The following is a 72,089-nucleotide window of genomic DNA, read 5'->3' on the forward strand; positions in this document are numbered from 1 at the left end:
AGGATCGCGTCCTTGGTGGTTAGACTGGCCATCAGTGGACTGGAGAAAATTTTTGATAATGCAAATTTGAAGGCATCTGTATACAGATCGTCGGTGGATGGTGACGTGACTGTTACAGTATCGATATTCGGAGTAAAGGGTGTTGCTTGCACCGCAGGAGCCGTTGATGGTCCTGCCTCATCGGCAAATCTAACTTTGGAGGGTGTTGATTGTTTTACTTGCATCAGAAATTCTTCAGAGTTCGACATCATGAGGACACTGTTGAATTTGTTAGCAATTCGTTGGAAATTATTCAATTTAGTGGGCAACTTATCAGTAGAACGGTTCAAGGCAAAAAGCGAGTGGGGAATGTTTACTGTCTCGATTTGGAGATTAGAATTTGAGTTATTTGGTTCTAATTTGCTAATTGAATTATCATTCTCCGTAATTGCAGAATATTCTGGATTTCGCGGTGCGAATTCACTACATAATTTGCTATTGGAATTTGGAGTATTTGAGACTGGTTTTATAAGCGGATTTTGCGCCGCAAAGTCGACGTAATTCTCGGAATTTAGTAAAAAGCGTTTCGCGCTCCGCTTAATCACATCCAATTTAGCAACTATGAATTGCTCGTCATAAGCAGATATTTTAACGGCTTTTTGTTGTGGGTCGCGAGAGATGTAGTCAACTAATCCCATTTTTGAACCAGGAAGATGATCGATCGGAAAATCAAAAGGTAGTAGTCGATCTACCCAACGTTTTAGTCGACTATTGTAAGATTTATTGGCTCTATTTTTTCTCATGGTCGAAAGTAAAGCCCTATGATCAGTTATTACAGTAAATGGTTTGCCGTATAAATAATATTTGAAGTGTTCAATATACCAGACAACACCCAATAGCTCGAGCTCATTGATGCTATATCTGTCTTCCACAGAATTCAGATCGCGATGCAAATGCCATGGTGTGCCAACCATTTGGAGTTCGTTGTTCTAATGCGCAACCCAAGTTTTTTCGAGAGGCGTCACATTTTGTACGTGTTTCTAAGTCCGGATTAAAATGCTTATTTTCGGTTGTTTCGGCAATCTTCTCTTTTATCAATTTGAATTGTTTCTCATGTTCATCCGTCCAAATAAATTTCGTATTTTTCTTAAGTAGAGGTCTAAGTGGAAAACATAATTGCGACAAGTTCGGAATAAATTTGCCCAGATGATGAACTGATCCCATAAAGGATCTGAGTTTTTGAGATTTGAGGGTGAGGATAATTTTTCGATTACATCCGTTTTATTCGAGAATGGTGTTATGCCTGTTTGAGTTATGCTATGTCCAAACCATTCAATTTTATCTCTTGCAAAATGACATTTCGTAAGGTTTATTCGAAGATTTTATCCAGTTTTATCAAACATTTCCGAACAAGATCCAGATGTTGTTCTATTCCTCCTCTACTCACTATTAGTATATCGTCCAAAAAACAGAATGTATTGTTTAAGCCAGCGAGGGTACAATCTATTGCTTTTAAATTCGGCTGGCATATCCGTAAGACCGTAAAGTCCCATTCTAAAACAGTATGTTCCGGTCATATCTCCGCTTACAAGATTGAAATTACAATGGCGGGTCGTATCACTATGTTAATTTAATTGACTGTAAGCGTACTGCAAATCGAGAGTCGTAAAATAAGCCGTTTCTTGCGGCGCGGTTGACAGTGTTTGTGAAATCGTTTGGATTAGTGAGTCTATATTCGGCATTTGATATTTGTTTTTGTGGATAGCTTTATTCAGGATTTTGGAATCTAATGCTATTTTGATTGATTGATCCTTCTTTACTGTAATGACTATCGGAGATATGACAAATTGATCAGAGCAATTTGTTAGTTTTTCGATATGTCCTTCATTCAACAATTTTTCAAGTTCGACTTTTACTTTGGGTTGGAGATGAATGGGCACTTTCCTCCCTTTTTGATGTGTAACTCGATAATTTTTATGAACTTTTGAATTGACCGTATGGTGCTTCGATTTTCCTATTCGTGAGATTAGTTCAGGAAATTCTTTTGCCAGTGATTTTTTTATTACACAGGGTGTTTCTATGTTTTGATTTCTGTATTTGGGCAAGGTTTCTGTGAAATTGTTATTCCCAATTGATCAAACAGGCCCGTCCAAGTATGGGTCGAAATCCGTGCTACTACCGTGATTTTTGCTTTATGAATTTTCCAGTCATTAAAACGAACTGGCGTTTCTAAAGTTCCTAGGGTTTCAACTATATTGTTCGAAAAAGACTTTAATTCGAGTGGTTTTTTCTCCGACCGTCATGATTGCGCACAATTAAGCATTATTTGTCTTGCGAGTGACATATTAATAATAGTACACCAACTACCAGAATCGAGAAGCAAATGACAGTCTGTATTTCCAGTCGTTCTCGTCATATTTTGCAGTGCAGTAGGCGGTGTGCTAACGTTTTCTACCGTTGCAACGTAATTATCGCCTGAAGAATCGTAATCGGAGTTGAATTGTTCATTGTAGTTTATATAATTAACGTTTTCATTTTCAGAATTCGTAATCTGTTCTGTAGTTTCAGCAGTTTCTACATTATTAATACGATTACCTTGTCGAGAATTTCGTGTAGTATTGAGCTTTTTTCCACATACCTTTGCGAAGTGGTTAGACAAACCGCAATGATTGCATCTCTTACCGTGCAGGGCAAACCTGGCGGTGCGTTGTAGTCCAAGCAAGCCTGACCACATCCTCTACATTGACCAATCGTTGCTCGATTGACTGCTACCCTGCCTCTCGGAATTACGCGTGCACTCGCGCTGCAAAATCGATTGTAGGATTGTATTGCATTTATTGTATAGTTAGCTGCGCTGTTATTGTTGCTTGATGAAATCCGTTGTTGATTTTGATTGCCCATCTCTATATACAGCTATACTGAGTGCTCTCTCTGGGTCAACTGTGTCACGCAGAAGCTCACGTTGAATGTCATCGTTCAACATGTTTGTGATGAAGCTGTCTCCAATTATTACCTCTTCTCGGTTTTCGAAGTCGCAATTTTCCGCCAATTCTTTTAATATACTGTAGAATTGTTCTACCGTTTCGCCCTTTTTCTGCTTTCTTGAGCAAAAACACATTGCGATCGAAAGTGATATTTCTTGGACGAACGAATGCTATCTCCATCATCTCCCAGAGCTTGAGGTTGGTGAGATCGTATATGTTGTCATGAGGGAGTTTTTATGTTAGAAGACGTCGTCCCTCTGTTCCGATACTAAGGTACAAGAGTGAGACACTTTTTTGGTCACACATGTTCCATGGCCGTTCTCCACACAGAACGCCTGCCTCCATCAGTTTTTGGCATTTCAAGTCCCATTGAAGTTTCAATTGACTATTCCTTATTTGACGATCTCTTTCTTTGTCTTCCGTTGCATCTTCAATAGCCATCTCATACTTCGGTTCAGCTGGTAGTCGGACAGTTGTTGGTTTTGATGGTAGGAGCGTATCTAGTGTAATGTTTTCTCGAGCGAGAATAGCGAGTTTTACTTGAATGCGCCACTTTTCCCATCTTATTGGAGGATCCGAATTATGACGTTCCCAAAATGGTTCTATCGACAGCGGCGTTTTCCGCGAATGACGAGCTGACTGCGCCATGTCATACAGATTTGGTTACTGTATTCCGAGTAGATTTGCGGTGCCAATTTACAGAGTTTATTGATTAGATTTATTGGCTAATGTAGTTGAGAATTGTTTGATACGATTTAGTGCTTTGGCGGAGCGGATTTCAGATTAAAAGAGAGACAACTGAATTTGAATTAGGAAAGATGAAATTATGAGGAAATTAAAGTTAACTAAATCTGAACAACAATTTGATCACAACAAAATATCTGTAAACGCGGCAACTCAGATCACAAGACTTCATGAACAGACAGGGTTTTCAGACACAGGATGTAAACAAATTTAAGAAACGTGAAATATGAAGATTTGATCTTCAAAGAAGAAATTGGAAATGAACTTAAACTAAATGATAAACAAAATGAACTAAATTAAGATTTACTAAATTAAATAGATTTGGTATTTCCAAATCAATAGCCCCTTTTTACACAATGTTCTACTATACCACAATACGTTACGCTGTTTGAAGAACTGAAATTTAATCAAAAGTTACTTTTGAACTTATTTTAAAAATATGATCACTGCGCTCCTTAAATCCTTCGCACTTGGCAGTGACATCTTATATTTAAGTCACTAAATTGACCTTTGGGTTTCGTAGACAAAAATAAATTTTACAATTTAATTAACATTGTAATTCTTCGCTAAACCTTTGGCATTTTTTTATTTTCTAGAGTTCCAAGAAACTCCGTAAATATGACTCAGGGGAAGCCATCCACAAATGGGATGAAGTGGCAAGCTTTCATTTCTTTCTCCGATCCAAGACTGATTTTTTAAGATTGATTAGTTTTTCTGCGGGTAATGTCTATGTTATTGTCTGGCCAACTCTAGCGTGCAATTAAATCCCGCCTTTAATTTTTCAATCTTTTCATAAAAATTCTCGGACGATAGCAGCAAACATGTTATCACAGATAAATTAAATAATTTACAGCGGTTTGTTATTTTTATTGTATAGTATATGATGAAAATCAACTCACAAACAGCGGAATCGAATTCGTTTACCTGTAAAAACTGTCATTGACCGAAAAATTCTCTAACGTATATTTTTTGGTTCATTTTCACAGATTGCTATCTGTACTGCATATAACTCTCAAGAACATTTCCGTCCAACTAGAAAAAACGTGGTTCTCACAAATTTGGTTGCAGTCTCCCTATATGAACACAAGCCAATCGACTCTTTACTATGATGAATTCGCTGAACATGTTCAAAACTTGAAAGATGAAATTTTTCAAATTCTTACCGCTAATAAATTCAAAAATCAAGAGAAAAGAGGAGCACCTTTGTTGGCGTTTGGAACATTAACTGCTTTTTCAGCGGGCACTCGAATCGCATGCGCAGCTGGTAGTATTCTCGGTATTTGCGATGGAGCAAATTGAAATCCTGAAGACATCGACTTCGCCTAGGAAAAACTACAAAGCAATGACCAGATTTTGACAGAAGACAGATGATCTGGCAGAAAAGTTTTTTGTTGCTTTGCAATTGAAAGATATACGATTGAACGAGAAACAGATAGTCGCGACGCAGGAAAATCAAGCCCGAATTCTCAATAACGCATTTGCAGTTATCGAGTTGAACTCAAACTCCGAATTAACGTAGCAGGTTCATTACTGGCTCCTAATAATAAAATTATAAGCTATTGTATTGCAACCTACGCTTATCGACTAACAATTTTAAATGCTGTAAGGACAACGGTCAAAAAATTAATTTCGATGACACTTTTACCCAAAAACGTCTTAGAGAAAATACTGGTTACAATTGCTAGCGAACAGGTTAAATCACTGACAAACTTACTCATGCAATCACGCCTGCTCAGATTCTAACATTCTACAAAACTAAGTTGTTGACAAGCGTTTCTGTAGAAGAATACGATTTGTTATTTCGATTGGCACTACCATTTGCATCGGGTTAGACAGCATTGAATTTATATCGGGCAATTACTATTCGGATGCCTACTAAGGACTCAGATGGCTATGCATTACAGTATGAATATGAGGCTGACTAAATAGCAATTGCCGAACCAACTCGAAGGATTGCATTGTTATCACAGCACGAAATTGATTTCTGTATCGGTTCAAATAGTTTTTCAGTTTGCTCAAACGGATTTTCTGTGGAAACTACAGAAGACGTGTGTGGGGGCTCTCTTTCTTGGAAACCAGTCTGCTGCTCTTCTATCTAAACTGTAACATCGAAACAGTCATATTGCCCATGAAGGAGAAAGCAAAAAACTTTGGGAATAGAGATCGGCTTATCATATCTGCAACAGAGCAGTTTGATATGTATTTGAGTTAAATGAATGATACCAATCCTCTCATCAGAAAGAGACTTGATGGTTGTAAGGCATGCGTTATTGTACTAGAATGTGGAACCAAAATCGAAACTCAATTTATGGAAATTCGTGCAGATATGGTGTCTAGTAGGAACGATTCGGTAATGCGATTAGATGTAAATTTAACAGAACCACTTCGTTATCTACTTTCAAAAATCCCATTTCTAAATGTACCTCATATAGCAACGGAGTGCCAAGCAAGACAGCAGATCATTGAAAAGGTTGAAGTTAAGATCACAACAAACTCTGATTCCCAGCTCAAATTATTCGACCGGCTGAATGAATTGAAAACGCCAGTAGTGGAGGATTTTAAAATTATTTCTTAGTTTGAGGAGAAGGTTTATGAAGAGTTCAACGTGAAAAATGACTGTTTTCTTTGGTCTCATATTATTCGTGATATCATCACTTCTTAAATTTTATTTCTGCAGCAAATACAGAAAGCGTTACAATTTAACAGACATGCTAATTGGACATCAGCAAATCAAAGTGAGGCCGCTTGTAGTTGTGAGCGATGCTGAATACAGTTTCAAACATAGCCAGTTGTAGAAGTCATGAGGAAGTATTTCATTTTGAAGGAAAAAGACATACGAGAGAGAGTAATGTCAGTTGTACCCAGTTATTCAAGCTGCTCACCAATGAACGAACTTTGTGAACAAATTGCAATGCAAAGTCAAAAATCATTAATCACTTTCTTAACAAGGCTGTGGTCATTATTGTTTAATCAATTGGTTTCAAATGCTTCGAAAACTTTCTCATTAAAAATGATAAAATTCAAATAAAGAGGCGCAGTGCCGTGTATGATTTTCCTGATGATGTTCATACATGATAAAATATTATCACAAGCTTTGTTAGTATATGTTTTTTTTGTTTATTGTCGAAAACGCAGTTCTCGTTAAATCTCTCAATTTTCATAAATCTGATTGATTACTAAAACTGTAAATTTCTTGAACTTGCCAAAATTAAGTACAGAATGTTGTTGAAATTTAGTTGACAGAAAGTAGACGAAGAGAGAAAATTTGAATTGCAGATTTTTGAATCTGAAATTGAATTAGATTTTTTTTGAAAATATAAAGAGATAGACCACTCAAAGAACTCTAAACATCCGAAGACCTGAAACAGAGAAATGATAATACTGAAATAACTAATTTAATTTTGTCTATTTTAAACCTAATTAAGATGTACATAAGACCAGCAGCATCCTCCGCGAGATTTTTTGGCCATTCGAATCAATGGTTATGCTTTTTGCTCGACTTTCAGATAGCTCAATTCTGAGGTCAATTGACTTGCCAAATATTTCAAAAAAGGTTTTGGTTGTTTTCTCAGTTTTTTCATAGGCGAACGTTTGCGGGGGTGGTAATCTGTGTCGGAATTTTTTCTTTTTCTGCTGACATCACCAATCAATTTCTTCTTGGTCCACGAATGATGACCGACAGAATGATCCCCTTCGTTTTCCGTTTTATGACGCCTTTCCTGTAATTGCTGCATTTTTTTCTCGAACAGATGGTTTAAGCTCTAGAAGCTCAATCATTTGATGATGGTTGTCGACATAACGTAACTTCTTCAACTTTGTATGCTCCCTGTCACCTGTCGTTCGGAGTCAGCAGAAATGCTGCGCGGAAAAACTAGCGGACACTGTCGACAGATAATCCACTTGAACAACTGACAATAGGTGACGAGATACCTGATGATCACCGAACAACTTATCGCCTCAATAGGGGGGGGGGGGGGCAAACAGAAAAGATCCTGAAATTAATCAAAAATGCTTGGTCCAAAATGTACACCCTATGGATGAATCGGGGCATAGGTTTTATAGTTTGAAAATGTGTCGGTTAAAAAGTGCAGGAAAACTGTGGCCACTGGTTGAAAATGTGACAAAATCATCCTAAATTCAACCTCGGCTGAGGCTACTACTACTAGTGTGTCGGCTGCTCTATTGATTGAGGTGAGGTACATTGAAATGTTTGACCATTGTCGATGAGTTATCATCCCGTCGTGCGTATTTCGGTCCAGCTCATTTTGTGGAACTTTTTACTATACTTCTTCTTATTTTTCAAGTTAAAAATGTTGCTGGATTTTGGCTTACAATTTCTCTTTGTTTCCCATTTTTTTTTTGCCTTAATATTGTTCCCGTTCTCGGTTTTTTACCACTGAATTTTTACCTAATTTTCCGGGAAGAACCGGGATCGGTAGTGAATGCAAATTTTCCACTGGGAAAAAGCGGGAAATGTACGAATAGGCAAGTTTCTGGCTGGGAATTGTGCAATTAGTAGGTATTATAAGGAATATTTCCGGGAATCCTACTGGGATTTTCGAGAAATGACGCACCGGGTTTTGTGTCCCGCAGTTTGACATTACTACTCGACGGTTAACTAGTTATGGCCTTGGTCAAGCCACTATTGAGCAGATCCAGAATTTAAACCTGGTGCTTGTAACTGGAAATTGAAATGGTGCTTTCGAATTGAATTGATGTTGGCCGTGAGTTTGCTAATTGTTCCTGCTGGAATAAAAATATATTGTTTTACATCTGGGCAGTAATTTACAACTGCAGATTTTATTTAAGTTCTAGATGCTCATTTTAAAATAGAACTATGAATATAATATTGTATTTTGAATGCATATCAGATCAATTGAATTAGATGTTGATTGTTTATCAGATGAATTTATTGTTTTCCTGCCCCTTCTTGACATCTTTGATTGAGCAAGAGAACAAGAGATGGCCGTTATTTGATTAGGGTTTCTTGCTAGTTGCCTCCAAATACTCCTTCCACTCTTGTCTGTGCCTCTGGTCTAACACATTCAGACCAACCCATTTAGCTAAAATAAAGATCGAAAGTTAGTTTTCTTTTGAACTTCAGGTTAGATAGAAAATGTACCACCCAATGCAAAGCTCCTACATTTAATCTTTTGAGTATCTGATTAAATTAAGGAACTGGCGTAATGGTCTTTATTGACACGAAGTAGCCAAGTGAAACCAAAATTATGTAACCTCCTCCGATGAAAATTTGCTTCAAATATCTTTTAAAAGTTTATGCTGAGTCAATTTTGATTGAATTCTGATATATCCTGTTGTGATATATTATATATTTGAACCGAAATATTTCCGAGTAAGAGTCTATGTTTTGACACCAATTTCAATGACAATTTTGAAAGAAACTTGTAGGAACACTAATTAAATAATAAGAAGGTATACAAAGCTTATATAGCTAAATAAAAAAAATTTCCGAAAATTTATCAGCTGTTTTCAGAGTTAAGATAAAAATTTAAACAGCTGTTTTGCTCGTGCGAACTCTGTAAAATTATCACTATGGAAGTATTTAAACATATTTTCTAATGCGAAGTGGTCATCAAAACCTTTAGACATTTGGAGCTTTCATTTGGCGCTTGGATTTGCGTATAATCCTATTATTTTGTTGTTCTGCTTTTTTCAAAATCTGTTTAGCTCATCAAGACAGATGAAGCTTGGAATAATGTGATAAATCCTGAATATGATGTACGTTACGTCAATGGGCAGTTATTGGATTTCTTATCTGAACATTTGATTGGTAGTCAATAAGGCATTATTCGGGCTATGGGACGAAGTTTGAAGCAACTATTGTAAACGTGTTGGTCTTTCCTATGCAAAACTTTTTGCTTGGCAGTTTTGACTTCGAATGACTTCTGCGCCCTTGATTTTATCGTTTTGCGTGATCTAATTTTCTCTTATTTAGTACTGTCAGCAGCTGAACTCAATTGGCGGCGATTCACTGCTAAAATTAAACTCAAATGTGCTCCAGAAGTGCTGTAATTTTTTACTTTAAATTTTTGTAGTGGTTATATTGGTATGTAATAACCTCTAATAACGTCATTTGAAAGCCACTTAGTGAATTTAGTTACTTCCCCCTACCCCCACTGAAGCAGGCTGCAATAGATTCGAGATTCCACTAGTTGTTCGAGAGCAAATCTTCCTATGTTAGTTGGTTATGTTTGTCTATACGATTATGAACGTGTTAGTAGCAGTCTGTGATAATTACTTGCTCAGCTGTTAGGAGGCAAAAACGGATTGTAACAACACATTTTCGTTGAGAAAAATGGTTGTTCAAAGAATCATTTATTGGTATTGAAAGCAGTATTAAAAAATTTTTTCGGTGAAATTTTGCTGCATGTTCATTTTTATGTTGTCATTTTTGTTGATTATTTTACATTTCTGTCAAAAGCGTCTCTTGGTAAACAATTTACGTTTGTTATACTGCTTTGTTTGCTTTACTGTTTTCGATTACTGACTCAATTGATTGTTTAGTTCTGCTCTGTCTTTCAGATCTCGGCTCTTTTAATTTTATCCTGTATTCCGAAAGTGTCATCATTGTCTTTTTTAAAACTTCTGATAAAAAAGTTCTTGTTTTCCATTCATAATTATTTCCTCTCAGACAATATTTGTGGCATCTATTTTAAGCCTGTTTGTCTTTTTTGGGACTGTTTTCAGAGAATTTAGATAAAATGGTAAAGCTCGAGGGCATTTGCTCTCTTATTTTTAGTCTACTTATCTACTCTCTAGCATCGGATTCACTGGAACTGTTGGGGATTCACTGAAACTGTTAGCCAACATAATGGCTAAAATGCGGTACTTAATGTTTGACCCCAACCTCTCGACGCCCAGTAGAATACTTCTCCACAAGCTTCAGCGGGTGATTACTATCGGCCACCTCTCATCGGTGGTTTGAAAACAATTGCTCCGAATTTACTCTGCTGTTTGTATAATTGAATACCTTGATCACTATGATTTAAAGTTATCGGGAACGCCTGATTTTTATTTTCTCTACCAGCTATTTTTACTCAATAACTGCTTAACTTAAATAGTATAGACTGGGAATACTGTTCAACCCGGATTTAAAAGTCTTTTTTCTACAAAATGTTTGCGGCCAAAATAACAAATCACATGAAATACTTTACGGAACATATTTGAGAAAACTTTTTTCAAAGCTGGAATCCTCCGACTTAAAAATGATTTAGTCTAGAGTATGGAAAACTGCGTTTTGAGTTGTTTTTCAATTATGATTGTTATTATGTTGCAATAGAAATAAATATTCAAATTTTCTTTTTGATTTCTCAATTCTTGTTATTTTTAAATGTTTTTCGGTCTCATTTTTTGTTGGAATAGCAAAGATGCGTAATGGAGTTATGTAGTAGATTGTTAACTTGTGACTTGACAACGAAAGGAAAAGACCAAAACCACAGCTTTATATGAAGAACTGTGGTGAGTGACCAAAACATTACTGTGTGGTTTATTGTTGTTATATACACGTGAAGAGTAAACTCAGTGAAAAATAAGAAAAAACGTAAATGAAAAATAAATGAAGGCTTTGGGAATTCAACTCTTCATATCCTAAAAAAATTGTTGAATTTTAGAGGCAGTGTTTGGAAATCCTTCTAAGAATAAGGTTACAGATAACTCTACTCTATATAATTGCGCACAAAAATGAGTAAACAAAGAACCAGGCTTATAAACTGTTCCTAACTTCATTTACTGAAGCTTTTAAAAATAATTGCTTTTAACAATAATTGCTTTTAAAAATAGTTGCTTGGTCCACAAAATGTTTGCTTAGAGTAGAAACAAAAAAGAAACAGTTGGAAGAAATTCTTACTGTATGAATCGCGTCTTCTTCTAGCCTCATCGGGTGGTGGCAATTGGTGTCTGCTCCGTTCATATTCTTCTGGGTTGAAGTTCTCCTTAGCCTCACTGGTCTTGGGCTGCCAATCTGCCTCCCCACTTATTGTGTTTCTCAATGACACTCCTATGTCCTCCTGGGGTGAGAGGGATGCCAGTTCTTTCTCCCTCATGGCTTTCTAAACAATCCAAAACACTAAATATTCCGGTGGCATCACGGATGACGTGGGTTGCAGTCTCTGTGTACTTATAAAATGTTCTTGCGTAACTTAGAACTCAAATGTGATCGAGACAACGTCTGTTGTGCAACAATAATCAAGCCTCCAAGAAGTCAGAGAGCGAAAACTTAAAACTTTGCCTCGTGTTCGATTTCTTCAATAATTCCTGATAGAAGAACTTGGCTAGAACGATGTAATCCTACGGACATAGTACAAAGTAATGCTGCGCCAACCCTGTCTGTGATCAACGCGTCTGGTGTCCAGTAAATACGTCGGAGCGTGTCGAAACTGTCCCAAAACGATTTTAAAAATAGGTGGCATCATGATAGCTTTAAGAATTCACCCCCCCCCCCTCCCCGCCCACACACCCCCACTCACAATATTTCTCAAAAATATGTCAGCTTTGGGTGAAGGGGATAATTCATGAAAAAGGAGTAAGCGTCATGAAAATTAATTCTGATCTGATCAACAAAAATTGGTATTCAAGCAATCTAATTTTTGGCGGTCTATTTGAACAAACACTCCCAGGATTTGAACAAGGTTTGCATACACTGATTTCTTTCTTAAAAAAATTTAAAAAATTGCGCAAGCAAGGCGCTTCTTACTGTTTCTCACCTTTCTCTTTTCCTCAGCCAGGTGTTTTTCCATCAATCCCAGCTGCACTTGATCGTACTTCTCAAACAGTTCCTTTACATCATTCTCGCTCACTAATTTACTCTCCCCTACCCCTCCTCTCGACTCCTGGCTGCTGCCATCTGGCGCCTCTCCCTGGTCGCCCTTGTTTGCTTCTTGACTGTTGCGAGTCAACAGGTACTTATGTTTGATGTTGCTTGGAAGGCCGTTTGTCTTCAGGGCGTCGCTAAGTGTCTTGTATTTCCGTCTAGAAATCTCTTTCCTGAAGTTATGAGCTGTTTATCGTTTGTAATCATGACTGGTTGTAATTTGAACAAACAAGTTTCAACCTTTAGAATTTCAGGAAATCTTAGAGTTGATATTTACAAAAGCTATCGGCAATAAAAACCCTGATCCGCAGACCCCCACCACATAACTCAGTAAGGCCACTATGAAGAACGGCAATTTGTATGCGCGTTGAAAAATGGAAAACAAATAATTCTTTTTTAAAAAAAAACAGAATAGCGCAATAACGAAAGTATTGTGTAAATTGGAAGTGTCTGCATTTCACATTGCCATACAACGATTCATCACGATTCTGTTAATATATTACTAAAAATTATTTGAAAAAGTTTTGTACTGTGTTAAAGTTTTATCTTAATATTACACTGTGGTACTAAAAACCTACGTACAGCATGATTTATGCTTTTTTGAGCGTGAATCTAGCTCCATAGGAATGATTTGCGCTAGAGCTTGAAAAAAGTGTTGAAATTTTAAGGTTTTGAGAGGAATTTCAATCTCGTTTCCACTTAATCAGAAAAGATGGTTAAACCGCTTTGTTTTTTCAGTGTCTGCCAAGTTGTTCCGCCACACAATGTAGGATTTCATGAACCAGAATACAACTCATATTAAACTCAATTTCAAGTGCACAATATGAATACAGACGTTACCTGAGAAATAATAGGTTCGAGGCCAAAAATCAAGCTGAATATCCGAATCAAAGCGAATAAAAAAATTCAAAAATTTGGTAAACATTCTTTTAAGATATCCCAAAACCTCACTGGAGCACATCAGAATGACCCATAACATTCTTGCTATGATAAATTTTTCAGAAGAACAGGCAGACAAAATCTCAAAAAATTATGGAGTTTATCATAAAATGCTTCATAAAAGGTCGGTTTGAAGAAAAAAGCAGGTGTTTTCTTTCAAAATGGTGTATCGATATTCTCCAAAAACTTTTCTCTTTCGATGAAACTATAGTCGCATCTCCAGCGATGGAATGGTTTGAATTTTTCAAAAAATGGATCAAAATTTCTTGAAAAAGTCAAGTCGGACAAGCGATAGCTTGATTTGGGGTGCTATACAATTAAATGGACAAAAAATGCTTATTAGATGTTCAAACTAGCCGAATGTTTTTGGTTATGTGGAAATTCTGAGTAATTAGAACTAAAAATGTATTTTAAATACTTCATTTAACCAGATAAAGCTATGCATAAGTCAAAGGTTATCGGCAATTTTTTCGAGAAAAGAGTTGAAGGTACTGGAATGGTGGGTGTTTAGTCCAGATCTGAATTCAATTGAAAATTTGTGGGCGATTACGAAAAGAGAGTTTTTTTGGGAAAATTTAGAAGTGTCAAATTTGGAACGAAATTGTCGCTTTATAGTTAGAAACCTGTATTAAATTTATTCAAACCGCCTGCTAGAGGTTAAAAGAGCTGAAGTCATAATGACACACTATTAGATAACAGATGCAAATTCGAAATGTTTTATTTGATTATTCATAATGGTTTTTAATAAATCTTTAGGTGTACGTAGCTTTTTGCTACCATAGTGTATCATAACAGCTCAATTAATCTTCGATTTATTGAATGTATGTTCTCTGCGTTTGCACAATTTGTAACAAAACAAATGGATTTCGAACTTCACTTACTTGGGATCGTAGACAGTGAAATTCCTCATGATGTTTTCCCTAATATGTGGGAATCTCTCTGCACTCTGACATGCGGACTCCATACCACTAGCCTCCTCTTTATCCTTTGCCTTTTCCACTATCAATCCATACTGTTCGAATGGGTACTTTGCTTCCCTGAAGAAAAAACAACACTGTGACTCTTCTAAATTGGGAACGACAAAAATTACTGCTCTACGTTTTTTTGGCGTTTTTAGTTTTTGCTGCCAAAAAGTCTTTTTGCAAAAAAACATTTTTAGTAACTCATCTGTAATAACTATCTAATAAAGTTTTAACAAAAAATTGTAAATATACTCTTGATAATTTTAAACTCGCGGTCCTTTTTACTAGAAAATATCCTAACCTGAACACGCTAATTTTGATTCTCGCCACATGGACTTGCCAAAAATTGATTCTTCAATTTTTTTGTGATAATTTGACCAAATTTAGGTTTCGTTAGCATTTAAAAATCGCAACAATAAAAAGAGTAAACTCTACGTCATGCGATTCTCAAAGTATTAGGTGCTATGAATCCTCATTTTTCAATCAAATTTAAAGCCCGTCATTTAAAACTCGAAACTTTTTTCCTATTTCCAATTTTTCACAAAGCAAATTCTTGAAAACGAAAACTTGTCTGATTGAACGTTGTACCGGTTTCTGTAAGACTCGAGCGATGTAATCCCAAGAATATATTACATTATGCAACCAACACAAAGCATCATTTTTTGCTTGGATATAACAAAATTTGATCTTTTCAAAAAATTAAGTTGGCATAGTTTAGTTTTCGATAACGCAAATCTAACAGAAGATATGCGTGGTACCATAAAAGGTAACATTATACCGATCAATACCTTGGTCTGTACTTGGAGTAGTTGTAATTCCCAGTGGGCATTCTGTCAGCCTGAATGGGTTTCAGACCCACCCTGTTCATCTCAAGTATATCGGCACTGTCAACTCTGTTGTACTGACCGTACTTGTCGTTCATCTCACTTCTGTTGTAGTTCAGAGCCAGCATCCTGCTACTCCTAGCTTTCCCAGGTAGCCCATCTTGCCTGGATTTGTGAAAAAGGTTCCATGACTATGGATAACAATCTGGAACTGATCATTATGATCAATTTCACTGAGACTTTTGCTGTTTAATTCAGCCGAAAAAGTTGAGCTTTTCCATAAATTTTCCAATGAAGCATATTTTGTCCGTTTGTTTAAAAAACATTTGCGTTAATCGAGCAGTAATAGTGGGCTCAGAAATTAAAAGCGATGAATCAAAAAAATAGTACAATATTATTCGGTGTGAGTTTGACATTATTTGATTAAGGAGATAATGTCATTATTTGGTTGTGTACGTACGTGTTAGGGTTTGAAAAGTAGAATGCGTATCTCTCTCTGTCTCTGTATTGTCTCTCTGCATCGCTGTATTTCTTCATTGTATCCTCGAACCTAGAGATCAAAAGATTAATAGCAATAGTATTAATAGAAGATTAATAGAAGAGCAATAGTTCTCACATGATGTATATTTGCACCTGAGAACTGGAATTCAGTATTCTTGTTATCCGTGAGACAAAGTTACTGAACTGTTTGTAGTACCAGAAAAAATTGTATCCCGAAGGAATCTCTGAAAAATGAAAATCTCGGGAGAAAGTTAATTTTTATCTACCAAATTCTTTCGAAAATCGATACCAAAAACTTTTCTTCGATATGAAAGTGCGAATCTAAATCCAGATTTCAACTGCTAGCGTAAATTGATAGCGGGTGGATATCTGGCAAAAATATGGAAGATGTAATGCTTGCAAGATAGATGATTATATTAGAAAGATTATTGAAAACTCGCTCCAGTCGAGTTGTGCTCTCAGGAGCTTTCAAGCATCATTTTTTATCTCGGTTGGCTGACTTCCTCAGAGTCGCAAGAAAAATATTTGGAAACGATTGGAGATTGCAACTAATTACACTTCAAAATCTAAGTTTTGTCAAAATCTGAAGGGAAATTTGTCCGTCGTGTGCATAGAGGAAAAACAGTGTTTACCCGCTCAAAGTCAGGTCCCAGGTTGACAGAATGACCGGACAAAACAGTCCCAGACAAAATAGTCCCAGACAAAATAGTCCCAAATTGCAAAATATTCCCAGACAAAACAGTCCCAGACAAAATAGTCCAGCAAAACAGACAAAACATTCCCAGACAAAATAGTCCCGAATAAATATCGAAATAATTGTAAAAAGTAATCTAGAACCAATTAACAACCATAATCTATGAGTTAATTTTCTGAATGCTTTGTTTTTAATTGATATGAACAAGGATTACACCAAAAAGTTGTTTCAAAAAACATATTTTGGCTAAAACTATGTCTGGAAGGAACTGTCTGTCAAGCAAGAACATATCTGATTCTTATAATCATAAAATATCCTATATGATTTGTATGTCATCCTGATTGGCATACTAAGATAATGTATGATTTCTCAGTGAAAATCCAAACATTTAGAGCTTAAAATTTCCATAAATTTTGTTTTTGTTGAGAGAAGTTGTGAAACATGTTAGAAATCAAACAAGGCCATGCATGATATCTGAATTGTTGGTGAAATTCTTGTATCATTTTTTCTGAAGGTACTTGAACTACGATTGCAACCAAATAGTCTGCTGTGTGATTCTTTACTTAAACAAAAATAATAATAGTGTGTTTGAAGATAATTCTAATTTTCTCCCTTAAATTGGATCCAAATCTACTTTGGCATGTTAAAATTAACGATATAGAATCAAATATGAGTAATTCCAGTTTTTATTGAAAAATTTAAAGTTCGTTTTAGAAAATGGATTTAAGATTGACTTTGAATCATATTAGAATCATTTATACTTTTCAAATCATTTATAGATCAAAAACATTTCCTATGATCCATACAAAGATCCTACCAGGAATTACTTGATGGTTTTTTATGACATAGTATATGATCCGTGTATGAATAAAAAGAATTGTTGACCCAGGGTTCTGTATCACGATAAGACGATGATCAGCGCACAGGACCCTAATCAAAGTCTACTTATCAAGTGATCATAAACAAACTTTTTACTGATCAGGTTAGCTTTTTATTTAGATCCGTCTGATCCTGAGCACAGTATTTGCGAACCATGTTCAAAATCAAAGTCAATAATTATAGTGAAGTCTGAACGGCTCCGCAAAACTCGGACAACAGACACTTAGTGTTGCGTATTGTTCACGCTCGTCTCGAACTGCAGCTGATTAACTGAGTTTTTGGATAGCTGGAACCTCTAGAGGTTTCTCGGGCGCATTCTTTTACTTCTTACTGAGCGCGAAACCCGTAACGCAAAAATACAATGTGGATCACAATTAATCAATTTGGGCAATGGATAAACCCAGGACCACATACCTGTATGCGGACATTCTCAGAAACGGGTCTTCATAGCAATCATGCAAATTGGGCTTCATTTTGTTCACTTCTTGGTCATACTTTGCTTTGACCCATTCCTCGTCTTTCCCTGTTGGATCCAGGGTAGTTCCTATCAGGGAGTATTTGGGTTTAGCCTCTGTCGGCTTCGCTACCATGAAGTCCGGCTGTGCCATTGCTGGCAAATAAGAGTTAATTCCCTACACCGAAAATTGGGTTAAGCCAAAAATGTTCACCGGATTGACAAAGGTATTCTTAGGAGCATTTTTAACCATATGAAAATGAATTCCGAACATCAAAATTGGGCTATCTTAAGAGATAAAATATTCACCACGTGTTGACATTTTACGTAAAAAGTTATTCTTAGGAGCATTTTAAACCAAATGAAATAGAAAATACATGCCTGAACTTTGATGATTTGGAAAAGAAATCTTTCTTTTCTTGAAAACTTGGGGGTGAACGGATTTCATAAGATGGTGTGGCACTGATATTAATTTGAATTTTGAGATACTTTTTCATTTATAAAATTTTTGTGAATTTTTGAATGCAGATAATTTTCAGAATTCATCTTTTTCTGAATTGTAGAGTAATTTCATCCTAATTAACCAACTTTTTCCTACTATAAAGACAAAGATTTGTAACGTTTTTCAACCCGGGAACACAAACAACACCGCAAATACAAACAATTGAGCTCTGTGGTCTAATTAGTCTATATTAATGTAATAGCTTTTGCCACGAATGATATAACTTGAAAGTATAACAATTGATATTGTGAAGTGAATCAAAAAATAAAACTCAAAAGATTTTTTTAAAAACAGAAAAAGTAAAACAATGTTTGACAAAACGTTTCTAAGCTGCTAATTTTAGAAAGCAGCTTTTGTATAATAAAGAAAAAGTTAAACTTTTTTTGCTTAGAGTGTTTTACAAACGAGTTTAGTTTGAAAATCTGCTCACCTGTGCTTTCTGTGCATATATATAACACATTAATATTCACTATTTATTATATATATACGTTATAAATAACTTATTGTTTCATAGTATGAAGTCTCGTTTTGTGCTTATATTTTTCATTCGCACACAGACTATTTGACCGAACTTTAACTGCGAGTAATTTTTGCGTAGAAATGTAATACAACTTATTCTAAATCAATAAACGAAGAAAAGTAAAATCATCACAATCATAATCAATAAACTCTTCGTCTAAAAACTTCAGGAATAAGAAAAAGAATTTTTGCACCAACTTCAATTTTAAATTTTCGAATAGGATAATTATTTTGCTATATTGCTTTTTAGCATACACATTAATTGTTCATTTAACTTATTCCACCTTCAATTTGATTAAAGCAAGTTCAAAATTTGTTTTCCACGAATCCAAAATAATTTCTCGAATCTCATTTCTGTTTTTAACATACAGTAGTTCAGCATAATACAGTTATAATTTATTTTATCAGTTTTATTTAAATTGGTGTTAAAATGTCCTCGATGGCTGTTAAGAATGGGAGCAATGAGAAGTTTGCTCAGCAGATGAAGTTAGGTCTCTTCAGTAAGGAATTCTCGGATGTGAAGTTTGTGGTGGGAGATCAAAAGAAAATCATCTATGGGCATCGCATTATCATAGGACTCAGGTGATGAGTCCATCAAGTACTGTTTTCTATTAAAATTATATTAGAAAATTTATTCAAAAAACAAAAAATCGATTGCAACGGAAATAAATTAGCAGATTTTCTTACCAAAGTCCATTTTTCCAAAAACCCTAAAGAAATTTAATGATGAGCGACGAGAAGTTCTCGAAAACATTTTGGGTACCTTTCTTAGTGAAGACTCATTGCTCCAGGTGACCCTGTCTCGAAGTTTTTCAGATTTAGGCGTTCGGCAGTTTCGACTAGTTTAAAACTGCATTTGTTAGCTCCGTAATGTTGCTTGACAAGCGCGCGTGATGTATCACTGGTTCGCGAAAACTACAACTGCCTCAATTTGTTAGATTTACCTGCCTTCTCGGAGAAGAAAATTTTAGAAGTTCTTGACTATAAAAAATTTGAAAAGCAGACCATTGAACCAGTGCACTTGTTTATTTCCGCAATCGTTATCCGAGGAATCGCATTCATGGTACTTGCTAGAGCCCAATGAAATCCTAAATGTGCTGATAGAAACTCACTCACAGAGAGGGGAGCTTTGGGTCCAAAAATAGTGAACAATGAGATGAAAAGGCAATCAGTAATTTCATTAACTTCTGTTTCGCCCAATGAGCGGGGAGACTGGAATTAACTACCAATCTATGAGACAAGTCTGGTCATGACAATCATACTGCAGCCTTGAAAACTCGATTGTGTGTGTTGCTATTTCGAGGTGTATCCAAATGAGAATTTGATTTGTTCATCATTTGAATTGGGGAGAACTTTGCAATTAACTAAGAATCCACAAAGAGATGACTAACCAAGGAGTTAAATTAATTTTCATATCCATACATCAAACTGTCACATTTAATTATTATATCAACCTTTTCTATTATCGAGGGTAAAGAAAACAGTCCTCACTTTCATTGGATTTGTTCAGGTGTGCCCTGCTGCAGAAGTTGTTCCAAGAGTCTGCTTCCAGACCAGAAGTGCCAATTGTTTTGTCAGATGTGAATCCAGACACCTTCCAACAGATGCTGGACTTCATGTACACCAACACTGTCCAGATCAGCCAAAACTCTGCTATGGATCTACTAGGCACTGCCATCGAGTATGGATTACAAGGTTATGCTTTCATTTTCCGTCTGGAACAATGTTGGACAAATGGGCAAAACATCAGTTGATTGGACTCTGCGAAATCTGTTTACATCGTAAAACGCTCACTTTAGTACTTTTGGCGACAACAACTTCTGGGGCTTTTGTGTCAGTTAGCCCTAAATTTATTTCTTGAAATCCTTTGAAAATAGTGACTAATTCGGGTAATTTTAGTCCAAAAATTTATAAAAGGGTAAATTTTGCGGCGTGTTGCTTGATTTTATATAAAATCAAGCAGCACGCCTCAAAACTAACCCTTTTATCAATACAGAAGTACTTTGCTGCGATTAAAGTGAAGAGAACGACAGACAGTTATTGCGCCACAATATTGTGACCCTCCATTGGAAAATGGCAGAAAATGCCGAAAGCATGGGCTGGCAATAAGATGAACTGCTGATGTGTGATTAATTAATCAAATTTTTAATTGTAAATTTAAATTTTAACTCAAATCAAAAAAAGTATAGTCGTTTTTGATGTCAGATAGTGGGTATCTATTCTGTTTCGCACCCCACCCCCACCATATTTTCTATAATATTTTCTATACCACATTTTCACAATTCACTCAATTTTTGTCAACAGTGAAAAAGATACCGAAAGATCTATCTGCCCGCATAGACGAGTTGGTTCAATCTGCGACACTGGGAAGTGGCTCATCAGGCCCCAGCGACAATCCAAGCGAATTACCAGATTTGAAAACTATTTGCAGTAAAAATAATCCAACAATCCGTTATACCCCTGTGAAGTTTCGTATGCAATGGTCCGGGATTTTTACCTCAATCATAGAGGATTGCATCTCAAATACTGACTGTGTTGATAACTGGAAGAAGTTTTTCGCAGTTAGCAAATGTGTTTTGCGTGCTTCAAACAGAGGGGGTAAAAAACAGCAGCAGGAAAACTCAATGATGAATAGATTTGAGCGCTGGAGATTGGTTGAGTATGCTGCCCTTTGGTACGAAGCGGCTTCAATGAAGCAGGCTAAAAATAAAAGCAACAGCACAATAGAAGCGCTGGCCTCCCGAGCGAAAACACTTTGTCTTCAGCGACAGTTTGGTCGTGCGGCACAGATTTTACCATCGGAGGGAATAGCACCCGACAACAGAAAAACCCTCTTTGAAATCAAAAAACTGCATCCATAGAAAAACGAATTTCTTGAGCCGATGGAAGACTATAGCTGCGAAGCTTTTCATTTCAATGAAGGAAAGGTCCTTTTGCAGCTCCAGTCTTTTTCGAATTTGACAGCAGCTGGGCCGTCCAAAATGTACCCAGAGCATCTTCTCCACGCAATCAATTGATCGATTTCCGATCAATCCAAGCGGGCAATGAATTTCCTAACCAAATTAGTGAACTTGGCCCGCAAGAGCCAGCTGACAAGCTTCATGGCTCCAGCTTTTTGTAGAGCTACATTAACAGCATTGAATAAAAAAGAAAACCGGCATTAGACCTATTGCTGTGGGTGAAGTTATTCGGCGCCTTGTTGCCAAGTGCATTGCAAAAGAAGCAGCCATCGAGGCTGTTGAGTTGCTTGGTGTAAAGCAGTAGGAAATTGCTGTCAGGGGAGGTGCAGAGAGCATAGTGCAAGCCCCTAAAATAACCTTCGAAAGAATGAAGATAGTAAAAAATGGGGGCATACACTTATCTTCCAAAGAGTTCCGTGTTGCTCTCAAAAATGGAATGGGTGTAAAATTGTACGAGATGGAGAGAAAATGTCCTTTTTGTAAATTTGGGACTCTTTATGTATTGGGCGACCATGCGGTGTCATGCCATGGTCGCGTTGATATTATCTCTCGTCAAGATCGTATACGAGACTAAATTATATCTGCTTGGTCGCGAGCTCTTTTTTCTCCCATCTGTGATTAGAAAAGTTTACTACCCGACAATAACTCCAGACCGGGCGGTATTTTCCTACCTGTATGGAATGCCGGTCAACCAGCAGCTTTAGACGTTACCGTGACTTCTCCCTTGCAGTCAAGCCTCATTTTAAATGCGTCGGAAAAGAGTGGCCTCGCAATGTCAGCTGCTGAGGACAGGAAGTATGAACATTGAGCCCAGAGTTGTAGTGAGTTCAATTCATTCCTCTGGCTTTCGAAGCGTTTGGAGGATTTTCAGAGACAGTTCATAAGACCCTCAGACGAATCGCTACTCTGGCTGATAACAGAAATTTGCAGCCGGCGGGGTTGTCGGTAGCCTTCAGTAGGTTATCTTAATCAGTCTCTGTTACAGCAATTTGGGGGTCTGCAATCGTGCTCCTTGCAAGGGATGCGAGATTATAGACACATGAAACGGGAGCAGATCTTTGAATCCTTTGTGCAGAAGTTAAGAGGCGAGTCGGCCTTGAATAGTGTGTCATCCATGAGCGGGGACAATCTATAGTGATAAGTTTTTGACTCACCCATTGAGTGGGTAGCTCAAAATTTTAATGCATTATCATACTAGTTACAACTCAGTGGCGGATGAAATGTCATTGCCCAGAAAAGGAAGTTTTACCTCAAGCAATGTTTCATAGAAGAAAACGAGTGTGATTGCATGGGTGATTGCATGGGTTGAACTGATAACAATGATTGTTTATGAACCAAGATTTTCTAATTAAACTTGAACTAATAAATTTTGGTATATGGCAAAATTTAGCACTGGCAACTAAGCTGGAGGGGGGGGGGGGGTAGAGAATAGATCCAATAGCGATTAAAGGATGTGCAATTAAACTTAAGTTTGTGCGCTGTATATTCTTTAGTCACCACTTCCTTCGATACCAAAGAAGTAATCGATAAAATAATTTCTCATTTTTTTTATTTCCATAGAATCGCCGGCGTCATTGGCGCGAAAGATCCAGGAACTCGCCAGACCTTTTATTTCAGCTTTTGAAAAAAAATCAATAAGCTGCTTTTAAATTTTTTTTATCTGTTTGCTTTCATTAGTTCTATAATGACGGCAGATTTCATTAAAAAAAATCAAACCGGCAAAACAGTGATGAAATATATTTTTTGAAAGCAAAATCTGCAAGAAATTTTGTATTTCCTCAAACTACTATTAATGCTGCGTATCCATATGTTATTGTTTATATTTGTTTTTCAGATCTGCAAGCTGTTGTGAGCGAGTACATAACTGAGAACCTGGACGTGGATTTCGCAGCCAATGCACTTCACGCCGCAGTGTACTTTGAAGTAGCCCACTTAGAGACCAAATGTCTAAGATTCATTGCCCAAAATGCCCAGGCATTCCTAAAGAGCAAGAGCTATCTGGATATGGGCGAACAGGCATTTATTAAGGTAGATTGACTCCGGGGAAATGTGAAATGGAAATATCGGCCTCCTATTATAAAAAGCGGCTTTAGAGTTTAGAAAAAATAGTCAGCGGCGTTAGACATTAGAAAAAAAAGCAATTTGTAACTGAACTTAAGCCCTTCTCATTTATGTAGTTAATGGAAGAATTAACTTATTTGCCCGGAGGAGAAACCAGTAGGAAAACATATGACAAGGAACAGTATACTTACAGTATACAATACAGTAGACCTGTTGTACGAAAACATTGTGTGCCTTTCAGAAAAGCACATTTGGATCTTTTCCGCTTGGGACCCTCTTAACGTCTGCCCTATTGAATTTTTAATTGTTTTTGTTTACCTTGAGTAACCATTATCATCCTTAATGTCCTTCTAAAATGTACAGATCTTTGTACCAAAATATTTTATTACAAGTCTTCTTGATGAGGTGATGCGAAAAAAAATTATTGACGAAACCCAAGAAAAAACACGCCTGTGCCAGTTTTAAAAAGCACGATAGTATGAAGTACCAGAAGTTGAAATTCCATAAGTTCTTATATACGTGGCCAGAAGATAACCTCCATCAATTTTCGGCATTTCTAATGAAGTCCATGAATTTTCGCCAAATACGAAGTTCTCTATAGACACCAGAGGATTTCAATGCTCTCAAGCAGTCACGTAATCTACAATTAACCCTTCTGAGTCTCAAAAGAAGGGTTCTCTGTTACAGGTCATGGACTGTGATGATCTCCAAGTTGACGAGGTGGAAGTGAACAAAGCCATCTTTGAGTGGGGCAAAAACGGGGCTGTCAAAACTGGCACCCCTCTCAAACTCATAGTAGCCAGGGTCGTACTCAAACTCCGCATTGCAATCTTCGATGTGGAACTACTGGAAAATATTGAAAGGTTTAGCGAGAGTGAGGGTGATTATATTCCTCCGGAAATGTTCCAGTTTGCATGGAAGTTTCACGCCCAAATTAAAAATGGGAGGAGTGTTCCGGTTGAGGGGAAAAGCTGGGCGACACTGAGAAAAGGAACAAAAGCATTGGATCACCATCAGTTCTTGAATCCGTATATGGAATGATTGTGATAGAGATTCATTCACTCTTTGGCTAAATAAAATAAATTTTATCCTACTGTTTTTTATCAATCTATAACTTCAGAAAGAATCTGATGTTCTGAGAGTTTAAGCACGCGCAGCCATCGTGACCATGCAACATTGCTGGATTCGGACCAGCATCTCAGTAATGTGTATATGGGTGCCTCCACGGCAAAGAGCCGCGAGTAGCACCCATATACACATTACTCTATTTCCCTTTAAATATCCACTACTATAGTACTCTATTTTTCCCTTTATATTCACTTAAAATCTCATTTCCTGTCTCACTTAGTGCAATCCACTAGTGTCGAGTTAAGCTGGTAATTAACCGTTATCAGACAGATAGTTCGGGTTCTATACCCACTGTCTTCAGTGGACGTGTCCCGGATACTAGTGTAACTAGTGAGACCGTGTAACCAGTACGTAAAACCAACTTGCGAAAATAACTTCAATAAAAAACCATCTTAACTCTTTTTTATAAATTTTAACTTTTTGCTAATATTTATATAAAAATTAATTGTAAAACCTAAACTCGCCATTACAGCCTTTAATATCTTTATCATCAAATGGATCAATAGCTATCTTGTATTGTTCTTTTGTTTCTAAATGATGCTTCTTACTATCAATATTATAATTAGATACATATTTAATTTTTGCATCATACATAGCGATTTATAGTCTTCAACAGTAGTTTAGTTTTTAATAGTAGCTTTGGTTATACCTTTTGATTTTTTCTCTTTTTCTTTTTTAAATGTAGTATAACAATATGCTTTAGCTTTGAGGAAACATGCCTCTATAATAGTATCAGTAGATATTTCATCTTTCATTTTTCCTAATTCGCTATTTTTCAAAATTCCATTCACTTTAATCATCTCTTCACTAATACTTCCACCCCCAGGGACATTAATATTTATAGATTTACTATCTGTATCTGCATAATGATAAGTACAATCTAAGTATTTCCCAAAGTACTCATATATATCTTTATACATAAATAGTTTAGCTTTCTCTAATATAACAAAACCAATATAATTAGGTTCATCTAACCTAACACTACCTCTTGTTTTATGTACAGCCACTAGATCATCATCAAACTCTACAGCATATTTAAAACTAATATTTTCTACTAAATTAATATATCTATCCATATCATTAAATAACTCTACATCTTGTCTATTGTATACATTTTCTATTGTTTTTCCTTAGACGGCAATCTTCATTAACTTAAAGAACACATCACCAAATTTATCCCCCTTAGCTTTAGCTTCTTTTCCTTTCTGAATATTATACTAAATATAAGGCTTTAACTACTCACTTTTACTATACTCTAAATTTACTTAATTGTAACATCTTCCAAACTTAAACCTTTAATTAAATACCAATCCTTTATCTCTCCATCAATTACATAATCCTGATTATCCGTTAAATTCAACATCAACTTCTCATTTGGTTTGTATCCTTTCATTTTTTCATTTTGATAGTTTGTAAACTGATCAATGTTAGCCTTTGCCTTTCCGGAAAGAATGGATATTTCTTTGTGTTTTTTTTTCAACTCATCATTATACTTTACATCAAAAGTGTAGATTTAGCCTTTAGTAGAGCTAGAGCTAGTATACACTACACTGTTACAAACACTTATCTCACCAGTAGGTAAAGCTTGCACCATAGCAGAGGAATATAATGATTTGAAGTCTAAGTTTTTTAAATAGTTCTCTTTCCCAGTATACTCAGGATCTTTTTTCTTTTTTTATACATTTCACATGACAATCACCTAATACTGAAGCTAACCCACCTCTAATACCAGCTTCCATTGTATCATAAGTATTAACTGTTTTTGCTATATAAGATGAAAGTCTAACATTAGTATATTTCTATCTACATAACCAAGTTAATCGAGGAGTAGAATACGTATAACAAAGATGTTTTTCACAATATTTTAAACACTTACCTCTTAACCTTTCAAATACATCTACCGATAATAATACAACAGTTTCAAGACATAACATCAGATAATCTTTTATTGTTCCACATCCAGACTCTTTCCAACAATCTAACGCTTGCTTATACTCTTCACAAGTAATACCACTTTGTTTCAAAATAGAAAAGAATACCTCCTTAGGTGGTAATGATGTTTCATTAAATTTATTTACACTATCTAACCATTCATATGGGAACATACCTTTTCGTCTCTCTATCTCAAATTTGTTTAATGTTGCACACTCTTTATCACTCAATGTTTTACTTATAGCATCTAAGCTAAGTGGATGGAAGAACCTAAACATATCTAATGCTTTAGAATAAAAAATATCAATACAAAGATAATTCTCATCATTTTTAGTTAATACGTTAAGTCTAATCTTCTTTGCTAGTCTGGTTATAAATAGGTGGTTATCATAATAAGTAGAATTAAATGCATCTATTGGTACAAAAGTGTTCTTAACTTGTTGGTTACACTTATTGTGAGCCTATCCTCTAAATTTACCGATTAGGTAATCATGATCTCTAACAATATCGTTACCCATATACTCGTTACAATAGTAACATTCCTCTTTAAGTGGAATATTTACACTAAATATATCTCTAAATAATTTATTATAATAACTCATCCTACTTACAAACCAATCAACTGCACCTTCGCCACAATAAATTTCATACATATCCTCTAAAATATCAGGATAATCACTTTTTATATATATCCCACAGGCGATAGGAATGTGTTTTCTGTTTTTTATTATACATTCAAAATCATAATACATCGCAAATGGTACTCTGTTTTTTTGTGCAACTTATCAAACTTTGGATAATCATCATGATGGAGTATTCTTCTTCCAATTTTTTAACATATTTCTAAATGTTTATTTATTTCATTTTCAGTTCATGCACAACATTTTAGACATGGAAAACATGTATGTCTAGATAATCTTAAGAAATATGATACATCTTTACATAGGAATTAATGATTATCCCAGTATAGTATATTACATCCTCAAGAATCATTATGATTGATTAATACAGGGTTGATAATTTTATTTTTATTTAGATTGAACACATTAAATAATACTTTATCTCTGTTTAACTGTTGTATTTTCTGTAAATCTTTATATCCATAAGGCGGTAGAAGCCCTGGTTATTTTATCTCATTAATATACTCTGGTTTATCATAATTACTAACTCTATTGGGATGGTCTTTAGAAGGATGTAGATAAGCTAGTAAACACCACAATAAACATTGTCATTTTTATATATATTAGGTATATATCTTGATTGAAATGGGAGTTCTACATAACAACCACCAGTGCAAAAACCTTTTGTTGTCTTTTGGAGATTCTGACACTCATTGCGTGTGCAACAATTTATTTTGAAGATCGCACTGCGCTAAGTTTATCTTCCATGTTAATTAATGTTCAGTTTTTCAAAGATTCTTTCAGCCGATCTTTGGTCCCCTTATTGTTTTATTTTTTTGCTTGCTTGGTTCATCAAAAATGTTAGAGTATTTAGTGCGGTGATTGCGGGAATTTTCTGGTGATGCTGAATCGTACGGCATATCCGCTGCAAATGTATGAAACAAGGTTCTCCGTCTTCCATTTCGTTTTCTCTGATATCTCTTTAATTACCATCTTTCAGTTCTGATGAGGGAGTTTATGATAATTTTGAGTTGGTATACGGTAATTTTGAGTTGTTTTTGGAACTGCTTTACGTCGAATGATATTGTTTTATTTATATATATATATATATGTGTGTATATATTAATATATATATATATATATATATTTATATATATATATATATATATATATATATATATATATACATAGGATTCAATTATTTATAAAATTGTGCCCAGGTTTATCATCGGAGGGAATAGCACCCGACAACAGAAAAAAACTCAAAAAAACTGCATCCAGAGGAAAACGAAATTCTTGAGCCGTTGGAAGACTATAGCTGCGAACTTAAACCTTTACTTAAATACCAATCCTTCATCTCTCCATCAATTACACAATCCTGATTATCCGTTAAAGTCAACATCAACTTCTCATTTGGTTTGTATCTTTTCTTTTTTTTCATTTTGATAGTTTGTAAACTGATCAATGTTAGCCTTTCCTTTTCCGGAAAGAATGGATATTTCTTTGTGTTTTTTTTCAACTCATCATTATACTTTACATCAAAAGTGTAGATTTAGCCTTTAGTAGAGCTAGAGCTAGTATACACTACACTGTTACAAACACTTATCTCACCAGTAGGTAAAGCTTGCACCATAGCAGAGGAATATAATGATTTGAAGTCTAAGTGTTTTAAATAGTTCTCTTTCCCAGTATACTCAGGATTTATTTCTTTTTTTTATACATTTCACATGACAATCACCTAATACTGAAGCTAACCCACCTCTATTACCAGCTTCCATTGTATCATAAGTATTTTGCTATATAAGATGAAAGTCTAACATTAGTATTTTTCTATCTACATAACCAAGTTAATCGAGGAGTAGAATACGTATAACAAAGATGTTTTTCACAATATTTTAAACACTTACCTCTTAACCTTTCAAATACATCTACCGATAGTAATACAACAGTTTCAAGACATAACATCATATAATCTTTTTTTGTTCCACATCCAGACTCTTTCCAACAATCTAACGCTTGCTTATACTCTTCACAAGTAATACCACTCTGTTTCAAAATAGAATAGAATACCTCCTTAGGTGGTAATGATGTTTCATTAAATTTATTTATACTATCTAACCATTCATATGGGAACATACCTTTTCGTCTCTCTAACTCAAATTTGTTTAATGTTGCACACTCTTTATCACTCAATGTTTTATTTATAGCATCTAAGCTAAGTGGATGGAAGAACCTAGACATATCTAATGCTTTAGCATAAAAAATATCAATACAAAGATAATTCTCATCATTTTTAGTTAATACGTTAAGTCTAATCTTCTCTGCTAGTCTGGTTATAAATAGGTGATTATCATAATAAGTAGAATTAAATGCATATATTGGTACAAAAGTGTTCTTAACTTGTTGGTTACACTTATTGTGAGCCTATACTCTAAATTTACCGATTAGGTAATCATGATCTCTAACAATATCGTTACCCATATACTCGTTAAAATAGTAACACTCCTCTTTAAGTGGAATATTTACACTAAATATCTCTTGAAATAATTTTTTATAATAACTCAACCTACTTACAAACCAATAAACTGCACCTTCGCCACAAAAACTTTCATACATATCCTCTAAAATATCAGGATAATCACTTTTTATATATATCCCACAGGCGATAGGAATGTGTTTTCTGTTTTTTATTATACATTCAAAATCATAATACATCGCAAATGGTACTCTGTTTTTATTGTGCAACTTATCAAACTTTGGATAATCATCATGATGGAGTATTCTTCTTCCAATTTTTTTCACATATTTGTTAATGTTTATTTATTGCATTTTCAGTTCATGCACAACATTTTAGACATGGAAAACATGTATGTCTAGATAATCTCAAGAAGTATGATACATCTTTACATAGGAATTAATGATTATCCCAGTATAGTATATTACATCCTCAAGAATTATTACGATTGATTAATACGGGGTTGATAGTTTTATTTTTATTTAGATTGAACACATTAAATAATACTTTATCTCATTAATATACTCTGGTTTATCATAATTACTATTTCTATTGGGATGGTCTTTAGAAGGATGTAGATAAGCTAGTAAACAACACAATAAACATTTATTGTCATTTACATACATATATATATATATATATATATATATATATATATTAAGTATATATCTTGATTGAAATGGGAGTTCTACATAACAACCACCAGTGCAAAAACCATTTGTTGTCTTTTGGAGATTCTGACACTCATTGCGTGTGCAACAATTTATTTTGAAGATCGCACTGCGCTAAGTTTATCTGACCTTTTATACTTCATAGTTTTGTCAAGTTTAATCTTCCATGTTAATTAATGTTCAGTTTTTCAAAGATTTTTTCAGCCGATCTTTGGTCCCCTTATTTTTTATTTTTTTGCTTGCTTGCTTCATAAATAATGTTAGAGTATTTAGTGCGGTGATTGCGGGAATTTTCTGATGATGCTGAATCGTACGGCATATCCGCTGCAAATGTATGAAACAAGGTTCTCCGTCTTCCATTTCGTTTTCTCCGATATCTCTTTAATTACCATCATTCAGTTCTGATCAGGGAGTTTATGATAATTTTGAGTTGGTATACGGTAATTTTGAGTTGTTTTTGGAACTGCTTTACGTCGAATGATATTGTTTCATTTATATATATATATATATATATATATATATATATATATATATATATATATATATATATATATATATATATGTTTGTATATATATAAACATTTTGATAGTTTGTAAACTGATCAATGTTAGTCTTTGCCTTTTCCGGAAAGAATGGATATTTCTTTGTGTTTTTTTTTCAACTCATCTTTATACTTTACATCAAAAGTGTAGATTTAGCCTTTAGTAGAGCTAGAGCTAGTATACACTACACTGTTACAAACACTTATCTCACCAGTAGGTAAAGCTTGCACCATAGCAGAGGAATATAATGATTTGAAGTCTAAGTTTTTTAAATAGTTCTCTTTCCCAGTATACTCAGGATCTTTTTCTTTTTTTATACATTTCACATGACAATCACCTAATACTGAAGCTAACCCACCTCTAATACCAGCTTCCATTGTATCATAAGTATTAACTGTTTTTGCTATATAAGATGAAAGTCTAACATTAGTATATTTCTATCTACATAACCAAGTTAATCGAGGAGTAGAATACTTATAACAAAGATGTTTTTCACAATATTTTAAACACTTACCTCTTAACCTTTCAAATACATCTACCGATAATAATACAACAGTTTCAAGACATAACATCAGATAATCTTTTATTGTTCCACATCCAGACTCTTTCCAACAATCTAACGCTTGCTTATACTCTTCACAAGTAATACCACTTTGTTTCAAAATAGAATAGAATACCTCCTTAGGTGGTAATGATGTTTCATTAAATTTGTTTATACTATCTAACAATTCATATGGGAACATACCTTTTCGTCTCTCTAACTCAAATTTGTTTAATGTTGCACACTCTTTATCACTCAATGTTTTACTTATAGCATCTAAGCTAAGTGGATGGAAGAACCTAAACATATCTAATGCTTTAACATAAAACAAATCAATACAAAGATATTTCTCATCATTTTTAGTTAATACGTTAAGTCTAATCTTCTTTGCTAGTCTGGTTACAAAAAGGTGATTATCATAATAAGTAGAAATAAATGCATCTATTGGTACAAAAGTGTTCTTAACTTGTTGGTTACACTTATTGTGAGCCTATCCTCTAAATTTACCGATTAGGTAAACATGATCTCTAACAATATCGTTACCCATATACTCGTTACAGTAGTAACACTCCTCTTTAAGTGGAATATTTACACTAAATATCTCTTTAAATAATTTTTTATAATAACTCATCCTACTTACAAATCAATCAACTGCACCTTCACCACAATAACTTTCATACATATCCTCTAAAATATCAGGATAATCACTTTTTATATATATCCCACAGACGATAGGAATGTGTTTTCTGTTTTTTATAATACATTCAGAATCATAATACATGGCAAATGGTACTCTGTTTTTATAGTGCAACTTATCAAACTTTGGATAATCATCATGATGGAGTATTCTTCTTCCAATTTTTTTTACATATTTCTAAATGTTTATTTATTGCATTTTCAGTTCATGCACAACATTTTAGACATGGGAAACATGTATGGTTAGATAATCATAAGAAGTACGATACATCTTTACATAGGATTTAATGATTATCCCAGTATAGTATACTACATCCTCAAGAATCATTATGATTGATTAATACAGGGTTGATAGTTTTTTTTATATAGATTGAACACATTAAATAATACTTTATCTCTGTTTAACTGTTGTTTTTTCTGTAAATCTTTATATCCATAAGGAGGTAGAAGCCCTGGTTATTTTACCTCATTAATATACTCTGTTTTATCATGATTACTAACTCTTTTGGGATGGTCTTTAGAAGGATGTAGATAAGCTAGTAAACACCACAATAAACATTTATTGTCATTTTTATATATATTAAGTATATATCTTGATTGAAATGGGAGTTCTACATAACAACCACCATTGCAAAAACCTTTTGTTGTCTTTTTCAGATTCTGACACTCATTGCGTGTGCAACAATTTATTTTGAAGATCGCACTGCGCTAAGTTTATCTGACCTTTTATACTTCATAGTTTTGTCAAGTTTAATCTTCCATGTTAATTAATGTTCAGTTTTTCAAAGATTCTTTCAGCCGATCTTTGGTCCCCTTATTTTTTAGTTTTTTGCTTGCTTGGTTCATAAAAAATGTTACAAAATTTAGTGCGGTGATTATGGAAATTTTCTGGTGATGCTGAATCGTACGGCATATCCGCTGCAAATGTATGAAACAAGGTTCTCCGTCTTCCATTTCGTTTTCTACGATATCTCTTTAATTACCATCTTTCAGTTCTGATCAGGGAGTTTATGATAATTTTGAGTTGTTATACGGTAATTTTGAGTTGTTTTTGGAACTGCTTTACGTCGAATGATATTGTTTCATTTATATATATATATATATATATATATATATATGTGTGTGTGTATATTAATATATATATATATATATATATATATATATATATATATATGTATATATATATATATATATATATATATATATATATATAGGATTCAATTATATATAAAATTGTGCCCAGGTTTATCATCGGAGGGAATAGCACCCGACAACAGAAAACACTCATTGAACTCAAAAAAACTGCATCCAGAGGAAAACGAAATTCTTGAGCCGTTGGAAGACTATAGCTGCGAAGCTTATCAATTCGATGAGGGAAATGTCATTTTGCAGCTCCAGTCTTTTTCGAAATTCACAAGAGCTGGGCCGTCCAAAATGTACCCAGAGAATCTTCTCCAGACAATCAATTGTTCAATTTCTGATTAATACAAGGGGGCAATGAATTCTCTAACCAAATTAGTGACCTTGGCCAGCGGGGGCCAGCTCCCAAGTTTTATGGCTCCAGCTTTTTGTAGTGCTACATTAACAATAAAAAGAAAACCGACATTAGACCTATTGCTGTGGGTGAAGTTATTCGGCGCCTTGTTGCCAAGTGCATTGCAAAAGAAGCAGCCATCGAGGTGGTTGAGTTGTTTGTTTCGAAGAGGCTGGGAGTTGATGTCAAGGGAGGTGCCAAGAACATAGTGCATGCCACAAAAATAACCTTCGAAAGAATGAAGAGAGCAAAAAGTGAGGGCATACTCCAAATTCATTTCAGAAACGCATTTAATACAGTCAAGCAAAGTCATCTCCTCGGCTCAACAATTAGCTATTATGCCAATCAGTTATGATGCCTAGTATAATTCCATTTGCATCCCTTTGTTACTCGAAACATAGTAATTTGTTCTTCAATAGCTCACCTATTGACAGTCAGACAGGAGTGCAACAAGATGATCCACTAGCTCCACTTTTGTTTTCAGTGGCCATCTGGCCTCTGATTGACAAAATTGAAAGCAAATTACCAAATCTCTCTCAATATTGCTGGTATTTTGATGACGGAATTATTGCAGCAACCGAGATCGAACTTAGTAAAGCGTTAGAATTTCTCTCAGAATCAGGAGAAAAATTTGGTTTGGAACTCAGGAAGGATTGGTGCGACCTATGGTCAATCGAAAGCATGACAAAAATTGACAGTTTGATCAAAAGGAACTGTGTAGATGGAATTGAAATTTTAAGAGCTGCTATAGAATCTGATGTTTTTAATTCCTCTTGTTTACTCAAACGCGTTAAAAAAATTAGAGGATCTTCTAGACAATTTAGCATATGTAGACGATCCTCAATGTGCTCTTGGTGTTTTGCGTTTTTGCCTTGGTGCTCCCAAAATGGTCTACTCTTTGCGATGCAATTCTCCTTCCGACGAATCAAACAAAAGCTTTCGAAAATTTGATTTGGTTCAGCGTGCAACCTTCTAATGCATTCTTGGATTTTTGTTGTCAGACACCTCTTGGGACCAATCAATAAAACCGGTGTAGGAATAAGACGATCAGCAGATCAAGTTCAGGCTGAATACGTTGGATCTGTTTTTCAATCCTCTGTTCTTGTAGGAAAATTAACAGGCCATGAGCCAACTGAAGACATCTCATTTGTTAAAGCGGTTGAAAAATTGAGCAAAATTGCGACGACATATCTCTCTCAAGGAAAAATTCAGGAGGAACTTGATAAATCAGCTTTCCAGAACTTGCTAGGAAATCAAAGTTCCATACGAGAAAAAGCTCGCTCACAATCTCTTTCTCTACCGCTGTCTGGTGCCTGGTTATCCGCAGCCCCCATTCCAGCTTTGGGACTACACCTATCTTCCAATGAGTTCCGTGTTGCTCTCAAATATCGACTGGTGTAAAATTGTACGAGAACGAGAGAAAATGTCCTTTTTGTAAATCTGGGACTCTAGATGTAATGGGCGACCATGCGGTGTCATGCCATGGTCGCGGTGATATGATCTCTCGTGATGGTCGTATACGAGACAAAATTTTATCTACTTGCTCGGGAGCTCTTTTTTCCCCATCTCTGAACAGAAAAGTTTACTGCCCGACAATAAATCCAGACAGGGCGATATCTTCTTACCTGTATGAAATGCCGGTCAGCCAGCAGTTTTAGACGTTACCGTCAGTTCTCCTTTGCAATCAAGCCTCATTATAAATGCGTCGGAGAAGAGTGGTTTCGCACTGTCAGCTGCTGAGGACAGGAACTATGAACATTACGCCCAGAGTTGTAGTGAAGTCGGAATTCAATTAATTCCTCTGGCTTTCGAAACGTTTGGAGGATTTTCAGAGACAGTTCGTAAGACCCTCAGACGAATCGCTACTCTGGCTGATAACAGAAATTTGCAGCCGGCGGGGTTGTCGGTAGCCTTCAGTAAGTTATCTCAATCAGTCTCTGTTACAGTGGCGGGTGAACTGTGATTGCCTAGAACAGGAAGTTTTACCTCAAACAATTGTTCCAAGAATGAAACTTGTGATTGCATGGGTGATTGCATGGGTTGAACTGATAACAATGATCGTTTATGAACCAAGATTTTCTAATTGTAAATTAACCCTTTTTTTAGTTTGAGTTTTTTCCTACAAACTAGGGAGAAATGGTTGAAAAATTTCACTTGCGGCGCTGCATCCATTGGGCAAAATATTTATCTTTATTGCAATTGGTCCACTGTAGTTCACAATTTCGCCATTTGGTATTTGAATATCTTGTCGCGGAGTTGAGTGCTTGAATTTATTCGTGATTGTCGGGGGCGCATTGCCAGTTCGAGTCTTCGGCTCTATTCGACTGGCGATTCTGAATTGGAGAAGACTGCGTTAACGCTTTGATCAGAAGACATTTTGAATGTGATGTTCGTCTGTTTCTGATTGCGATAAAAATAGTAACATAAAAATAAGTAACTCAGGTTGCATAATCTCCCGAAGCAACCCTGTTAGATTTTCAATACAATGATGTTTGCAATACAGACACAACAAATTTTCAAATTTTCTTGTGTATCGAGATCTCGATTGCCAGCTAATTCTACAAAGTTCCTGAAAAAATTCATTAAATTCACCTATTGTTTGCTTTGTGTTCAAAAGAGCGAGCATGAGCGAAGATATTGAGCTCAATAAAAGCGTATTCCATCGGTTTCCATAGAGCCCGCGTTGTGATATTTTTGTTTTCATGATGCGGTTTCTCAATCCTGAGAACTCTATGTCCATCAATATTAATAATAAGAAAAAAAAATGATTGAAAGCGTTTTTTGATACGCCTGCTCTATGATTTGTCTGCATTAATTACACCAACATCAAAAAATTTCTGGCATATTCTTGCCCATTCACCTTTTGCTGAGAGTTTCAAGGGTTTATGTCTCGTTCGGATTGAGTAAAAGAGCCAGTAATAGTCTCCTCATATATGGTTTCGGGAGGCAAATTTACTCGATCTGGCTACCGAAAAAACCAAAACAATGTTCTCTCTTGTGAGAATAATGGGATTGAACTGTACAATGCAATTTTCACGACGAAAAACAGGGTTCGGTGAAGCTGTGCCAGAAAGGTTTGATACCTAGTGCGGTCCACGTGTAGATGTTGGTTGCATCATGCCCTGCGTTTCTGCTATACACTAGCTTTCGCGACGCAAAATTAATAAACAAAAGTTCTGAGCAAGCTTTGAGGAGCCAAATCATCAAAGAATTGTATTCACTCGATTGCAAACGCAGAGTGACATTAATAAATCAAATTGGGCAACGGTACACGTGTTGAAAAACAAAAAAAATCAATTCTTTTTCTATAGAGAAATATGAACAAAAAGGTAACCAGCCAAACGGGGAAAGAATAAAAGCAAAACCAGTGAATGATTATGGCATAATTGAACTATATTGAATAATTAGGTTTGTATCTCAACATAACTTGTTTTTAATTTTGCCCCATTTTGATAATTTTATTCTACAAGATCAAATGAACTAAAAATAATCTGATAAGTGTGATACGGGTATCAAAGAGAAAGTGGCCAACTTCTGAAAAAAACTCTTTCAAAAGATTGGATACAACAAGAAGGTTAGCAGTGAGCACTTCTAAGTTGTGTTTCAAATGGTGCAATGCCAGGGAATTTTGCCAATATCGACTTTGTAAAACTCTTTTCACTTCGGGACAGTACTCCTAATTATTTGCGACTTTCCTGTAATTGTTGTTCTTTCTTATTAAAAAACGGACAAAAATCAAGAGTATTTATAGAAGCTTAGTTTTTGTTTATGTACACCTTTTTAGTTTCACGACAGCCATTCTCACCTACGGTCAAGTGAGCCAGCGTTCTGCTGCTCTTAATTTTGCTTGCTTTAATTGGTGTGCGTCAACAAGAATGTTCTCAGCAAAGTGGAACTTCCGTGCCAATGATAATTAAAGTGTGTGGTGGTTGGACTTCAAATTTGAAAGAAAATTTGAAGCGAATAGCCTCACCTACAGACAGCAGAATGTAAAAATTGGAAGTATATTTTGTTGATTTTGAGAAGCTTGCACAGTCAAACTGAAGATTAGTTTTTGCTGTAATGCTTCTAGCTCGCGCCCCATGATAAACTTTGCTTGCTTCTTTAGCTATCATTGAGCTCACCAAAATAAAAAGCAACTTATCAAATGATTGTGACAGAAAGCAACGGCTCTCACCTTTGATTTCTCTCCTGATGAAGTGGAGAAAACCACAAAAGGCCCTCAAAGTACGTTAATTGCTCCCATCACGAATTTTTTTTGTTCCTACTCAACCAAAAGTTGCAAAAAGCATACTTAACGTTCAGAAAATTCCAAATAGTCGGCTGAATTTAAGCATTGAACTGTTGATCTACCGTGTTGATGGACACAGTTATTATTAACATGTTAACCGTCAATTCAGAGCTCTGTTCCAAAAGCCAAGCTTTAGTTTAAGCTTTTACAAGTCTTTTGATGACACGCCTTCAGAAAACCTCAAAATCGCCTCAGCCGAAAGAAAGGTTAACATAATTCTACAAAAGAGCATTCTTTTTACAGGAAATTAGGTGTAGGTTGTGTTAATAACAATTGACCAAAAGCATAACACTTAAAAATGGCTTTTCTTCTTTAAGGTTACATATGAGTAAACTGATTATTATGAATTTGATAATCACTATATGAATTTGATAATCTCAGACCAACGGAAAAACAATTTATTCAAAACAAATAAAGACTAAAGGTTTTCTGAAGAAAAGAACTTAGATTTAGTTCAGGTTGAATTTAAAGTGGTATCGATTACTATTTTTACTTTAGATTTTGTCACGAAGGCTCGGTGAGGTGTGTTTGCGCGTAATGCTTCAACCCATCACGTCAATAAACTTAGTTTTACTGTAAAGTTCAAATACTGTTTTTACTAACAAAAATTTTGGAAAAACTTAATTGAAGCAAGCTCAAGGAAAAAGCTCAAACATTTTTTGTGTTTGAGCAAAGTTATGTAAAATGTGACAAAAGAAAATGGTGTTACCAGGAAATAGAAGTTTCCACTTATGGTCAAAAATTTTATTGGAAAGAAAAATGTTCAATGTTTGAGAAATTTACTCAATCAGTGATAACTGTTTATTTTAAAAACGCATTAAGTTTCATTAAAAGCATGCTTCTTTATATACCTCCGTCGTCTACAAATTAAGTTCACTTCCAACTCTCCATCACCATAAGATTTGTAAACAAAATTAGAAAAACTCGATGTAAATGTCAATAATCATCATTTATATAATAAATTTTTTCAAAAACAAAAATATCCGATCAACCTAAAAGTCGACGTCAATATATATTAAAATTGAACAAATAGAATAAAATATTAAAATTTATCACCAGAACTTTTTAATAAATCTCTTTAAGCAATCATTTATAAAAATAAGCTTCAATACCCCTTAAAATGGGGCTCAAAATAAAAAGTCACGGAATTGGATTCCTAAAAATAAAATTATTTTGAAAGTTAAATTCAAAGAAAAAGATATTGAAATTTCACGCGACGTTGATCCTAATTTCTTTGGTTTGCAAACAGTCGAATTTTCAGCACAAAAAACGTAAAATTATTTTGGAAAATTATTCAAATAGTAATCAACTATTGTGATTAATGGATTTTGCTTCAAAAACAAACGCACAACGCAGTATTTTTGCAAAAAAAACATAATTAAAACAAAAGGAGCAATTTAAACGTTAAAATTTGACAAATTTGTAGATTTGAGACTCTCAGTAGAATAACAACGATCTGTTTTAAAGCGAACGCCAGATTAATGATGTTTGCTGAATCATTTGACAAAAATTCAAGAATTTTTAACAATTAGTAGAGAACGATAAAAAAACATTGTGAACAGATTTGAAGGAATTCACATTTCAGTCCTCGTCTTTTGCTCAAAACAGAATTATATTTGTTTCTTAGTTTCCGGTTAAATATACTCTACCTTGGTTTTACTTCCAATGCATGTCTGGAATAAAAAGCTCAATAACTAACTATAACTAATCAAACTGAAAATTTTCAAGTTGCTCTCTTTCGGACGCAATTTTTATCAAACGTCAAGAAGTGTTTGAAAAAAAATTTGATCGAAACAACAAGGATGCGGTAAACATATCTCGAGATGGAGAGCTAAAAATTTCGAAACAGAGACTTCAGATAAAATATTTAATTCAACAAAAAATAAAATCTTTACAAGAAATTTTTCACCAACTTGAATTTGTTTCTAACAGTCGATAGTTAACAGATTATTGTTGAGTAAACCGGCTTTAAAATTTCAAATCAAGTTTTTTCAAGATTAAGACAAAAATTTATACTTTTTGGGTTCAGTCAGAGAAACTTATACTCCAACATTAAGATTGAGTATTCAGACGGGAAAGTTTAGAATTTTAACCTGGAATGGCAACGCGAATGGACTATTAAATTGTTAGGTGGCTACCTTTGTTGTTTTCAGGAGGAATTGCTACAGGATTCCATTTAACTTAGATGAAATGTCAAATGCAGTGAGTTTGCCATTCGGAAGACTAGAGAGAACGCCTGAGATCACAAAGAGAAAAATAAGTTATAAAACTAAGATTACGACGACAACATGACACCTGAGCAGATAACTTCCTAACATACGGAGGTAAACGTTCAGTAGGCGAGAAACTTGATATATGGCAATTTTTTGAAGACAGGCAATTAATCTAAATTGTGATAACTAATTTGGTAAAAAGTTTCAATAGGTGCTTTATATCTTGCGTCACGGAAAAAATTTTTATAAAAATTAAATTGAAGTGTTTCAACAAATATTAGTATTATATTTTCATGTGCCAAACATTAAAACAATTTCCAATTTGTAATCACAACAGAATTGATTTAAAATAATAATGTTGACACAAGAACTGCGATTGAACAAATTATGAATGGACTCAGTTGTAGAAATTTCAATTGTATAAACCATAAACTCAATTGTATAAACATTTTTATGAACTGAGATAGAAAAAACGAATATCCTTACTAATCCAGCGGAAACATAACAAAAAATGTCAGAATGAGGAAAGTTTTGAGCTTGTGAAGTTTTTGGGAGTTTCAATTATGTTTGAATTTCCGCCTTTCACCCGAGAATGCATACTGCATGTTCATTGTCCTGGTGTGCATATTCTAATTTATTGGGCGCTGATAAATTTGGTATTTGAAAGTGTTTTCTGGGTTTAGTGGCTCCTCAAGTTGTTATTGCTCTATGGCAGAAACTATAATGATGGGATTCTCTGCTTCTCTAGGTTCAGTTTCCAGACATTCTTTTTTTGCCGATTGATTAACTTTGTCAATTATATCGAGCGTTTGTTGGACGTTTTTGGACGTTAACATTGCTTGTGGAATGCGTATATAGATGGCTGGTTGTAGAGCTGGAGTGGTCCTAGCGTTGCAAATTTGTCGGTTTTGTGAATTTTTTGCGGCAATTGAGCGTGAATTATTCAGATTTAGTGAGGATACGCCGCTTATATTGCTTGGCGTTGTTGTCTCAATCAGATTTTGCTTCTATGTTTTCACTTTAGTGCTTTGATGATAGAACTAGTTTTCTCTTCACTAGCTTTTAATAATGTAGAGATTGACGTTAAGAGCATGTCTAAAAGGGTGTCCGAAAGTGATGTTCGCTGGATTCGGGAGGCAAATTTACTCGATCTGGCTACCGAAAAAACCAAAACAATGTTCTCTCTTGTGAGAATAATGGGATTGAACTGTACAATGCATTTTTCAAGACGAAAAACATGGTTCGGTGAAGCTGTGCCAGAAAGGTTTGATACCTAGTGCGGTCCACGTGTAGATGTTGGTTGCATCATGCCCTGCGTTTCTGCTATACACTAGCTTTCGCGACGCAAAATTAATAAACAAAAGTTCTGAGCAAGCTTTGAGGAGCGAAATCATCAAAGAATTGTATTCACTCGATTGAAAACGCAGAGTGACATTAATAAATTAATTTGGGCAACGTACAAGTGGTGAAGAACAACAAGGCGGCTCGGTAATGTGCATTGGCACATAAAGTTCCGACCCCGCCCATCCACAATTTTGGCATAATTGTCTACCAAATGAGGAACAGATGGAAAAACCCAAAAATTATTTTTTGCGAATCCCAAAAAAGCCCAAGTCCTTTTCAAAAAATTCTGTATGAACGATAACATGCCGTCCAAAGCAAATAACTCAATGGAGTAAAAATTGATGCATTAGATTGCTGTAATATGTCAACATTAAGAAAGCGAGTCAAGACGAACAGCAAAATCAAACAACAACAACAAAAAACATTGATTACATCAAAAAATTTATGTCCCTCTTAAAAACTAAATTTAATAACAAAGTCAACATACCGTCAGATAAACCTAAAACTAAACAAAAATAACTTATAAATTACCAGAAAACAAACATATGCGATCAGTCCATAAAAAGGTTTGGTAACAATTATACAAAAAAGAACAAAAACAGTAAAGTAAAAAAACTAACTTATTTTTTTGAGACAGTTAACTTCAAAGTAATAAAAACCATTAGGAATCAATTAATATTACCACAATTTTACGATTAACACTGCTTCTATAGAAGGGCATTAGGATCTTTCTTTATTCAATTTTTAAAGCGGCTAAAAACCACAACAAAGAACAAACAAAATTTCAATTGAAACTTGCCAGAAAACGCTGTCAAAACCGTCAAGCCAAATTTTGGCACTCAAAATATATTAGATTGCGCCTTCTTCAAACAGCTATAATATAGTACGTGGCCATTCATCAGTAAGACTAGGTAACAAGTAGACAACAAAGCGAAGTGCTAAAGTATTTAAAACTTTTAATTTTTTTTCGAAACAAAATTGCATTCAATGTCATGAAAGGCATTAATTACAAAAAGAGCTAATTAAATAGGGTCGTTTTTTCATGAGAAGGAAGCCCTCGAGACCTGTAATTAACCAGAATATTTCTTGCATCTACAAAAAGAACGTCAAATTTGACAAAAAATCAAATTAATTTACTTTTTTTTGTGAAAAACCGGGGTCGAAGCCAGTAACGTCATAACAAATTCTTTAAAAAAGATTTTGGGACACCAATCCCTTTTAGTCCCTTGACACTCATAATGTCATATTTGACCTGTAATTAACTAACGAGATTAGGTAACAAAAAGAAACATAAAAAGAACAAAATTGCGAAGTTAAAAAGTTTTTTTTTTTAAATTTTGGAAAACGATTGTTTTCAAAGTCATGAAAGCCATCAGCTATCTACTAATATCAGAATCTCGGTTCTTCTATTCTTCATTGAAAAGCCATTGAAAGCTATCACTATAAAGGAAATTTCATACGACCGAAACGACAAAGTATAAATGACAGTTGAAGACAAAATTAAAAAAATCAATTGATTTCTTCAAGAAAGAGGAGTCGAGGCCGTTAAAACGATGATGTATATCTTTGAGGATTTTAAGATGTTCAATTGTGCTTTATTCTGAATGCTAATAAGGTGACATGAGAACTGTCAATAATGTGATAATGTAACAAAATTAGAAAACGTGAAAAACTGGCAAATATCAAAACAAACAAAAATCCGAAATTTTGTAGTATCAAAGCCAGAAAACAAAAAAATCAGGCTTAAAACTGCAACCGAGAATAAATGCTAAATCAGTGGAAAGAAGAAGCAGTCTTTCTTTGCTGACACTAAGCTGGAAGTTGAACAAATTAAGAAAAAAATAGAGGAAAAGTTAATTAAGCCATTATTTATTGAAAAGTCAATTATTTTTGAAAAAAGAAACGGCCATAAACTTTCAATTAAAAAACTAAATGCATTAGCTTGGTGCTGCTTAGCAAGCGAACTGTTTGGACCTATCACTCCTGAGCTTTGATTTGATATGTTCTGTTCTTTATTATTAAGAAAAGGTATTTTTTTAAAAGAAAAAGACCGACTGATTACAACCCGATTTTTTTTGGATTGTAACAGTCCAAGAATGGCCCAAAACTAGCCCTGCTAATACTTATTGTCCGTTAGGAACAATTGATTTTTCGAATGTTGTAGATATAGATAATTTGTTAGTTGAAAACTCAAAATAAATTCTGCATTTTTGATAATCAACGAGTAAAGTTAGCAAAAAACGGCAAATTTTTAACTACAGTGCACTCTCAGTGGACTCTGAAGTAGAAATAGCCCCCCACTGAGTCTACAAAGATTGTATGAGTGTTGTTTGGGGGTGTACTGTCGGAAAATTTAATCAAAGTGGACTAAAGTAGCTTATTTCGTGCTGTTTTTGATGAAAAAGGCTAAATTTTGAAATGTTTATCCAGATTTTTTGACCAAAAAAATTAAATCAAAATAATCAACAATGCTTGTTAGTCTTCAAAAATAAAATCAACGACACTATTTTTAAAAATTATAACAAATTTTAGCAAAATTGACGAAAATTTAGGCAATAATTCCGGAAAATGTGAATAAAAACAACGTGAATTCTCTCTTCTTTTCTCAGAAGTTTAAACCTCGATAACTCCCTGTAGAAAACGAAAATTAAAAAAATCTTTTTAATTCCATATTCTACGCTGGACGAGCTTTCTAATGATACCATTCTCAACTCTCTACGATGAATATATCGAGCGGCGAAAATTCACGGAACAAAAAAACCCATTTGAGTATATAAATCCTCCCCCTCAAGAGGGTCGGAACAACAAGAATCAATTCGTTTTCTATAGAGAAATATGAGCAAATAAGTAACCAGCCAAACGGGGAAAAAATTAAAGCAAAACCAGTGAATGATTAGGGCATAATTGAACTGTATTGAACAATTAGGTTCGTATCTCAACATAACTTGTCTTTAATTTTGCCCCATTTTGATAATTTTATTCTACAAGATCAAATGACTTAAAAATAATCTGATAAGTGTGATACGAGTATCAAAGAGAAAGTGGCCAACTTCTGAAAAAACTCTTTTTCAAAAGATTATGGATACAACAAGAAGATTAGCAGTGAGCAATTCTAAGTTGTGTTTCAAATTGTGCAATGCCAGGGAATTTTGCCAATATCGACTTTGTAAAACTCTTTTTATTTCGGGACAGTACTCCTAACTATTTGCGACTTTCCTGTAATTGGTGTTCTTTCTTATTACAAAAAACTTTGCATCATTTTGTTCAAAATAAAACGGACAGAAATCAAGAGTATTTATAGAAGCTTAAATTTTGTTTATGTACACCATTTTAGTTTCACGACAGCCATTCTCACCTAATGCTCTTAACTTTGCTTGCTTTAATTGGTGTGCATCAACATGAATGTTCTCAGCAAGGTGTAACTTCCGTACCAATGGTAATTAAAGTGTGTGGTGGTTGGACTTCAAATTTGAAAGAAAATTTGAAGCGAATAGCCGCACCTACAGACAGCAGAAGGTAAAAACTGGAAGTATATTTTGTTGATTTTGAGAGGCTTGCACTGTCAAACTGAAGATTCGGTTTTGCTATAATGCTTCTAGCTCGCGCCCCATGATGAACATTGCTTGCTTCTTTAGCAATCATTGAGCTCACCAAAATAAAAACCAACTTATCAAATGATTCTGACAGAAAGCAACGGCTCTCATCTTTGATTTTTCTCCTGATGAAGTGGAGAAAACCACAAAAGGCCCTCAAAGTACGTTAATTGTTCCCATCACGAATTTTTTTGTTCCTACTCAACCAAAGGTTGCAAAAAGCATACTTAACGTTCAGAAAATTCCAAATGGTCGGCTGAATTTATTCATTGAACTGTTGATCTACCGTGATGATGGGCACAGTTATTATTAACATGTTAACCGTCAATTCAGAACTCTGTTCCAAAAGACAAGTTTTTGTTTAAGCTTTTCCAAGTCTTTGGATGACACGCCTTCAGAAAACCTCAAAATCACCTCAGCCGAAAGAAAGGTTAACATAATTCTACAAAAGAGCATTCTTTTTACAGGAAATTAGGTGTAGGTTGTGTTAATAACAATTGACCAAAAGCATAACACTTAAAAATGGTTTTTCTTCTTTAAAGTTACATATGAGTAAACTGATTATTAGATATCTTATGAATTTGATAATCTTAGACCAACGGAAAAACAATTTATTCAAAACAAATAAAGACTAAAGGTTTTCTGAAGAAAAGAACTTAGATTTAGTTCAGGTTGAATTTAAAGTGGTATCGATTACTATTTTTACTTTAGATTTTGTCACGAAGGCTCGGTGAGGTGTGTTTGCGCGTAATGCTTCAACCCATCACGTCAATAAACTTAGTTTTACTGTAACGTTCAAATACTGTTTTTACTTACAAAAATTTTGGAAAAATTTAATTGAAGCAAGCTCAAGGAAGTAGCTCAAACATTTTTTGTGTTTGAGCAAAGTTATGTAAAATGTGACAAAAGAAAATGCTGTTACCAGGAAATTGAAGTTTCCACTTATGGTCAAAGATTTTATTGGAAAGAAAAATGTTTAATGTTTGAAGAATTTACTCAATCAGTGATAACTGTTTATATTAAAAACGCATTAAGTTTCATTAAAAGCATGCTTCTTTATATACCTCCGTCGTCTACAAATTAAGTTAACTTCGAAGTTTCCATCACCATAAGATTTGCAAACAAAATTAGAAAAACTCGATGTAAAGATCAATAATCTTCATTTATATAATATTTTTTTTTCAAAAACAAAAATATCCGATCAACCTAAAAGTCGACATCAATATATATTAAAATTGATCAAATAGAGTAAAATATTGAAATTTATCACCAGAACTTTTTTAAAAATCTCTTTAAGTAATCATTTATAAAAATAAGCTTCAATACCCCATAAAATGGGGCTCAAAATAAAAAGTCACGGAATTGGATTCCTAAAAATAAAATTATTTTGAAAGTAAATTCAAAGAAAAAGATATTGAAATTTCATGCGACGTTGATCCTAATTTCTTTGGTTTACAAACAGTCGAATTGTCAGCACAAAAAACGTAAAATTATTTTGGAAAATTATTCAAATATAAAGAATGTATTAAAAAAGGAAACGTTTCTCTATTGTGATTAATGGATTTTAGTTCGAAAACAAACGCACAACGCAGTATTTTTGCAAAGAACATAATTAAAACAAAAGGAGCAATTTAAATGTTAAAATTTGACGAATTTGTAGATTTGAGACTCTCAGTAGAACAACAGCGATCTGTTTTAAAGCGAGCGCCAGATTAATGATGTTTGCTGAATCATTTGACAAAAATTCAAGAATTTTTAACAATTATTAGAGAACGAAAAAAAAACATTGCAAACAGATTTGAAGGAATTCACAATTCAGTCCTCGTCTTTTGCTCAAAACAGAATTATATTTGTTTCTTAGTTTCCGGTTAAACATACTCTACCTTGGTTTTACTTCCAATGCATGTCTGGAATAAAAAGCTCAATAATTAACTATAACTAATCAAACTGAAATTTTTCAAGTTGCTCTCTTTCGGACGCAAATTTTATCAAACGTCAAGAAGTGTTTGAAAAAAAGTTGATCGAAACAACAAGGATGCGGTAAACATATCTCGAGATGGAGAGTAGTGGATAAAACAAGGGATTCAACCACCAGCAAAATTTGTCCCTCTCTCCTAACGCTAATCGCGCATGTCGAATCGGGCCAAATTTTGCTTTTTGTTGAATCCCTTGTTTTATCCACTACTATATTCACCACTATAAATACATATTACACGCACAATTTTGTGTACAAAAATGTACATAGCTAGTATAATTTATGTATTTCATACGCTAATATCCAAAAGTTCTCAAAGCTAGTTTTAAGCCTAATTTCATATCTAATATGCCAAATTTTATTGAAATAAATCAGGTTAATCATCTCACAGAGTTTTTTTCAATAGAATCGGATGGACTGAAAATAACTCAAAATTGCTTAGAAATCGATAATAAGAACAAGTTTCTTTAAAATTTTAACTTTACCCATGGAGACGATTGATCTATGATGTTTAACTGTGTGATTCTATGTACTTGGGTACTTTTTTGAGCCGAGTCTTGAGAGGTCTTGTTAAAAGGTTGACTCGCCTTTACCACGCTACGGCAGTATTGCTCGACCTTTCTTAATGGCAACTGTGGGGGAGGGTGCAACTACAGAATGCTTGAACACTTTTAATTTTAATTATTAAGCTGAGTGAACTCTTAATAATCAGGTGAAAATATTAATGTATTAACACTAAGGATATCAATATTAATGTATCATTTGTAGGGATATCAATATTAATATTAAATATATTTCTCAATAACCAGTCACTTGTTTATCATTTATGAAAATTGCAGTTCTGTCATGCACCTAGATTGTAGCTGGCTATCCTTCTGAACTTCTGCCAAAAACATTGTTAGGAACTTTTTCCATTCTGAGTAGTAGTCTGTTGAGACTAGGATCCTTGGATAGCTTTCACATGCTTGAGAGAAGTTGATATAACTCTGGACAGTAGAGTAGGAATATCCTTCATCGTTCAGTATTTGGTTCTAGGGATATCATTATTGTTTTCTCGATGATTTTGTTTCACTTTCCCCATTTGTATCCTCTGTCAGAAATTGTTAGTAGATATAAACGATTCATCTTTCCCTCCATGTTATTGACTGTGGTGAGATAAGACTCAAATTCACCAACATTGAATGAATTCCTGAGTTTATCACGAAAAGATAAATATTCTGGCACATTCACTTCAAACTTGTCCAGTGTTCCCTGATGCTCGTAATTTAGTAGGTCCTTCTTGAACTTGGAGAGGAATAACTGGAAGAGTTCTGTTTTAGTTCGTTTTCAGTCTCACTTTCATGTTTGGCGGTGTTGTCGGGTATGCATTTGTTCTCCTTACAAAATGTAATCATTTGATTTGTTAAATTAGTCAGATCGTTTATATTCTCTTCAGACAAAGAAGTGGATGATAAATCTCCAGTTATTAAAGTCTCGTGTAATGACGAAAATTGTTTAAAACTTTTCGCTAGTTTTTGTAGTGAAGTGAAACTCATGATGAATAGCCAAAAAATGCCGTGGAGAATAAAGGTCCCCACGTGGAGAATTATTCTAGAACATTCTTTTTTCTAGAATATTCTCACATGATTTTTAACCTAAAATAAGTTATCTTTTCCCAAGTAATTACATGTTTTAAAGTAAAATAATAATTAAATCCTTCTATTAAATTGAATGATTTGTATAATCTATTAAAAATTAAATAAAGATTTTAATAAATACTCACTTTACTAGCTAATTTTTAAGGGTATCTGATATTCGAAATTTTCACTTGTTTTCATTCTGTTAGTGGTTGTGGCTCTCTTTGTCAATGGCGGCGGCCATTTTAGCATGACATGCACTTTTCATTCGATATGCTAAGCATTGTAATGCGATCATAAACCAAGCTTGTTCACTTCTTATACTATTAGCGGTTGCTAAATATGAAAGGAAGCGAACAATAATAGCACAGTCAAAAACACTGAGATCGGTGGAAACACAGTGCTTAGTGTTTTTCTATGTCTTCTTGAATATTATACTTATAAACATGCTCTCTGAATTGATTTCTAGTGTGACCATATCTATATCTATGAAGATAAATACATAGTCTACATTTCCTATTTCTAAATCTTTAAAATGATATATGTTTATAAACATTACACATACTACACGTTAGATATTGATCAGGATCAGAATAATGATATCCCAAATGTTCTATATAATCTTTAACCTTAACCATATTTTTACATACATAACAAGAATATTCTAATTCTTTACAATTATTACAACATTCTTTCCAAGGTTTATTTATACACTTACCGCATTTCATTTTCATTTTTCGAAAATTTTTTTTTGATTATTTCCCTAAAAAAATACAGCATGTCTCAATCAACTAATACTAGTGTCATAAACTTCTGCGATGTCTGTAATCTATCCTTTGAATCAAAGAAGGCTTTATACAGGCATCAATCATACGATCTCAAATTTAAGGAACTATTGGAGAAAATGTTTGAGTCTGAAGAAGAGGAAATCTCGGAGAGGGTGTATAATTTGGATGAAGATGAATATATTACTAAAACTAAACCAGACACCAAACCTAAAACTAAAACTGAAGAGGATATCTACACCAGAATTAAATCGGCGAAGCCGTTTCACGGATATGAGTGTGAAGAATGTCATGAAGAACTTAGAAGTAAAGTAGCTCTAACTACTCATTCATAGAGTCACAATCGCATGTATCTAGTAAGCAGAGAAGACTTCGATATAAACTCAAGTCAGAACATGAGAGAATTTTATTTTACTGATAAAGGTGGGAATTACATGGAAAATATAGATGAAGCAACTAATTACTCTTTAGAAGAAATTGAAAACTGTTACCAGTTTTGTAAAGTTGAGAGTTTTAGATATAAGATCACGGCTGAATGTGATTATAAGAAGAGAACCAAAGAAGAAGTTAAAACTACTAAAACATTTTTCAATACTGATTATATTAATAATAATGCAATCCGCGAAGCGGTTTCACCGATATATGAATATGGTGACTTCAATCGGTGGCTAGATTTCGAAAAGGAAATATATGAAGGTTGTGGTTATGATTTTGAGTTTTTTGGAATAAGAAGTATTCAGTTAAACATTGAACCAACTAAAGCATCTATTGGTAGTTATATAGATTTACCTCCTGATCTCAAAAACTCTAAATCGATATTAAATATACGTAGTTATAAATACAATTGCTTACAACTAACTATAAATGATTGGCTACATCCCGCCCCACACCATGCAACTCGAGAAAGTAAATATGTAGATAAACTAATTGAACCAAGACAACAACACGAAGATGATTTTGCTTATATAATAAGAAAACAGAAATTGTATAGTATTAATATTTGAGTATACACACCTTGTGGTAATGGTAAAATAGAATTGTTCAACAAGTGGATGATTTTACTAAAGATAGAAAAGATGTAAGAATACTAGTTTGGAGTAATGGTCAAATAGAACACTGTGCCCTAATAAAAAATATAGAAACCTTGTTAGAGCGACCAAATAAAAACAACATTAAATATTATTATTGTGATAGGTGTACCTATTGGTTTAACTCACAAATTAAATGTGATAAACACGAATGCAACAACTCATTCAAACCAGAGATTGTTTGTCCTAAGAAAAAACATATTACTTTTATAGATGAACACAAACGTCAGAATATAAAAAATATTATAACTGCCGATATAGAATGTTGCATTGTTGATCCGCGAAGCGGTTTCACCGATGTCTCAACTAATGACTGTAAATATGTAAAAGCTCAACATATCCCAATAGCTGTGGGTTACACCTGGCAAGGTAACTTCAAACACTACTTCGGTCTAGGCTGCATCAAAAGATTTGCTAGAGATCTGTTAGAAATAGAAACTGAGAATAATTTCAAACATAATGAAAAGATGATATTCACAGAAGAAGATAAATTATATCATGAAACTAATAAGACTGGTCATATCTGCAGTAAAACATGTATTAATAAAGTAAGAGATCATTGTCATGAAACTGGTAAATATAGAGGACCAGCATGTAAAATATGTAATCTAAGATACAAACAACAAAACTTCATTCCAGTAATATTCCATAATGGCTCTGGCTATGACTTCAACCTACTCTACAGTGAACTCTTTAAACAGAATAAAGACAAAAGAGAAGTAGATAACATACCACTAGCTGCTGGTAAGTCTAAGATTTTTAGCATTGGTTGTCTTAAATTCTTAGATAGTTATAACTTCTTAGCTATGCCCCTAGATCAAATGGCAAAGATATACGGATGTAAAACTAAAACATAATATCCATATGTATACTTTGGTTTAGACTCGTATGACAGTGAAGCTGTCAATGGTAGCAAAGCTACCTACCAAGAGGTTATAGGTAATCTAAAAATAGAAGACTTCAAATCCTCACTACATAATAAATTACTAACACAAGAAGAAGTAGATAACTTTAATAATGGAAACAGTCATAAAACTGGTAAAGATCTAACTCTAGAGAATTAACAAAATGATGTGGAAATATTAGACTACTGCATGAATGAATATGTTAAACTAAGTATGAAAGAATTCAAGCTTAACCCACTACATTATGCAAGTCTCCCAGGTTATAGTTTTGATTGTTGGTTAATGTCAAGCGGTGTAACATTAGATACATTGCAAGATAAACAAATGCTAGATGATTTTGTTGGAGCAAAGAGAGGTGGTATATGTGGAATAATGGGAGATAGATATATAGATAACAGTGATGGTAAGACCATATGGTGCATAGACGCAAACAACCTATATGGTTATGCATTGATGCAAAAGTTACCTTATAAGGATTTTGAGTTTATTACTACTACTACTCTAGATCCGAGAAGCGGGTTCCTCGATACAATATTGAATACTCCAGATGATAGTGATCGTGTCTACTATATAGTTTGTGATATTGATTATACTAATGAATTTAAAGAGAGAACAGAACAGTTAGCACTAATGCCTAATAAGAGAAAGATAAATGATAATGAATTGGGATACCGACAAAGAGAGAAAAGTAAAGCAAGATCAGGGAAACTGCTTCCAGATCAGAGAAATTAATCTTAGACCAAAACAACAAAACAGAATATATGGTTCATTATAGGATGTTAAAGTTCTATGTTAAGATGGGAGTAAAAGTAACAAAAATACAAAGAGTAATTAAATTTAAACAAGACTACATATGTAGAGATTATATACAAAACAATACAAATAAAAGAGCAACAGCTAAAACTGAAGCAGAGAAGGATGTAAGGAAATTAATGAATAACTCATTATATGGAAGAATGTGCATGAATCCTCTACACTTCTTTCAAAGCAAGTTCTTGCATGATGAGGAAAAGATAATGAAAAGTGTAATTAAACCAACATTTAGGAATATAACTAGATAAAGGGATTATAGCCAAATAGAATATATAAAGAAAAAAAATAGAATATGATTCCCCAGTATATGTAGGTGTTACTATCTTAGAATTAAGTGAATTACACATGTATGATGTATTCTATATTATTCTACAACCATCCCTCAAAGATCTAACACTTCACTATATGGATACGGACAGTTTCGTTTTAAGTTATAGTGAAGGTAAATTTAGTGATGAGCATATGGACTTAAGTAATCTAGACATACCTATAAAAACTAATAATAAAGTTCCCGGCAAGTTAAAGCACGAACTGGGAAGTAGGATTATTTAGGAATTGATAGCATTGTCCCCCAAAACATATAGCTTCACAAATTATCCTAAAAACACTAAAGAAAAGGAATAAAGAAGCATAATAATGCTAGGCACATAGATTATTATGATGCATTAATGAATAATACACAGAGAACAGTAGATGAATGTAGAATACAAAAAGTTGGTGATAACATGACAACAACAAAAACAAGTAAGATTAGTCTAAACACATTTGATGATAAAAGATTTTATGTAAATAATATTAAAAGCTATCCTCATGATGAGAATCTATATCTATTCAAAAAATATTTAATAAAAATGATCCGCCACGCATCAGTGAACGAGCAAAGCTCGCGGTTTACCAAACTGCTTCGCAGATGGAGACAAAGACCTACTGGTTAATAATATTCTAGAACTAACCATTAATGATGATAGAAAGTTATTTGAAGTTGCTATTATATTATATAACGAGCTTTGCTAATTTTTATAACAAATAATTATAGACCTAATTCATTCATTACATCCATATGGTTGGTAGTTAGTATATTATAAATCATTATCTGAGCCATATATTTTTCCATAGTGTCTCCCATGATTGTATTCTTATGTAGTGTTGCTCCAGCTATTATATTTTTATTATATTCTAGAAATTTTATTATCTTCCCAGCCCCATCTACATATTTAGAATAAGTTGATATTATTAAATCATCATGATTTGGTTCTTTAATATGATCAATAAACTCATCTATAGTATTACAACGTCTTTTATAAGCTAAACATCTTTTTAGATTAAGAGAGACGCTGTTTTCATTATCTATTTTTTACTCTTATTATAATTTTTCAATACATATAAAATGACTAAACTAGATAAACTTATAGAATTAAACAATCCAGAAAAACAAAACAGAAGAAATAGACTAGGAGATAAATTAAAACAACAAGAATATTATGGTGAAATAGAAGAGTTATTTGATCCTCTAACCAAAACTTTCAGTGAAAACAATGAACGGAATCTAGCATTAAGTGAACAAACATTAAGAGCAATAGATTGGCAAAATCAAGAGTTAGATAAACAAACTAAGGTGATTGGTGAAACTGCTTCGCAGATCGAGCAAGCTGGTTCCCAGTTTAATGAAACTGCTTCCAAGATGGGTGAAACTGCTTCGCAGATTGGTGAAAAGTTATAGGGGACCATAAAGCAAACTCAAGATATAGCACCAAATTATATTGATACAAAAACAGCCAAACTTCTTCATGACATGGGGGCTCAAACTAATCCTCAATTAAAATTAGAACTCGTAGATTTACCTAGTAGGAGATATAAAATGAATGGTGTTGATATAACTCTAGAGCAGGGTGCATTTTTAGTTAGGGATAATGTATATGAGTTTTCAGAAGGATTTACTGATTTTCTTACTAAAACAAATGTAACATATGATGATAAGGTTGAGGAAGATGAAAACAAAATTAAAAGTTTTATAAAGGATATTAGATATGATTTAGGAAAAGGGGATAAGAAAAGCGCTAGATATAGAACAATAAAACGTATAATGGAGGTAAGAGATGATATATTTAGCAGGGGATTGAATGGGAACCCAAATAATTTAGTAGAAAGACTAGAATTAGTAATACTAGAAACAAAAGCTGGTCATGATGGATTATATGATGAAATGCTAGATAAGTCTAAGCAACTAATATCTATGAATATTATTAATCAAGACCAACTAGATAATTTTGTTTTTAACTATGGTAAATAGGTGAAACCATGACTATGTCCATAAATAAAACGTTAGAAAAACAACAACAACAACAACTAGCTAAAGAAGTATTCAGTCCTCAAATAACAAAGTTTAAAAGACAAAGAATAATACCACTATATAAAGATGAAACATGGTCAGCTGATTTAATTGATAAGTCATCTCTAAGTAAATACAAAAATAATTATAAGTTTATATTAACAGTTATAGATACATTCACAAAATATGCATGGGCTATTCCATTAAAGAACAAATCTGGTTTATCTATAACCAATGGGTTTAAAACAATACTATCAGAAGGACGAAAACCAGAAAAGTTATGGGTAGATAGAGGTAATGAATTACAATAAAACATTTAAATCTTTACTTAAAGAATATGGAACCGGGAAAGCCGCTTCAGGGATAGAGCTATATTCTTTTTATAGTGATTTAAAGGCTGTATTGATAGAGAGATTCAATAGAACATTATTACACATAATAAATAAACCTATGTTCATCAATGGCGATGGTAATTGCGTAAATATATTAAATGATGCTGTTGTAACATATAACAATAACATTCACTCAACAATTAATATGACACCAGTTGACGCTTCTAATAATCCCGATAAAGTTAAATACACTTTTAGTTTTAAGAATATTAAACCTAAACTTAACGTTGGTTATTATGTTAGAAATGCAGATAAACGTAATATCTTCTCTAAAGGTTACACTTCTAATTGGAATAGAGAATTGTTTAAAGTGAATGAAGTTCTAAAAACACATCCACCAACATATAAAATAGAAGATGTTATGGAGAAGTAATAGAAGGCAAATATTATGAACAGGAACTATTGAAATCTGAGTTTGATTTTGAATCTAACAATAAAGTTTTAGAATCATTAAATATATTTCTTAAAAAAAAATAATGACAAGAAACAGATTCAATCAAGCGAAACGTCATATAGGGAATGGAAACAACTTAACACTAAGTAAGGCTCGTGGCTTATTCCTAGAAGATAATGATGATATTGATATGAAGGATACCTATAAAATTACAAATGTTCATCCTCCTAGAGATGAAAAAGATGTTGTTAATAAAGAATATTGTGACAATAACTTATTATCCTCTTCTAATAAAATGGACATTTTAAGTAGAAACATAACTGAACTAAGAAAGGATGACTTTGATAAAATTACATTTAAAACATTACAACTAAATGAAACACAAGTTAATGAAGAACTAATTAATGAGTTTTTTGAATCAACAAATGAAGTCAGAAATACTGTTACGTTTTGTAATAAAGTTGCTGCAGATACTATCTCTAAATATAATCATTTAAAGCAAGAATTTGATAATAATAAGTTTAATCAGAATATAACTAACATACACTTAGATGAATTGTTTACTAACGGTCTGAGAAAAATGAAAGAATACAATAAATCTCTTAGAGGTGTTATAGTACAATATATAATTGCTATACTTTTACAAAGTAAGTTACTTGATAATAAAGAGAAAGACAGACTTGAGATGCATTATAGTTTTAATCAAGAAGATATAATGAAAGAATTAGACAGAATTTTTACTAATGAAAATAAGCAAAGCAATGACCAATCCAACAGCACCGAGTGAGTGATTACTATATCCAGATATGTCATCAGTATCAGTAAGATTGATACGTGAAGCTGCTGCTGTCAAGGAACAGCAGATAAACGAAAAGATTCAAGCTGATAATAAATTTAACAACAATATTAACATTATAAAAGACATTAGAAATTATTATTAAACTGAAAGTAATAAATATAATAAGAAGTTAAGTAGATATAAGAATTATATTAACATAGCTGAGATAACAGAAATAGTATTATCATCAATAGCAACAACTGCAACAACATTATCAGGTTCATTAACAGGTATAGGATTAGCTTATTCTATACCAACAGCTTTTGCTACAGCAACTGTTTGTGGTTCATTATCAAAAACAATTAATACTAAAATTAGAAATAAAATTATAAAGTATTCACAAATGTATATTTTAAGTAAACAGTTTAGTGATAAGTTTAATAAACTATATACTAAATCAATGAATGATAATAAAATAGATAATGATGAGTATAATGAATTTGTTAAGTTATATGAGGATTATAAGAAGAATAAGAAAAACAAGCTGAGTATTTTTTTAGATTAAAGATATTGGTGCTTAGTAAAAACAATGTTTTTAGTAATAATAATATTAGTATTAATATTTATCCGCGAACAGACTTCGTCTGTGGCAGGCCAAGCGGTTACACCGATCGATAAATATATAATCATAATCTTAGTTATAATCATAATCATAAACATAATATAATCATAATATAATCATAATCATAATCATAATCATAAACATAATATAATCATAATTATAATCATAATCAAATAATTATCTTTTCTTTGTACCTAAGTATAACCCTCTTCCTTTTTGTACTACCTTTATACCTTCACCAGTAGTTGCAAATTTAATTAAATCGGGTGTAGCCGCTAGAGCTGCTTTAGGGTTTCTAGATGCAGCTGCACTTCCTATTTTACTTGCTATTTCTAATGCTCTTACTGGATTATTAGCAACTTTCTTTCCAAAGTTAACTGTAGCCCTACCAACACTTTTAAAGAAATCTTTAAGTCCTGCCTCTATTGTTGCATCAGATACTGTTATTGATTTATTCCTTCTACATAAAACACAAATACCTTTTAACATTTTAGTACCTTTTGAAGTGATAGCTCCTCTTATATTAACAGTACCACTATAATGTCTGCCTCCAACACAATATGAATTTTGTTTTGAACTTATTTAAAAGACTCATTTCTATACATAAAAATAATGGAAGTTAAAAAGTATAATCCTTTTGTTGTTATTAAACCCAAGCCCAAGCCCAAGCCCAAGGTTAAGCTTGAAGCTAGAGGCTTGGCTCTAGAGAATAAAAAGAAATTAGACATTGTTTATGCTAAAGGTTTTGTTAATACTCATAAGAAATAGTTGGGTGTTAACAAGAGTAACAAGAGTAACAATTAGAGCTGACTAGCTATGAATATAAGTATAAGTATATGGTTATGTATAAGTATAAGTATATAATTATAACAATAACTATATTATACTATAATTATAAATTATCGCTAGAGTTATATCTAAAATTATAATTATCGCTAGAGTTATATCTAAAATTATAATTATCGCTAGAGTTATATCTATGACCTAAGTTATATCTATGACTTAAATTATATCTATGATATTATGTCTACCATCTTATTACCATCACTTTTCACACTAATAACCTTTCTAGTTAATACTAATGCATGACATATAACATCTGCAACTGCAGCACTAAATTTAAAATTAAGTTGTATTGGTTGTGGACCTATATGATCCCTTTGATATCTAGTATCGAATACACATATTCTATAATTACTTTTGAATATTCTATGATTTATATATGGTTTTATATTATGTGGTAGCCCATTATGATCTTTGTTAAAGCTAACAATCTCTTTAAAAGCCTCATTATAATTATTGGTTTCATAATTAATATTCATTCTATGAATCTTACAATAACATTCAGTAACTTTCATTATATCAAATGTACTCGCATCATGAGTTTGTTCATTAACATTATTATTTTCAAAACCAACTACTACATATTGCGGTCTTTCCATACCAGTTTCCATACCAAGATCAAACAAGAAGTTAGTAGCATTGGGTACATTCTTATAAAATGTCTTTCTTTCATAATAACTAAAGTCTACATTATTCTTTTTACTTAAACCTTTTTGCACAATAATTCTATTATCATTACTAGGATCAATACTAGGCACACACCATGATATATCTCTAATTTCTTTATTACCATCATTAGCAACTGCACCAGGATTAGCATTAACTCTATATAGAGCTCTATCATTATTATTCCTTTTTAATATTAGTTTAAATCCTAAACCATATATAATCTTTTCTAAATCATTTACGAAACCAAATAGATCACTCATCTTAATCATCATATACATATGACCTCGCTGTGCAGCAATATGGTCACCTTTAAGTTGACTGTCTCTATTGCCCTGATTTCTTACAAAACCACTCTCATATTCATCACCAGTACTAGTTAATAACTTATACATCAATAGATTAGGATGACAATGATCTGTATATTCAATAGTCCTACCACCACTAGTTTCAAGCTTAATAGAACTAAACAATGCCATCATACCATAATTAATTAATCTATTATAAGCATCATTAGCAAATACACCACCAGCATCATCTGATACAACAAACTCTATCTCTAGATATGAACCACGCAATTTTAAGTGATTCTCTTCTCTATTGAGTATGATATTAATATTGGTATTAACCGTATTCATTGTTGCTAGATTATTAGGCTTATATTTTATAATCTTACTTTTATGTATATCATTATTATAACCATAAGTTGTATCCAAATTAAAATCCATTTTTAATAGATAAAAAATGACAGACAACTTGATTTTATATGAACTACAAAATATACACGAAGCTTTAACTAAAACTAAAGAAGAGCATACACTTAACTTTAGAATGATAAAACCAACAGAAAAGTTTAGCTTTAGTGAACCTATACTTAATACAACAAAATTAGGTTTAATTAGATTATCTGTTTATAATTCAGTGTTTAATGTGAATAGGAGAAACAATCAATCCTTATATTCTAGTACTGTTATAGAAGATGATGAAGCTTTACCTCGGGCTCTTAGCTCTGACCCTAACCTTAACCCTCTCTCTGCCCCAAGCCCAAACATTACATCTATACTTAATCACAATTATAAAGGAATCCCGTTGCTATATTCATCTATTACACCGGGAGCATATGAGTTAACTGACATAGCAGAATTAATAAAAGAAGAAACTGATGGTAATGTTATAATAGAACCTGATAAGAATACGATGAAATGTTTAATGGAAATAAAACAAGGAGCACTCAGCTTTGATATAGAAAATTCACTAGCCTCATTACTAGGATTTAGAAAAATAATTTATAAAAAAGGTAGATATAAATCTCAGAAAATTATTGATATTATGGGTTTTAGTACTATTCACATTCATTGTAATGTGATATCTGGAGCTAAAGATAATGGTAAAGATACATATATATTATATACTTTTAATCTAACTGAACCACCAGGTTACTTGATAAATATTATACCAACTAATGTCTTATATCAAAATGTAACTAAAGATAGAATAGAATATATTGAATTTCATATTAAAGATGAGCATGGAAGACCTATAGACTATAATGGTGATATATTAAGTTATACTTTTACATCTAGTATAGTCTTCATCTTTATGAATTAACTTAAACTAAACTACAAAATTTTCCTATCCCAATTAATTCTTAGTTTACCATTAATATTTTTATTTTTAGTTATATCAATGACAAAATAATTATAAGGCTCTTTCCATACTTTATTACATATATTAGCAAAATCATTATAACTAAGTTCAACATTATTAAAGAAATCTTGATATATAGATATGAGGACTTTACCTCTCTGTTCAAATAAAATAAATAGATTACAGTTCTCTCTAACACTCTGCCTATCCAGAGAGAACAGGTTTTGATTAAGATATATCATATTACAGTTATTATGTCTACCTCTACAAAAGTATTCATTAATAACTGGTTCTTTGGCTCTAACATCATCAAATATCATTAGTTTCTTTAAGTCTTTGGGTAGTTTATCGGGAGATGGTAAATCTTTTATATCTTTAATAAATTCAACATCTGCTTTGGGGTTTATTCTTTCTATACCATGGTACTGATCACCAGTAGGTCCAATGATGTATAGCTTATCAAAGTATATACTAGCTAGAATTAGTTTTTTTTAATAAGAATGTCTTACCACATTCACTAGGACCAGATATTATACATCTAAAGTTATCTGGGAATGCAGCTTCAGTAATTATATCATCATCATTTAGCCATGAAAATAGATCATCATTTATGTTTACAGATATCGGTGAAACCGCTTCACGGATATTATTAGTAGGACTATTACTAATGCTATTACTATTGCTATTCCTATTAGATTTACTTCTTTGATATTTTTCATCAAATAGATATATAAAATTATCATTATCATTATCATTATCATTATCATTATTAGCAAAGCTACTTCGTAGATCATTATCATTATCATTATCATTATCAATGACATTATCCTTATCATTAACATTAGCATTATCATTAACATTATCATTATCATTATTAGCAAAGCTACTTCGTAGATCATCTGCGAAGCAGGTTCCCTGATTAACATTATCATTAACATTATCCTTATCTTTATCACCACCTCTACTACATCTTAAACAAGAACACTCATTATATATTCCTGGATATTTACATTGATTAACTATAATATTCAAAGCACTTTTAATTCTAAATTCTCTATCAATAAGATAGATCATATATAAACAATAAGCCCCACAATAAGATTCATCATATTGTTGTTTTCTCTCATTAGAGCCTAGATCAACATATTCTTCTAAAATTAAAGGTGGAGTTTCTACACCAAAACTATCAAAGTAATATGTTGGACCACCTCCTCTTCTTATAACTAAAACCCAATGTGTACCTTCAGTTGGATGTAGGTTTACAATAATGTTAGAGTTAGGTTCACTAACCATTTCTGGTTTATCATCTCTCATTACTATTTCATTTGGTGTTAGACTTATATCTTTACCTATCTCTTTTATTCTGATATCACTCATAGCATTATTATCAATATTAAATTTATTATTGAATTCCTCAAAAGTTAGGATGAGCATTTTTATATAATAAATTTATTAAATCTAAGTCTAAGTCTCAATCTAAATCTAAATCAAATCAATATTTATTATATAAAAATGGAAACAGGTAGTGCAGTTTTTATTTTTATTATTATAATTGGAATTTGTTATATAATATATGATTCAAGAACAAGTAAATATACAAAACTAGAAGAAAGCTTTGGTGGATTTATGAATAGGAGTCTAGTTAGATTTGAATATGAAAAGTCACCATTACATACTATTGTTTATGGTGGAACTGGTACAGGCAAAACATATTTTATTAGACAATATTTAAAATTATACTCAGTCCAAAATCAAGATCAAGATCAAGATCAAGATCGAGATCAAGTTCAAGATCAAGCTAAAATTATAGTTATAGTGTGTAAAGATGACAGAGACTGGATAGATCCTGAGTCTAATATGTTTTATACTGGGTTTAATAAATGTGATATAAATATTATCACAAAAAATAATATGCATGAATTTCAAAATTGGGTAATAGTACTTGATGATATGGGTGATAGGTTAAATAAGGATATAGGTTATTATTTTACTGAAGGTAGACATTATAAAATTCAAATGATTGTAATGTGTCATAAACCAGCTCAAATAATTAATACAGCAAGAATGAAATGTGATACTATTTTTTTGACAACTTATAATGGACTTGACCTATTTAAAAACTTTAATGAGATATATAAATGTGAACATGACTTCAATAAATTAATTAGTGAATTAAATAGTAACTATTATAATTATACAGATGGAATGTCAGATGAACTTCGTTATGGTATAATTAAAAATAATAAAAAGGAAAATACTATTATTATTATTATTAGTAATAGAACAATGATATATGATTCAAGAGTTGGTTTCCTTGATTTAAAAGCTCTTAGTTTTAAAGATGATTTAGAGAGAGAAGATATAAAAAAAACTTATAGCATATATGAAACCACTAATGATTAATGCAACAGATAGAAATGTTATTAATCATGATAATTATCAAATTTATTTCAATAAACTTCTTACTTTAAATAATATTAAAATTCAGAATGATGTTCTAACTAATGAAATGATTATGGGAAAGGGTATGAAAATTTTATCAAATAATGGTGGAATTATAGGCGCAGGTTTATTTATATTTAATTGTTTTTATACTAATTCAATATCAAGAAATGCTGGAACTGTAGCAATGGGAGCAAGTACAATGTTGAGTAGAGTAAATACATTAGTTAATGTTGGATATGGAGAAGAGTTGGAAGGTGAAACACGAAGCCGTTATACTGATCAGGGAAGCAGTTTGGTAAACCACGAACTTTGTTCGTATACTGATCAGTGTAACTGTGACTTCGTCAATGAAGAGATGGGAATTTTGAATAGAAAGGGAGGAAGGTTTTTAAACAAAATATATATAAATAATGAAAAATTTAGAGAACAGGTTATAAATTTTGTTAAAGATAAAAAAGAATTAGACCTTGATTTGATTTTAGATAAGAGATGTAAAACTAATACACTCAATACTTTAGGAAATAAATATGTAGCAGAGTGTATCACATCTAAAGATAATACTAAAGATTTAATTGAAATCATGGCTAAATATTACCCTGTGATTGATTAGGTAAATATTATAGTTTACCCTATTATAAATGCTTGTACAATATTTAGAGTGTAACTATAAAAGTGGAAACATTGCTAATTTAAAATATCATTATGAATCATTTCATAAAGATAAAATTGATAAATGTATGTGTGGTAATATATTATTAAGTGGTATTTGTGCTAATAATTTTTCTCCGTGGGGTTACTCTTTAAAAAAATAATCTAGTTCTAGTTCTAGCTCTAATTCTAGTTCTAACCCTAGTTCTAATTCTAATTCTAATTCTAGTTCTAACCCTAACTCTAGTTCTAACCCTAGTTCTAGCTCTAGTTCTAGTTCTGGTTCTGCTTCTAACCCCAGTTCTAGCTCTAGTTCTGGTTCTGGTTCTATCTATGACTATAACTCTAACTCAGATTCTAACCCCAACCCTAACCCTAACCTTATCCCCAACCCTAACCCTAACCTTAATCCCAGCTCCGAAGTATTAACTAGATGTTGTAATAAGTGTAATTATATAAAACCACTAAATGATTTTGATGAGGGTAAGTATACATGTAGAAGTTGTACTTCAGCTAAAGTTAATTGTCCATATTGTACTTCTGTTGTGAGATATGATTGGATACGGGCTCATGTAAAGAAACAACATCCAGATATAGAATTGACTAGAGGATTTAGTAGAAATCTGCAAAGCAGGTTCCCTGATATAACTGATCGGTGTAACCGCTTCGCGGATAAAACAATTAATCCTAGTTGGCAAAGTCCTAGAGCTGTAAGTCTTTTAGTTATTAACCAAACAGAGGATCTGCGAATTTGCAAAACAACTCCGTTGAGCAGTTTCACTGATAGTTGTTTATGTAAATACTATAATTTTGTATCATTTCTTATTAATAATGGAATAAATATAGAAAAAATAAAAGAAAATATAAATTTATTGAAAAGTATAGATAATTTAAGTATAAATAAAAAAAATAAAAAAAAATAACAAAAAAGAGGGAATCACTCTTGAAGAGTGAAAAAGAGCGATCTTTTCTACTGGGGATCACTCCGAATAAGAGTGAATCACTCTTTAAGAGTGAAATATAAATTTTGCTTTGATGTTTTGATTTTTTGTTTTATTTTTGATTTTAATTCTAATTTTTTTCAAATTTAGAGCTAATATATAGTAGTGGATAAAACAAGGCTTCCAGAAATCAGTAAAATTTGGCCAGATTCGACATGCGTGATTAGCGCTTGGAGAAAGGGTCAAATTTTTGCTGGTGGCTGGAAGCCTTGTTTTATCCACTACTATGGAGAGCTAAAAATTTCAAAACAGAGACTTCAGATAAAATATTTAATTCAACAAAAAATAACAATCTTTCCAAGAAATTTTTCACCAGCTTGAATTTTTTTCTAACAGTCGATAGTTAACAGATTATAGTTGAGTAAACAGGCTTTGAAATTTCAAATCAAGTTTTTTAAGATTAAGACAAAAATTTATACTTTTTTGGTTCAGTCAGAGAAACTTATACTCCAACATTAAGATTGAGTATTCAGACGGGAAAGTTTAGAATTTTAACTTGGAATGGCAACGCGAATGGACTATTAAATTGTTAGGTGGCTACCTTTGTTGTTTTCAGGAGGAATTGCTACAGGATTCCATTTAACTTAGATGAAATGTCAAATGCAGTGAGTTTGCCATTCGGAAGACTAGAGAGAACGCCTGAGATCACAAAGAGAAAAATAAGTTATAAAACTAAGATTACGACGACAACATGACACCTGAGCAGATAACTTCCTAACAAACGGAGGTAAACGTTCAGTAGGCGAGAAACTTGATATATGGCAATTTTTTGAAGACAGGCAATTAATCTAAATTGTGATAACTAATTTGGTAAAAAGTTTCAATAGGTGCTTTATATCTTGCGTCACGGAAAAAATTTTTATAAAAATTAAATTGAAGTGTTTCAACAAATATTAGTATTATATTTTCATGTGCCAAACATTAAAACAATTTCCAATTTGTAATCACAACAGAATTGATTTAAAATAATAATGTTGACACAAGAACTGCGATTGAACAAATTATGAATGGACTCAGTTGTAGAAATTTCAATTGTATAAACCATAAACTCAATTGTATAAACATTTTTATGAACTTAGATAGAAAAAACGAATATCCTTACTAATCCAGCGGAAACATAACAAAAAATGTCAGAATGAGGAAAGTTTTGAGCTTGTGAAGTTTTTGGGAGTTTCAATTATGTTTGAATTTCCGCCTTTCACCCGAGAATTCATACTGCATGTTCATTGTCCTGGTGTGCATATTCTAATTTATTGGGCGCTGATAAATTTGGTATTTGAAAGTGTTTTCTGGGTTTAGTGGCTCCTCAAGTTGATTCTCTGGCAGAAACTATAATGATGGGATTCTCTGCTTCTCTAGGTTCAGTTTCCAGACATTATTCTTTTACCTATTGATTAACTTTGTCAATTATATCGAGCGTTTAATGCTGTTCAGAAGAGAAACGAGTTTAAGTTCGCCGTTTTTGCTTTCATGATGATAAAGATAACGGTTTTTGTCTTTTTTTGGAGGTTAACATTGCTTGTGGAATGCGTATATAGATGGCTGGCTGGTTGTAGAGCTGGAGTTGCCCTAGCGTTGCAAATTTGTCGGTTTTGTGAATTTTTTTGCGGCAATTGAGCGTGAATTATTTAGATTTAGTGAGGATACGCCGCTTATATTGCTTGGCGTTGTTGTCTCAATCAGATTTTGCTTCTATGTTTTCACTTTAGTGCTTTGATGATAGAACTAGTTTTCTCTTCACTAGCTTTTAATAATGTAGAGATTGACGTTAAGAGTATGTCTAAAAGGGTGTCCGAAAGTGATGTTCGCTGTCATGTCTCCGAACTGAACCTATGTGAGCAATGTTTACTGTTTATTCCTCAAAGAGTGCCTCTCTGATGGTCGTTGACCGTCCGCAATTGTTCGCCCCACTGTGAGCGTGTATTTAATTAAAAAGTGACTGAGAATCACTTGGAATGACTGAACAACACTGTAGTGAAACATATATTCTAGACTTTTGGTTGCTCATATTTGGTTGCGACTTCTTGTCAGATGTTTTTGGGAAAGAGTAACTCTCAGGTTTTTGGCGGTAGTTTTAATCATCAGCAAATGTCATGCTTTTCTTGAGTTCCCAAGGTCATTGGGAACATGCTCCAAGAAGGAGGGCAGGGGTTGGAGATCATCTTGATTGTCGTTTGATCCGATATCCTTGAACCTATATAATTGGAATGAAAATACTGTAAGGGCAATAACATCAAAGGGGGTGGATGTAGCTCATGTTGCCTAAGACCGAAGCGAAAAACTTGAATTAAAAAAACTACGGGGAAAAAACCCGTGCGAGGCCGGCGACTGGACGCACGAACGAGCGAGCCGTAAGCCGTTTTTACTTTGGCAACTCGTACTTCACCGTCTCGTCCAGGGGATGTTTCCACAACTCTTCCAAGGGGCCAGATTCCTCTCGGCGTCAAGTCCTTGAGTACCCACACAACATCTCCTAATTTCAGGGGAGGCTGGTTGTTGTCTGTTCATTTACGTCTCTTGAGTAATGTCGGCTGGTACTCCTTAATCAAACGCCGCCACACGTGGTTCATCAACTGCTGCACGTGCTTCCAGTTCTTGAAACTAGCTGGCTGTTGGTCTCCAAAGTTTCCGGGTGGCAAGGAACTGTAAGGGCGTTGAATGAGGAAATGGTTAGGAGTGAGTGGTTCTTCGTTTTCAGGCTGATCAGCAACGTTTGTCAGGGGTCTGGAATTCAGGATTGCCTCGACTTCTACCATTATTGTCTCAAAGATGTCGAAGGAGAGACGCTTAGATCCTAGAATGATTAAGAGTGTCCTTTTGGCGCTCTGAATCAATCGCTCCCACACGCCACCGAAATGAGGGCCGTATGGCGGGTTAAATTTCCATGGGGTTTTGACTGCAGCTAGGGCTTTATAAATCTTGTCTTTGTCTAAAGCCTTAACCGTCTTCTTCAGCTCTTCGGAGGCGCCAACAAATGTTTTTCCGTTGTCGCTGTACAATAAAATAGGTTGGCATCTTCGGCAGGTGAATCGTCGATATGCATTGAGGAAGGTGTCTGTATTTAAATCTGGACATGTTTCTGAATGGACTGCTCGCTTAACAAGGCATGTAAAAATAAGTCCATTATGTTTCTCGATTTTGCCTTGTTTGTCCTCAATATAAAACGGGCCAAAAAAGTCCAGTCCTGTGTTGGCAAACGGAAATTTGGTTTCTTCTGTGGGGAAGCGGAAAGCAGGAAGTGGGGCCATTATTGGTTGTATATTGGTTGTACAGTGTCAAAACGGCGACACTGAAGACATCGGTATTTTATTGAAAGTAGTGTTTTTCGAAGTCCAATGACGTAGTAGCGTTGTTGTCCGAATGCTTTGACCGGTTCTGTTGCTTGATGAGCACAAATTGTGTGTGCATGTTCAAGGTATAGTCTCGCAATCTTTTCCTTTGCGTCCAAGATTATTGGACATTTTTCGATCTCCAATTCTGTTGGAGCAAATAGGAGACGGCCACTAGATCGTACGAGTCCATTTTGGTCAATTATTGGATTTAAGTTTCCCAATTTGCTCTTGGCGTCTAATTTTTGTGTTCTTTTTAATGCGTTGATTGTTGAGGAAAAAGTATTGTTTTGAGACAACTTCAGCAGAAAATTTTGAGATAAACAAACATCATCTTTTGTGTATTGGCTTTTGTCGGAACGATTCTTCTTAGCTCTGTAAATTAAATTGAAGACAGTTGCGAGGGTTAAAAGCTTATTCCATGTTGAAAAGCGGTTTGGGTCTAGAACAGGTTTGATTGGTGTTTTTGTATTTCTGGTTACGGCACCTACGGTTGAAATCTTTTTCAAATCTTTCCAAGAACTTTCAGTGTTTTGCAAAAATTTTGGTGCTGTAAACCATTTCGGGGGGATTTCTGATGGCTCAAGGCCACGCGTTCCATGGTCGGCTGGATTAAAATTAGTTGGGACATGATTCCACTCATCAATTTTAGTTGTTTTCTTAATTTCTTCGAGTCGATTTGAGACGAAAACGTTTTGTTTCTTAGTTGAACTGATCCAACCTAAGACAACACGAATATCAGTCCACAAGTAGACTTTTTCAAATTTTAATGTCATTTCGGTTTTTATCAATGTGCGGAGGCGTGTACCTAAAACGGCTGCTTCGAGTTCTAATTTTGGCACACTAATTTGTTTTATTGGTGCAACTTTGCATTTTCCAAGCAGAAAAGATGTTTGAAAGATTCCGTCCTGTTTTTGGGTGCGAATGTAAGCAACTGCTGACAATGCAACGGTTGAGGCGTCAACAAAGACATGGAGCTGGTGATTATTTTCCTGATTCGTTGAGGAGTTCAACCATCTGGGGATTTCGATATCAGGCATTGCAAAGTAATTATCGAGCACTTTTTGTAGGTTGGAATGAAGTTCTGCGGGAAGTGGTTCATCCCACTTCTTACCTAGCTTCCAGACTTGTTGTAAAAGCATTTTGATTCTAATTGTGAGCGGGGACAAAATTCCTAGGGGATCGAAAATTGTTGATACTAAACTGAACATTTTCCTTTGTGTATACTCACTTGCATTTCGGGGAAAATGTTCTAATGTCTTCATTAGAAAACAGTCAGTTCTGGTATTCCATTTCTGACCGAGGACTCTATTGATCTCTTTCAGTTCGTCTCGATCTTCTTGCTCAATGAACCTTAGGGCTTCATGTTTGTTTGACACAAATTTTGTCAAGCGAAAGCCACCTTTATGAAGGCTATCTTTAGTCTGGTTAATGGTGTCAATTGCTTCTTCTATAGACGGCAAAGAATGGATATAGTCGTCCATATAAAAATGGTTCTTTATTGCATTAACTGCTTTTGGAAATTCAATTGCATTATCTTCTGCGCAACGGTTCAAAAAATGGGGAGCAGGTTGCTCCAAAAATTAATCTGGTGAACTGGTATTGGTTAACCATCTCTTCATTGGGCCAGAGAAAGCGTAATGCAGATTGGTCCTCATGCCTTATTGCTATCTGCATGAACATGCCTACCATTTTATGTAGTGAAACATATATTCTAGACTTTTGGTTGCTCATATTTGGTTGCGACTTCTTGTCAGATGTTTTTGGGAAAGAGTAACTCTCAGGTTTTTGGCGGTAGTTTTAATCATCAGCAAATGTCATGCTTTTCTTGAGTTCCCAAGGTCATTGGGAACAAACACTAATAGCAATAGTACTAAATTTACTCAATGGTTTCGTAGATAGTCTGCCAAAATGAGCTCGGAAAGACTGTTCGTTTGTTGAACGTTGTTTAACGATACGTAATTGACAGATGATTGCCCTTAGTGAGTTTCTACATAAAAGTAAGTTGCATTTTTGAATCAGTTTAAAAAAACTAAAATATATCTCAACGCCAAAAAATTCCTAGTTCGTTACTCTGCCGATTACAGTTCATTTTATGAATATTCCCCCGGTCGATTACAAGTTTTAAAATATTGATTTGATAGGACTGTATAGCCATAGTAGCGTTAAAATTAACCAAATTGGTGAAACCTTCAAATTTTAACATGTTCGATAGCGGTCTGTTTCCGAGAAAAAAGTTGCAATATATGCACACTTTGTGAAATCTTTCCCAGTATCCAATGATTCAAAATTCTGATACTTTCTGCTACCCCTCCAATCTTTTTGCACCCCCCCCCCGTATAAAACATGGCAGAACATTAATCAGTTGTTTTTAAAATCTTGTCTATTATTTGACAGCTCGTACCGTACATTTTTTGCTCTTCTGTTTAGCCTCACGCCACATGCATTCTACGGTGTTGCGGTGTTGGTGTGCATTCCAGTTGAGGAATTTTTGAAATTTTCAGTGTCGTTGCGTGAAAGTAGCTTGGACGAACCTTAAGAGCATTTCAGGCGGACCATGAGGACTTTGAGAGCGTGTTGGGCACCGAACAAATAAAAACGGTTTTTTGTTTCGCGACATATTTCACCGAATACCCGCTTTTGAGGCAGCATTTTACTTTTGATATTTTTTTGTTTGGAAAAAAATTCTCGTCAATTTCCACAACGCAACAGTCTCCTCCGGTTTTTGAAACCGATTTTTTTTCTCAACAAACCAGGTGAATACTTCTCTCATATAATTCGAAAAGTCCACGGCTGTGCAATGTGCAATTTCTAGTTCATTTCTACAGTAGTTAATTACTTCAAAATCACGGGACCATGTGTAAAAAAATGAGCAAAATTTTGTCTTAATTCAAACGTGAGCCTTAGAGCCAGGTCCCTGTTTGCAATCCAACTTCGAATCTGCAAGAACACGCACGACACCGCCATCATTCCAGTTTTGTACACTTTGCGTCAAATGATAGAGCCGTGACCGTGCGAGCAGTTTTTCATTTGCTTGATACTTCCATATTCTTGATACACTCCAGTAATCTCCCCCCTTTGGATTTACAAATATCAACTTTTTCAAACGCATCATTCAAGGGATATATATTCAGCTACAAAAGTGATTGAGAAATCTCAACACAGTGTTTACTTTCCCATGCTAATATGAGAAAGTAAGTTTAAAGTATGATGAGCAGACTTTCAGCCCTTACTTGGGTGGGGGGATAGCAGAAAACAGCCTGCTTAACGTTCATATATATTCTGGCTTAAAGTTACTTAGCTTTAACAGTTTGTTTAAATATGTATAAATGGGGATGGCAAACTAAGAAAGGGGGCTAGAAGAAAAAGTCCTCGGATCTTTTCTGCTAGCGCCCCCTTCCCACCCCAGCTCTATAGAGCTGTTAATTTAGAAGACCCTAAAACTAAGTTTTCTTGAATTGAAAGAGCGATATTTGCATTTCATTGAAACAAGAATGTCTAGGTAGATTGGAGTCACTTTTGGATTATTTTGCTTAAAAAACTTTAAAAATCGAGCCCTTAGCCCTCATTGTAGCTGATAACACCAAAAATGATATAACACAGATTTTTTTATGGATGCTTACTTTATATGCAACAAGTTCTCTTGCAAAGCATTATACTTTCAAACCATAGCTGTGCTAGCTTTTAATAAATGCGTATTGTTCAAATAAATTCATTTTTTGAAAATACTTAGTTTTAACAGTATGATTAAACATGTATAAAATGGGGGGTCCCAAACTAAGCGGGGGCACTAGCAGAAAAGATCCTAAGTGTCTAACGATCGCAACTTTGTTGTTGTTGTTGTTGTTGTTGTTGTTGTTGTTGTTGTTGGGGATTTACAGTTTTCACTGAGGGGATTCTCGTCCCAGTCATCGTCTTAGAAAATTGTCCTATTATTTCTGCAGATCTGACAGTCACAGCATAGATGCCAGCTACAGATGTTATTTTCAACTGCCAGTTAAGTGCTCTGACGAAACTCAAACCAATCCTTGTTTCTAATATTTTCCCCATTCCAATGTTTTTACGAGCCGCTTCCAAATTATGTGTTGTTTTATAGTAAGTTACTATGCATATATTATTTCATGTGCCTGAAGGAAGCATAAACCATGAAAAATTAAGCTTGGATGCCAAAATGGAATAAATCTTAATCCCCTCTTCGAACTAAGATAAAAATTTTTCAGGCTCTTTTTCCATTATAGCCCCATTTTAGTGGTCAGATAACCCATTGCCCCTCTACCATGATAATTATACCATAATGGGGGCTTTACCTTCATGGGGGGCTATAATGGGAAGACCCAAAGTTTTAACTAAAAGAGGTCTT

General features: G+C 33.7%; 3 protein-coding genes across 7 annotated transcripts; 1 reads left to right on the forward strand and 2 right to left on the reverse strand.

Moving 5' to 3' along the window:
• Positions 1-8,543: 8,543 nt before the first annotated feature.
• On the reverse strand, positions 8,544-18,628 carry LOC142354629 (uncharacterized). Of its 5 annotated transcripts, none has more exons than XM_075406962.1 (8): positions 18,453-18,628; positions 17,751-17,968; positions 15,723-15,812; positions 15,227-15,427; positions 14,358-14,513; positions 12,431-12,710; positions 11,575-11,776; positions 8,544-8,770 (listed from the first exon to the last, which is right to left on the reverse strand). In XM_075406962.1, exons 2-8 carry the CDS (start codon positions 17,942-17,944, stop codon positions 8,685-8,687), a joined length of 1,209 nt encoding a protein of 402 aa, XP_075263077.1. In that variant the 5' UTR covers positions 17,945-17,968; positions 18,453-18,628; the 3' UTR covers positions 8,544-8,684. The 5 variants fall into 5 exon arrangements, with proteins under 5 accessions (XP_075263077.1, XP_075263079.1, XP_075263076.1 ...); XM_075406964.1 differs by having other exon boundaries at positions 18,435-18,628; XM_075406961.1 differs by having other exon boundaries at positions 18,421-18,628.
• A 194-nt stretch (positions 18,629-18,822) lies between these two features.
• On the forward strand, positions 18,823-24,928 carry LOC142353966 (BTB/POZ domain-containing protein 19-like). Its single transcript, XM_075406204.1, has 4 exons — positions 18,823-19,393; positions 20,322-20,506; positions 23,606-23,799; positions 24,520-24,928. Exons 1-4 carry the CDS (start codon positions 19,242-19,244, stop codon positions 24,871-24,873), a joined length of 885 nt encoding a protein of 294 aa, XP_075262319.1. The 5' UTR covers positions 18,823-19,241; the 3' UTR covers positions 24,874-24,928.
• Positions 24,929-66,904: 41,976 nt separating this feature from the next.
• On the reverse strand, positions 66,905-67,648 carry LOC142354582 (uncharacterized). Its single transcript, XM_075406909.1, has one exon. The coding sequence runs from the start codon at positions 67,646-67,648 to the stop codon at positions 66,905-66,907; it is 744 nt and encodes a 247-aa protein (XP_075263024.1).
• Between the last annotated feature and the right edge of the window lie 4,441 nt (positions 67,649-72,089).

The sequence above is a fragment of the Convolutriloba macropyga genome, chromosome 15 (genome assembly GCF_964194025.1).
Source record: "Convolutriloba macropyga chromosome 15, txConMacr16.3, whole genome shotgun sequence".
In the NCBI taxonomy this organism is placed as follows: Eukaryota; Metazoa; Xenacoelomorpha; order Acoela; family Convolutidae; genus Convolutriloba; species Convolutriloba macropyga.

Bases quoted from the DNA above. Each gene is read 5' to 3' on its own strand.
- LOC142354629 (XM_075406962.1), bottom strand. From the start codon at position 17,944: ATGGCACAGCCGGACTTCATGGTAGCGAAGCCGACAGAGGCTAAACCC. The intron at 15,813-17,750 runs GTATGTGGTCCT...TTTGATCTCTAG, and splicing joins CTGAGAATGTCCGCATACAG to GTTCGAGGATACAATGAAGA. The intron at 12,711-14,357 runs GTAAGTGAAGTT...TCATAACTTCAG, and splicing joins TTCACTGTCTACGATCCCAA to GAAAGAGATTTCTAGACGGA.
- LOC142353966 (XM_075406204.1), top strand. From the start codon at position 19,242: ATGTCCTCGATGGCTGTTAAGAATGGGAGCAATGAGAAGTTTGCTCAG. The intron at 19,394-20,321 runs GTGATGAGTCCA...GGATTTGTTCAG, and splicing joins CGCATTATCATAGGACTCAG to GTGTGCCCTGCTGCAGAAGT. The intron at 23,800-24,519 runs GTAGATTGACTC...TCTCTGTTACAG, and splicing joins GCGAACAGGCATTTATTAAG to GTCATGGACTGTGATGATCT.
- LOC142354582 (XM_075406909.1), bottom strand. From the start codon at position 67,648: ATGGCCCCACTTCCTGCTTTCCGCTTCCCCACAGAAGAAACCAAATTT.